Consider the following 60,948-nt stretch of genomic DNA (forward strand, 5'->3'; position numbering starts at 1 on the left):
TATAATGTTACAAAAGATTTCTATTTTAAATAAATGCTGTTCTTTTTAACTTTCTATTCATCAAAGAATCCTAAACAAAAAGTATCATGGTTTCCACAAAAATATTAAGCAGAAAAACATTGATAATAATAAGAAATTTTTCTTGAGCATCAAATCAGAATGGTTTCTGAAGTAACATGTGCCACTGAAGACTGGAGTAATGATGCTGAAAATTCAGCTTTGCAACACAGGGATAAATTATATTTTAAAATATATTCAAATAAAAAACGTTATTGAAACAAGCTTGTTGAGTAAAAGAAACAAGAGGGGAATGTGAGCCTTAAATCTCCTGCTAACAATAAAAATTTTAGGAAATCTAAGATGGGAAGAAGTTATAGAAGAAGAAAAAAACATTTCAAGTGGAAATTCCAGCGAGAGATCTCCACTTAAAGGTGTTTAAGAAGATACGGTGAGTCTTCATTTATCAGCTCACCCCCAGCCACGTATTATCATAAAAATGATTTAAAGGCTCACTAATCCCCTCAAGTTAATGAACATCTTCATTTTTCCAAGCCAGGGAAAGAGGAAGTCGCGGGTGTTAATGCGCGTGTCTATCCACCAGGTCTGGCAAGCCATCCCGGTGGGATTGTGTTGTGTGTGTGTGATACCCAGAGAGTATGATGGGTAATTTTCCAAATACGCCCCTATCGTTCATCCCCATTCACGTTCTCACATTCAGCGAATCACCCTTTCCTTTTGTCCCCACAGCCACACATGGATAATTTACCAGTGTTTATGGGCATTAACCTGCACACAAAAAGCTGACTATTCACGCTTGCCACCATCCATACTGCTTAACCGCACCATAAATAGTTTTCTGGAAATCATTGTCGCTCCCAACTTCTTGTAAAGTGTCTGAATGCGTTCAATGCTAATGCCTTTGTGTTGAATCAAGCTAGAAGGTGAAGTAAACCACCCTGGGTTCCCTCCTCCCATTTTGGCCACCCAGTCAGCTGTGTAGGAACCAATGCCCCCTTATTCTCTGGGGAAGTGACCCGTGGGGACTCCATATGCAAACCAGTTGATTAAAAAACAGTTAGAGAGACACTCAGCCAGAACGGTATGCAGAAGGATGGAGAGGGGTTGACGTGGAAACGGGAGTCAAATGACTCAATGCTGCAAATGTTTCATATCTCCTTACAGCTTGAAAGAATTTCAACTGATTGATTAATGGGCCTGATGAAAATATAATGATTTTGCATGATGACACTTTCGTTGCAGGTTCACTCAAGAGCTCCATAAAGTTTAAGTAGGTCTAAATCTGAGTTAAAGGGATATCACTCAAAAAAGAAAATTCTGTCATTACTTACTCACTCTCATGTCATTTAAAACCTTTATGACTTTCTTCTTTTTCACAGAACAACTGTTTTTGTTCATAATGGAAGTCAATGAGGTACAAAACAACATTGGACCCCATTGATTTTCATTGTACTCTTTAAAAAAAAGGTGCCGCCTTAAACATTCAAGTTGATTGTACTTAAAAATGTAAGTCATTTCAACTTAAATTACATTAAACTCTGACTTAAAAAGGAGTTGAATCTTGTATAACATATAAAAATGAGTTGAAAATTGCTAAACTTATTTTGAGGAGTTAAAGCAATGTAAAAACATATGTTGTCAACTTATTGATCATATAAAATATTTTTTTTTAGATGTTAAACTCTAAAACACTAAATCTTAACTTGCACTTATGGATTTCTGTAGTGAATGATAAATCATAAACATTTATAATATTCAGCCATTGGCAAGCAGGTGTCCTTCAGTTTTCTTGCTTACTCTAACCAAATGACCCATCAAAATAATTGATTTATTTTCTTTGTTTTATCAAAATAGGTGCATAATACCTTTATCAGAAATATATAGCATAATAATTCCCCACTTGAAATTTCCGAGCCACAGTGTTTGGATGACCATAGTGGTGTAGGGATTTGTAATTGGGTTGACTGGAACATTCAGTAGATTTTCTGGGTTTTAGCCTTGGAATGCTGAATGGCATTCCAGAATTCGTTGGCAAGGGGCCTTGTGCCGTGTAAAAATAAACTTGGCTTGGCTGATGCATGCAGGCTGGATTAAGGATTAGGTTTAATTGTTCATTTATGCCATGTAAAGTTGGAGAACCTTGAGCTTCGTTCAAACAAACGATTCAGAGATGCTGATGTGAACGATTCATATACAGACCGAGATTATCTTGTCACTTAAATTTGGTAAACCAAGTGAGGTTTCAAGATAGTCCAGCCAACACGGATTACGATTTGATTTAATTACAAGTACAGCGAAAACTGTGATTAAAACATTGAGAAAACGATTCAAAGTGTTCGCCGCCGAGAACAATGTCACCTTAGCGAAATCTGTCCTTCAAATCCAGCAAAGTCTGCTCTGCATGGTACGTTATCTTTTGCTAACGTGTAACTAGCATGCCTGTCCAGCTCAGACAAAGAGACAGACTGGCAGTACAGCCCTCCTTTGACATGATTCTTATGGAATCCATACTTCAAGGCCCGTCCTTCATCATTGTAAACATACACAAAAGAATCGCATCATACACTGGAGCTGCAAAATATAGCAGGCTTTCAACCTCAATTACCTCCTCAGGGTTTTTGACAGGGCCAGAGAACGAGAATCAATCACTAATAAATTAACCGTGTTGTCTCACAAAGACGGTCCATTTTTGAAGTGACGGAGGCCTCATTGGCCTGGCAACAGCTGTGGATGACAAGGGTGACTTTGCATTGGTCCCCTTGCCTATCAAGAGCAGATGGCGAGCCACTTCTTAACTCAGTTTCATCTAAACTCTAATGCTGTGCATATAAATCAGGTTTATCCCATCATAATTTACTTGTGAACATTTGGTTTAACAGGTAAGGACCTTAAAGTCCCCCTGTGGTGAAAATCCAGCTTTTTGTTGTTTATGTCTATGTGGTGTTTTTAATCTGCTTTAAGACAAGCCATGTGCAAATTCATTTCAACACCATTGCTGAGTATTTTCACCTTAAAACTGCAGTGAACCAAAGACAGTCTCAAAAACGTGTTTTGAAATCGCTGGTGTTTCTGACGTCCCAAACACCCTTGTAACCAATCACGTCAACATGTGATCGTCAACGAGTGGATCTCTGTGCTGGTGTGGGTGACTGGAGGCGGGGCTAATTTGCATATTAGAACTGTATACTAAATGAGGAAAGAGTGTAGAGTTATATTCACGCTATTTTAAGGCATGAAGAATTTTTTTTCAAGGAAAAAACGTATAAATCTGTCATTTGGTGATCAAAGATGAGTTTTAAGGGTTAAAATTATTGACTACAGGGGGACTTTAAGCTCATGTCATTCCTAGTCATTTGACTTTTAGTTGGTTCCTCAGGCTCACACAAATGACTTCAGAAGACAAAGTGTATATGAGTCCTATGGACCAGTTTTATAATATATTTATAGTTCTTTTTGTCTTTTATGAAGCTTGAATGCCCCATTCATTGCAATTGCATGGAAGACAGAAACTAATATGGGTTTGAAAATACTTGAGCAAATAGATGTCAAATTTAAATTTTTGGGTGAACTAATCCTCTACTGTCATCTCAATATCACCTGTTGAGAGAGGCCTCTTGTAATATCGCACACAGATATGCAAACAGAGGACAAATCACTTAATACGCAATGTTTCCCAGAAGACTACGCATTAATTGAGGGACAAGTCAATATTGACAAAGGGAAGAGCGGTCACGCCATCTCTCTTCCCTCGTTCCTCACGCTCTCTGCTTTCTGTTTCTCTCTGCATTGGATAATTGGATGCTGACTCCAATCACATATTCACTACCAGGTGTGTGTGTTAAAGACAAATAGTGGTCTCTCGAAATGAGGTTCCAGCAAATACTACACAAACAGATCTCAGCTCCCAGAGTGCAGTACAGACACAATCTGAGAACTCACCATTCCTGGTCAAATACAAGAAGAGAATCAGGATGCAAAGCTCTTCATCCAAATGTACCCCGTATAATATCTTTCAATTCATACAGATCTTTTCCAAATGTATCCTCTAATATGAGAGAAACTCTGAATTCTTGTTGAAAAGTCTAGTTAAAGTTAACATTTTCATGTGGGTGGTTTGCAGACCAGCAAGACATTATTAAAACAAAATTAGGTACTCAAAAAAACTTGAAGGCAACCGTTTGCATGGCTTATTTTTAGTAGGATTCATTCATTTATTTTTAGTGATTTTTATCTGCCATCATTATTACATTTACATATTTAAAATTTATCAAGCTCTAAACTCAATTTGCCGAATGTAAAAAAAAAAAATCATTTTAGGCCTAATTTTAAAAAAAAAATCTAAATTCCCTTATACAATTGTAGGTTTTTGTATAATAAAAAGAATAAAAAGAATAAAATTTAAAAAAAAAATAAAAAAAAGATGCATTACTTGTGTTGCTGAAAGTTGTTTTTAATTTAAAATATACAATAATCAAGTAAATGACTGTTGTTGTTTTTCCCCTCAGCATTTTTCACCTGATCTAAGAATCTTTTATTACAGTGAGTTGGTGATATTCGTTGACCAACATGATACAGTCTCTTTTTGGTTAAACCAGTTGACCAAGAAAGTCTTGATGGTTAAGTGAGTGGAAAAGCACCAGAACATGAGCATCACAGCATAATGATGAGGATCTAGTTTAGTTGTTCTTGCTGGAAAAGGTACAAGTAAGGAAGATACATTTTAAAAAGACATATCCCACACCTGAAGATAAAGCCACGCTGGAAAATGAGTGCAGGAGAAAGACAGCAATAAGGCTTGCTGCCAAAAGGAGAGATGCAGAGAAAGATAGAGGACCTTCCTCTTCATCACCTTTGATCAGTAAGTTCTCAAAGATCAGAGGGTAAAAGGTGTCAGATCAATCCCTCCTGTTGTAGTAGAGCGCAGCAGAAACATGTTATTTTAGAGAGGGCTGACCACAAACCCAGAAAAAAAAGTAAAAAAAGTAATTTACTGTGGAGAAGAAAGATCAAAAAATTGGTGTGAACTGGTCCATGTCACAGAGCAGGATTTTTTGCACAAGTATGTCTCGACAACCAACATGCATGAAGCAACATATGCATGAAGAGTGTACGGTGAGTAAAAATACAGAGAAAGCAAAAGCATGCAGAGAGTCTGTGATTGAGCCACTCTGTAATAATAGGTTCCCCTCTGACTAAATGCCAATGCCGATTTGTGTCTGTCATCGCAGTATGTTTGTATCTGTGGTGTTGTTGATGCCTGGCATTTTCCAGTATTCTGTTTGTTATAATCAGTGCAATGGCACCGGCCAAAAAGAACAAAAAACACACACAGACATAAACAGAGAGCCAAACAGAGAAATTGCATATCAGTCTGGAAAAGTTCAGCCAAAGCATGACTGCCAGAAAATATAGGGTATTAGTGAGAACATGTGCACTTAGTTGTGGATGTGTGAGCAAACATAGACAAGGAATAGTTAAAAATGAAACATGCTTTCACATTACGTCTCTTTATGAATACATGGTTAATCTGTGGGTCAAGACAAAAAGAATTGTACAAATGCTCTGTAGAAAGACATTTAGTTGTGCACTGCAGTTTTTATTACACTACTGTCCAAAAGTTTGGATTCATAAGATTTTTTTTTAAAGAAATTAAGTTTAATAAGCAATGCATCCAAATGATCAAAAGTGACAGTAACAAAATTCTATTTAAAATAAATGAATTTTTTTCATCAAAGACTCCAGAATATAAGACATCAAAAGACTCCAAAAAAAAAAATCACACTTTCTACACAAATATTAAGCAGCACAACTGATTTCAACATTGATAATACTAAGAAATATTACTTGAGCACTATATCAGAGTTTAAGAATGATTTCTTAAGGATCATGTGACACTGAAGACTGGAGTAACGATGCTGAAAATTCAGCTTACCATCACAGGAATAAATTATTTTTTTAAAATATATTAATAAAGAAAAATTTAGTTGTATTATTTTACAATATTACTGTTTTTCTGAAATTTTTTACCAATAAAATGCAGTCTTGATGAGAGACTTCATAAGAGACTTCTTTCAAAAACATTTAAAAATTTGTACAAACCCCAAACCCTTAACAGTTGTGTACATTAGTGCCTATACATATATATATATATATATATATATATATATATATATATACAGGTCCTTCTCAAAAAAATTTGCATATTGTGATAAAGTTCATTATTTTCTATAATGTAATGATAAAAATTAAACTTTCATATATTTTAGATTCATTGCAAACCAACTGAAATATTTCAGGTCTTTTATTGTTTTAATACTGATGATTTTGGCATACAGGTCATGAAAACCCAAAATTCCTATCTCAAAAAATTAGCATATTTCATCTGACGAATAAAAGAAGTGTTTTTAATACAAAAAAAATGTCAACCTTCAAATAATTATGTTCAGTTATGCACTCAATACTCGGTCGGGAATCCTTTTGCAGAAATGACTGCTTCAATCCGGCGTGGCATGGAGGCAATCAGCCTGTGGCACTGCTGAGGTGTTATTGGGGCCCAGGATGCTTCGATAGCGGCCTTAAGCTCATCCAGAGTGTTGGGTCTTGCGTCTCTCAACTTTCTCTTCACAATATCCCACAGATTCTCTATGGGGTTCAGGTCAGGAGTGTTGGCAGGCCAATTGAGCACAGTAATACCATGGTCAGTAAACCATTTACCAGTGGTTTTGGCACTGTGAGCAGGTGCCAGGTCGTGCTGAAAAATGAAATCTTCGTCTCCATAAAGCTTTTCAGCAGATGGAAGCATGAAGTGCTCCAAAATCTCCTGATAGCTAGCTGCATTGACCCTGCCCTTGATAAAACACAGTGGACCAACACCAGCAGCTGACATGGCACCCCAGACCATCACTGACTGTGGGAACTTGACACTGGACTTCAGGCATTTTGGCATTTCCTTCTCCCCAGTCTTCCTCCAGACTCTGGCACCTTGATTTCCGAATGACATGCAAAACTGAGCAACAGTCCAGTGCTGCTTCTCTGTAGCCCAGGTCAGGCGCTTCTGCCGCTGTTTCTGTTTCAAAAGTGGCTTGACCTGGGGAATGCGGCACCTGTAGCCCATTTCCTGCACACGCCTCGGCACGGTGGCTCTGGATGTTTCTACTCCAGACTCAGTCCACTGCTTCCGCAGGTCCCCCAAGGTCTGGAATCGGTCCTTCTCCACAATCTTCCTCAGGGTCCGGTCACCTCTTCTCGTTGTGCAGCGTTTTTTGCCACACTTTTTCCTTCCCACAGACTTCCCACTGAGGTGCCTTGATACAGCACTCTGGGAACAGCCTATTTGTTCAGAAATGTCTTTCTGTGTCTTACCCTCTTGCCTGAGGGTGTCAATGATGGCCTTCTGGACAGCAGTCAGGTCGGCAGTCTTACCCATGATTGCGGTTTTGAGTAATGAAACAGGTTGGGAGTTTTTAAAAGCCTCAGGAATCTTTTGCAGGTGTTTAGAGTTAATTAGTTGATTCAGATGATTAGGTTAATAGCTAGTTTAGAGACCCTTTTCAAGATATGCTAATTTTTTGAGATAGGAATTTTGGATTTTCATGAGCTGTATGCCAAAATCATCAGTATTAAAACAATAAAAGACCTGAAATATTTCAGTTGGTGTGCAATGAATCTAAAATATATGATAGTTTAATTTTTATCATTACATTATGGAAAATAATGAACTTTATCACAATATGCTAATTTTTTGAGAATGATATATATATATGTATATGTATATATATATATATATATATATATATATATATATATATATATATATATATATATATATATATATATATATATATATATATAATATTTTGCTTATGAAAGCTGATTGGCCAGTAAAAATATAGCTTAAACCTGCCTAAACTCTAAACTGGTCATCTTGTTTTAGAGGGGTTTTGAGCATTTTTCAGCTGGTCAGACAAACTGGCCGAAATGTCACCTGAAACCCACCTGAAACTAAACCCCTGAAATCCAACCTGGGCAGTCTGGGAGATGAGATTAAACTAAGACCATCTTAAACCATCTTAGGCTGCATGGTTTAAATTGGGTATGTTCACAACAACGCCTTTTTACAGTATTGTATTGATTTATGAATTGCAATTCATGACAATGCGGTTTTCAAAAATGTTACCCTTAGTGTGTGAAGATACATAGACTATTAGGCCGTGTTTCCACCAAAGCGTTTTTTCACGCAGCTGGCGTAAAATTCCAATTGTTTTCAATGGGAGCGCCGCGTTTTTTAAACGCCATGAGCGTAACAAGGCGCTGAGCGTGTATTTAACGCTCAAGCGCTGAGCGCCCGGCGTTTTTTACTGGTCGCCGAGAGTTGAAAAATTTTCAACTTTGGGTAAAACGCTGCGCTCATCACTGTCACTTTTTACACAGCCGTCCAATCACAGTGGAGGAGGGGCGGGACAAATACCACACGACCAACTGTCACAACATTCTTTCTGTACAACGACGTCAACCAACAGAGCTAACCGAACAAAATGGATGAAAAATAAATTTTTAGTATGAAACAAAATTATCTGCGAAATCAGTTACAAGTAAACTGTGCTGCGGATATTCTGTATCATAGCAACGAATCGTCTCAACTGAAAAAACGCAGCGCTGCCAAAACGCTCTCAAGCGCCCACAGCTAGGCGTTTTCAACAGAGCGTCCAGCGTTTTCAGCCGGCTAAAAACGCTTTGGTGGACACACGGCCTTATGTAAAACACAAGATTAGCCTTTAGCTCTTAACTTCAGTTAAAACATTGTGTTTTTGTTTTCATTTGTACATGAACTGCTCTGCCTCCAGCGGTTCCTTAAAAGGTGCTTGTACATTAATCAGCCTAAAAAAACACACTTTTAAATGGGTTCTGACACACAAAAACACCATTGACCCTTCTGAATGGTGCCTTAGGCCTCAACAGTCATCTTTCTGAGAGACACGCACACACAAAATACCGCACCTCCGCTCTGGCATCATGCCACTGATATGCCCCAGGGGCTGCTGGGAGCTCGGCAGATACTAAACACAGACAGAGCAAACAAAACACTGGCACCAGGTGGCGAGACCCATGCTGATCCAGGATCAGCTCACTTTACCAAAACATTCTCTATCTAGCCTTTAAACATAAAAACACAAACTGACTTCAGAACAGCACTTAGGCTTCTCTCTCTCACCCAGCTGCAACAGCTATTAAACTCCATATTGAGTCATCAGTGTATTGCCGCCATGCTCTGGAAAGACAGAGAGGGCTCTGGGGAGGCACTGAAAGAGAGAGAGGCCTTCAAATGCTGATTATTTACCTCCTAATTGAAACGCTGATGGAGGGATGCCGATCTTCTCCTTCCCTGGAGCGTCTGCCCTAGTGATAGCTGGATAATTGATTTCAGCGAACGCAGGTTAAATGTGACACACGAGGGTTTTAATGAAAATCTGCAGACCGCAAGTCATTTATCATCTGCTTGTGAGGGGGAAACGAGTGGGGAAAAGGAGGTGTCGGCTGTTGACAGTTTGGAGAGGATGAATGAAACAGTTTTAAGTTCTAGGGAAGGAAAAGAGGGGAAACATTTTTTTTTTTAAGAAAACATGCAGTGATTTTTTCAAATATTATTACTATTTTGTCCGCCAAATCAAAGTTGGTGTAACCAACATGCATGCAGCCATATTGTTGTTGAAAAAAAAATTAGACAAAAAATATATTACAGAAAATAAATGTTTTTATTAATAATAATGATGATGATGATAATGGTTTAATAAAAATATAAAAATTCAAGGTCAAATGAAGTATCCCCCAAAAAACATGATATTCTCTTTTTATGTGTTATTTTTAACAAAAACACTTTTTACTTTGAAAAATAATTTATGTTTGACAACTTTTTTTATTACTTGATGGTTACACCACCTGACATTTTTACAAGCATTAAATCAAAATATAAAAAAAAATTATGAAACTACCAAAGATAAACATTTCTAGGAACTTTAGTGTATTTTTAACTAATCATTAACATCTCAACATCTTGTGTTTATTAGAGGTTTAGAGCCAGTCACGGATTACTATGCATCCATTTACACTCCTTTAAATTAATTGACAGAGACAACAATGGTGATAACCAATAAATGCATCTCTGTCCAGTCAATGTGTGATGGCATCACATTTACACCAAACATGCGCTGGCTCAGCTATCATGCTTTGCATGTGAAAAGCACACAAATAATTATTACCTTTATCATGTGAATGTAGGCCTATGCATTTTCTTCTGTTCATTGTATCTAATGTGAAGAAAAGACGCACAGAAAAAGATAAGGTATTAAACAGTGTCCTTGTTAAATGTAGTTACAGTAGTAATAACTACAAATTATGCATAATAACATGCAACTAATCCAAAACTACACCAAAAGTAGCTATCTGTTTATTACAGGGCACATAAATGTATAATCACACTGTAACAAGGACACCTTTGACATGTCTTTCACATTAAATTGTTTTTCATTCTTCTCCCCTCAATGTGTTAGGAAGAGAAATGACGGTCCTTAAAAATGCATTCTTGGGCAGTTACATATTTTCAGATTTTCATCAAGAAAATATGTAACCAGTGCTTTTTCTCTCAACTGCTATACTGAATATCTAATGGATCTGCTTTTTGAACTGTAAATTAATAAAACTCTTAAGCAGTCTGGATATTAATCCAAATAATTCTAAATTAGTCAATTGAATGTCAGTGCATTTAATGCAATGCAACAGGGTCCATGAAGAGACTGAAATTCGTGAACCATGCATTTTACAATAGTGAAGAAGAGATAAAAAGAGTGAGTGTGAGAGAGAGTCGAGTCACACAGATGGACACTGGATTGCCTGTGAATCCATCAGGACACCTTAATTGGCGTGCAGCTTGCAGGTTGCACTTGAAGTCTTTAAATTGTCCATTTTTTTCTATTGGGGTCATGTTAAAGTGCACCCCCAGGCAAATGGGCAGGATGTCAATAGCACAAGCCTGATGTCTCGTTGCCTCTTGATAGACTAGCAATTACACACTGCATCGCTCACTGTCATTTTCTGCCCTTTTACTCATTACTACTCCATCTTTCACCATATCATCATTAGTTAGCAAGACTACTGAGTGTATTTCACCTCACATCTCCAGTGACTGCTTCAGCAACCTGTGTGAGAGGCTGCTGTAACACTGCTGTGAGAAACAGAAATCTTAAAGGTGGAAAGAATTATATAAACACAACATTCTGTGTGTTCTAGTCATTACGTGGCCTTGTATGCGTGTTCTGAACAATGACCCCACGGCAAAATGAATGACCACAGCATTACCCATGATTCAGTTGCCTGCTGCCCCCTGTGAAATCTGCATAATGTCTGGTCGTATGTCAAAGGAAGTGTTGACCCCTCTCCATGGTTCCCACCCCTTTGACCAATGAATTTCCATGACTTTTCCAGTCGCTACAGAAATTTCTATGTGAATGTGACTTTTTCAGTTGTTTATTTAATAAGGGTGTAAAAAATATTTATTTTAGAGCTGAACATAACTAAAAGAATGTGTGAATTCCTCTATGAAAATTTCATTTCATTTCATTATTTTTAAGATTTTCATTTCCATGATTTATCAAAATACTTATTAAATAAAGATGAAATATTAAGGATTTCTAGTTGAGGGGGGGGGGGGGGGGGATTTTTAGAGCTGATACACTACAAAAAATGGGTCTACTATAGTTTTCAAAAGAAAATTAAAAAGCTTTAGTATTAATATGACTTTTTTAGTCCTGAAAAATCACAATTTAAAATAATAATAATAATATTAAATAAAAATTCACTGACATTGAAATGGCTTTCCACCTCTTGCTCTCTCAATCTATAGGACATATGCCATTATTTATATTCATATTTTATCACCAGCCTATTTCCCCATTTCCTACTTATTTTTAAGCATTTTATAAAATGTTTTAACTTCATCAGCATTGATTAACAAATCATTCGATTATTTATAATTCTACATGTTTGACTTTTTGTGTGTGGCAGACAGTAACCAAACCTGTCTTTATGTGAAATGAGTATAAATATTCTCCTATCAAACATCAGCAGGTGAACAACGCTGCCTTGCCGTATCCCTCTCAGTGATGCTGTCCGCAACAGTAAAAAACACGGAATATTTAGCCAGTACTCAGTGTTTGTACAACTGCCCCAGGTTGCCAGATCCCCATTAGCATATTTGGGCTTTGGTCTTTGTTTTACTTTGACCTGTATAATAAATGTCACATCCACAACACAACAAATCAAACGTTTGTTAATTTCCCTGGCTTTCCTCTGCAGCTGCGGGCTCCCATTGTGCCACCAGTTTTTAATTAATGTGATAAGTAATACTTGCAAGGCAGCAATGTGCTTTTTTTCTCCTCTTTTGCTTTTTAATTGGGTGGGCTGAGAGGAAGGAGGGGACACAAGGAGGGCTGGCGAGGGGGGCTACAAGCAGTTTTTAGAAAGTAAACGAGAGTAAATCTAAGCCATCGAATGTTGTCCTTTTACCTGAGGAGGTAGAGATATGCACACAATGAGGCTGACATGATTTCCTGTGGTATTGTGTAAACTGATACGCTCAAAATTATGTCTCATAATCTAGAGGCGTTTAAACAAGGGCTCAAAATGCTTACAAAGAGCACGGAAGCTCAGTCTCACACACACACACACACACACACACACACACACACACACACACACACACACACACACACACACACACACACACACAAACACACAGTCTTGAAGAGACAGCTGACATTTTCCCTCCTCTAAGAGCTTCTCTCCACAACACTCGTCCTTCATTTGATTTTACACACACACACACACACACACACACACACACACACACACACACACACACACACACACAAACACACACATTTATTTATTTATTTATTTATTTATTTATATCACTCTGCACTCAGCTTTATGAAAATTTCAAGGTTCTACATTGATTCTCATAGGTCGAAAATGCATGTATATAACAATTCACCATTTGTCAGAGTAAAATAGAAATAATCTCAATAAAATCCATCAAAAAACGTAAAGAGTTTAATGAATGTTTAAGTTCTAAGTGGTTCTCAACGTATAAGACTCGAACATATAATATAATATCTAATATATATACATAAGGTGATGCATTTTTGTCAGAACTATGACAAATCTGCTTGTTTTCCAACTTTTTAACAGAAACTGGGAGTATTGATACATTAAATAAAAACATTTCAAGAACTGCATGTTGAAAAAACAAACACTATTAACCTTAGTTATTGAGGGAGAAAAAATAAACATCTTGATTGTATGTTTTAGAAATTTAAATAATTCTAAGTCATCCAGCGGCCCTCTTAAAAGTTTGCTGAGGCCCCCTAGTGGGCCCCAGGTCCTTGTAGAGAACCAATGGTTAAATAATGATGAAAATGGTGCCGCCCTCTGGATGCAAGTAAGAGAAGTTCACTCAGAAAAAACATATTGTTCTCTCAGACTAATGAAACAGTAAACAATAATAAAAATTAAAGAAAAATAAGCTGTGCCATATTACAGGAACTTAATAATATATTATAGCCCACATATATTTGGTGGTAAGTTAAATAAACTGGTCTATTGGTTCAATCCTGTCGAGAGCTCCTCTGTAATAACAGAAAAATGCCTCCCCAAGAGTCACTCTATGGTTGGAATCACCACTTCTGACTAACAACGGCCATTATCAAACTCTACACAAACTACCACCGATCTCTCTTCAGGTAGGGTTAGAAACAAGTGTATCCCACTTAACAGGAGGGTTGTTGATCACAACCACAAATCATTGAAGAGGAAGAGGAGGACTCACCCAAACAACAGACCAGAGCTGCAGAACTACTGATGCATTGGCAAGCCCTGACAATACTGAGGGGAAATCAGTGCAATAGATTTAAATGTGGTGTGCATGTGTTAAAGAGCCTGCACTCATATTGGAAGATAAAAGAACAATCCAATTTGCCTAAATATTTAACAGAAAAACATTCAAAAAAAGGACAGGGAATGTGTAGACTTCTTGAATGACAGGCCTTTCGATGTTGCACGAACTAAGTTCTGCAGACATTTTAACCAGCTAAAGGATATAGGCTACTATAGGAAAGATGATGAGACTATTTTGTCAAAACACTAAACTGATTCAGTGGCCCCTGTTGAAGGTCTTCCAGCACTTCATTAAAAAGCGTCATTAAAAAATGTCCCGTAACCCTTATAATATGAACAAATAAATTATAATGATAATAGCCTAATAATAATATGTGAACCCACTTTTCTAATTTCGACAACGAGTGAATAGCAGTAGCCTAACTGAAATAAATATCAATGATGGCGACGATCATAACTTAAACAAAGTAGGCCTAGGCCTTAATTTAAGACGGGGACACACTTAACGACTAGCTGAAACATTCTAAGACTGAACTGAACACATTTACAGACTGTTTCAGTTTCAGTTTAGTTTATTTCAGACAGACAGACAGTATCTGGACTGTTTCCAACACGACTGAACGCAGCTGTCTCTGACTCTTTGCGTTTGCCATGATCAGTCGTAAGTATCATATTACATTGGTAATCGAACTCACAGTCGTTAAAGTCCGTTTACGCAAATTCATCCGTTGAAACTTAATTAAGGGACAGCAGCTTCAAAAATATGTTATTGTTACCTGAGTGTAGAGTGCCGTGTTTGGTGGAGCACCTGTGGCTGAAGACAGCGACTGTGCAGGGACAAAATGATCTCCGTCTCGGGGTAATTTGATTGAAGAAATGTGTTGAAGTGTTGAAGAAATGCAATGTTAGGGCTAGGCTATAACGTGTATGCGCTCAATACGTAGCTATCAAACCTCAATTTGTCCAGAATAGCAGAAAAAGGTGAAATGCACCTGTTACTGAGGGAAGACATGCTTAATTTGCGGCAAAATAAGTTCAATATCTCAATAAACTCAATATCTATCTATCTATCTATCTATCTATCTATCTATCTATCTATCTATCTATCTATCTATCTTTATATCGTTCTGCGTTCTGCCTATCTGTAGCCTAGCCTACAAGGTCATTGATGTTTTATTTTGATAGTCATTTTTTAATTGCTATTTTTGTTATTGTTTTTATTATTATTAGGCATATTTTTTGTTAGTTTGTTTTCACTGCTTCTGTTTTGTGTATTAATTCTTTGGCATTAAGAACTTTTTGAGGCTGAAAATTGCATGACATTACAACTATAGTTGTTCAATAGGCAGTCGAGTCCTGAAAATGTAATGATGTCAGTTCTGTTATAAAAAGCGATTGTCACTCTCACTTCTAAGCGAACTGTGTGCGAACAACCCCGTTTTAAACTCTAACACAGGATTGATAACCCGTGTTCTGCTGCTGTGTGAATGTGGCCTCAGAGCGATCTTATTGACGGCTCTCATGCGAAAAATTACAATTACACCCGGCCCTGAAACACTATCACACAGCATCTTTCAGCAGTCAGCAGATTGTCCCGTCGACCCACCAATAATCAGCTCAGTCTATTCCATCTCTCCTCTTCAGACCCCATTGCCCAGGTTGGGCCACATCAATGGCAGGATCAGACTGCCGCGCTAATCACCACTGTCAGGATGAAAGAGGCAGGGTTAATGTCCTCTGACTGAGGCATGTACACCAGCCATCTTGATAAGAAAGAGGCTAGTATTATTGCCCCAAGGCTGCCTATTTCCTAGTCACGGACTGGGTATTGTGGAAGGCAATCGATGTCACAGAGCCCTGGTCATGTGTCTTGTCCGTAACATGTATATATCGCCCTTCAGATCAGCCATTGAGGATACAGCAAGATATATGTGTAGGGTTTGGGTCAAAGAAAGACAGAAATAAAAGCGCTTTGTATTGCTGCCAAGGCCTCTTCAGATTTATGATGCCCAATTACAAAGGAGTGTGCGACCACCTTTTTTCCATTAGCCTATCAAAATCTTTAGTGCTTGTTTGTGAATAGGTTATCAAGCCTTTCAGAGGAGACAATGAATTTATAACCCCCTCACATTCCTCAAAGAGGGACGTTTAGTACTGGGTCTTTGAACTACGCATCTCTCTCTCTCTCTCTCTCTCTCTCCGCTATGTTGCACACAAATACACATTCACAGGTAATGTGCATTAGATGCCAAGCTTAAACCTGCAATGCAACCTTTAACTTTATCATTTGAGTCATATTCTGCGACAAGCAAGGGAATAATTTTTGTTTTGTTTTTTGATCTTTGCTTTTCAATTCTCACTATTGGCTTTAGAGCCACAACCAACAGTTATTGTGTATTGAATCTAAACCTTTTAAACAAAGACTATCGGCCACTTAATCTGTTTTTCATTTCCTCTTACTTCGTCTCAAGAGTAAGAATTGTTCTTGGTGATTTCAGTAGCAGATCTATTCCGTCCTGTTAAAAGAAGTCGAGCTGATCTTATTCAGTCATGTTTGCTGGCAAGTTGCCCTCGGTCTATGACAGCTAAATAACACGGCAGAGGAAAATAACCCAGAGAAGCGGCACCTGCTCCAGAGGGAGGAGAGCTTTACCAGACAGACATGAAGCTGCATGAACACTATTTTTCAGGTTTCTTTGCATCGTATGCCTTACTTTAAGATGTGCATTTTGCTTTAATGCAAAGAACAATATCAGCTTTCAAACGAGAAGTGTTCGCAAGAAATTAGATGCATTAACTTTAAAAGACGAATTTTGTAGTATAATGTTTTTTTTCATACAACTGTTTCAAATAGATATACACATGCAATAAAATACGGTTTCCACAAAAATATTAATCTGTTTTCAACCTTGAGCCTAATGAGAAATTTTTCTTGAGCAGCAAATCAGCATATTAGAATGATTTCTGAAGGATCGTGTGACACTGAGGACTGCTGGAAATTCAGTTTTGCCATCACATTACATTGCAAAAATATCTATTTAAATACAAAACAGCTATTTTAATTTTTAATCATATTTCACGTATAACTTTTTACTTTACACTGTATTAATGCATATGATCAACAAGTTATGACAACATGTTTTTACATTGCTTTAACTCAGATTTTTTAATTCAGTTTAATGTAATTTGACTGTAATTTGAAATGACTTAATCACCCAAGCTGATTGCACTTAATTTAAGGCAGCAACTTTTTATTCTTTAACAAATAAATGCAGCCTTGCTGAGCAAAAGAGACTTCTTTCAAAAACATTCAAAAAACATAATTATTCCAAACTTTTGACTGGTAGTGTAGACCTAAATTAAACTAAATAGAATAGAATATATTTTAATGATAATATATTATTCTATATTATATTCAGTGATGTGATGAAATTTTAGAGACCTTATGAAGTCAGAGACAACAAAAAGGACATGTTGTGTTTGAATAACAGTGACTAGGCGTATCTCATTTAGATACCTGTTACTCTCGCATTCACAAAAATTTGGAGTGTGTTTTATTTTTTGGGGGGGCTGGGGTGAAAAGGCAGAGCTGGTGCCTGCGGCTGTCATGGCAACCGATGGTAGAGTTTTGGGCATGCTTTGTCACGGCCATTTCTCAGACATGGTTTAAGAGGCTCAGTGGTTGGTCACATCTCAGTTTTAGAAGTTTCTTTCATTCCCCTCCCCACCATCCCTTTCTAACTGCCACGTGTTGTCAGGCAATCAAAACCCGAACAGTGAAAAGTGCCGAGACGGTGCACGAATTCACAGGCAGCTCAGAGACGGCACTTAAACTTCAGTAGGCCTGTCCAATCCTGCCCGTTTTTTAACCCTTCCGGTGGAAAACCCACACAGATCAGCTAATTGTGCTAGATCTACAGATCAGGCAGGCGGCTGTCCGCAGGGATAATTGAGCTAAAAGTACTGTGCTGTTTGCTCCCGCTGCGGTCCACTATGAAAGCACCTTTTTTGCACATGCAATTCAAGCCAGAGAGTCTGTCGAAAACAAATGCGCTAGGGTCACATTGTGTCAGGCATGGTGTTTCACCCGCAGTAATAAAAACGTCTGATTCTGCTAGACGGCACCGGTTGGCAGCGGTGGCATCAGACCAGTTGGAGACTTGTTTACTGTAATCTGTTTTCAGCTCCTGCATTTGCGCACAATGCATAAAATAGTAGGTCGTCTGATGGCGGCCAATTCTGTGGCATTCAATGGAGCGCTGCACGCGCTTCCTGCGCCTGTACTTTTCCTGTTCCAAGTCACAATACACGTCATGTAGCGCGTGCTGCAGTAAGTCGTGGTATTATTAGCATTGCATTTCAAATCTGCACAGTGAGGTTATATTTTATTTATTTCAGTTTACTGTCTGCATGGGCCCATAGTTAGAGGTGTGCTGTCCAAGAGATCATCGTATTATTGATGGTGTAGGCCTACATTTTCTCCTTTAAACAGACAATTTCACCAAAAAGGAATTATAGGCTACAAGTGACAATGAGGAGACCATGATCTCTATATAAAGCTGCAAAATTAATGCAAAACCACAACAGATGTCATCAGACAGCCCTGCAAAGTGCAATTTACTTGGTAATTGACACTCTAATAAAGCTAATTTCTTAGGGCTGTACAGTAGCTATGTCCGATTGTAGGCCAACCCGGAATTCTAATCGATGAGTTCCCTCTGTAATTTTTAAAATAGCATTTTTTTTATTTAAGTCTTAAGTCATTAATTTGAAGAATTTTCCACGTTTTGTAATTGATATTGATAACAATTAGTCAAGAATTTAGACTTACATCCATGTTTAGTCCTTATTTATCGTAGGCTACCATCTTGTTAGTGGTTTTTTTTTAAACTTTCAAACCGTTCAAAATCCATGTTTGATGTTGATTATGTTGAACAGCAGTGTTCGACATAAAGACGTTGTTTTACTCAGAATAAACCGCCATTTTAAAAATCCACAGGAAATTTGTGAGGTAACACATGCCTGAAAATGTTACTCCTTCACATGTATGGGAGTAAGTGCAAAATGTGACTGCACAGTTATCTTGCTTGGTACCTAAATTTACAATGTAATGAAAAAGTTCCCCGCTAACATCACCAAAGTAATGTATTATCTGTTTTAAAGGGATTGTTTTAAATATTAGACATTGATTAGCGTTCAGAGACAGTTCTGCTGTCGGATTTCAGCTGTAATATGACACAGAGCTATGGCGCCCTCTTCTGGTTCGGTGACATTATTGATTCACAGCAGCATACCAAAACCTTAATATGACCGTAGTACATCTTAATATGACATGCAGTTCTGATATTTTAAGGTCATTCTTATTAGATTTGATCTGTTGATCTTTAGATTAGTAGTTAGTAGTCTTCATTTTTGCTTGCTCATGAATGTGAAATTCCTTCCCTCAGTTGGAAAACAGCATCACAACACCACACACACACACCCACACACACACACACACACACACACACACACACACACACACACACACACACACACACACACACACACACACATATATATATGTTGATGCCAGAGGTCAGATGAGAATGAGACAAAGAGCATCTCTGAATGCACAACATGTCGAAACCTTGAAGCAGACGGACTACAGCAGCAGAAGAACACCTGTGACACTCCTGTCAGATAAGAACAGAAAACTGAGGCGACAATTCACACTGGCTCACTAAAATTGGACAATTGAAGATTGGAAAAACGTTGCCTGGTCTGATGAGTCTCAATATCTGCTGTGACATTCAGATGGTTGGGTCAAAATTTGGCATAAACTCCATCATGTCTTGTGTCAATGGTTCAGGCTGCTGGTGGTGTAATGGTGTGGCAGATATTTTCTTGGCATACTTTGGGATCCTTAGTAGTACCAAATGAGCATTGCCACAGCTTACCTGAGTATTGTTGCTGACCATGTCCATCCCTTTATGACCACAGTGTTACCATCTTCTGATGGCTACTTCCAGCAGGATCAAGCAGCAAGTCACAAAGTTCAAATCATCTCAAACATGACAATGAGTTCACTAAAAAGGCCTCCACAGTCACCAGATCTCAATCCAATAGAGCAGGTTTGGGATGTGGTGGAATAGGAGATTCGCATCATGGATGTGCATTTGACAAATTTGCAGCAACTGAATGATGGTAGCATGCCAATATGGACCCAAATCTCGGAGGAATGTGTCCAGCTCCTTCTTAAATCTATGCCCCTCACAATTAAGGCAGTTCTGTAGGCAAAAGGGGGTCCAACACGGTACTTGCAAGGTGCACCTAATATAGTGGCATGTGAGTGTATATATATATATATATATATATAGATATATATATATATATATATATATATATATATATATAGATATAGATATATAGATAGATAGATAGATAGATAGATAGATAGATAGATAGATAGATAGATAGATAGATAGATAGATAGATAGATAGGTAGATAGATAGATTTATTTATTTATTTTTATTTTTTTGTTTTTGTTTGTTTGATTTTATTAACTAAATAATTACATATTTATCATCATTACCCCTTAAAATATAAAAAGAAGGCCTCAAGTGGATCCAGTCTCTTTTAATTTTTTTAATTCCATCCTGACACTAGAGCAAGGCATGGAGGATACTGCCATCTTCTGGTCTTTCACTTGACTTAAATGCTCACAGTCCAAGAGTGTTTGAAACATTTCAACCTTATCTTTACATTTAATACATTAACAACAAATCTCACATCATTTTTTTTTTTAACTTGGCAAGCTCAATTTAGAACCTAAATAATTACTTTAAATTATATATATAATTCTTGTGTGGTTTCATCATTTGGTGCATCAAATCCCCTTGACTATCTCAAATAATAAATATTTTAAATATTTTAATTATCTCAAATAAAAATGGATTTATTTTTAAGTAAGCATCAGTCAAATGTTTGAATGCCTCTTTCAGAGTTCACTTTTGTAAACTTGGCAAGTTCCATTTAGAAGTTAAGTTAATGACATGAAATTAATTCTGGTGATTCTTCTCTATTAGTTCAGACTTGATGTTTTGACGTGACTAGAAACTACATTTCCTTGCATACGTAACATACTGTACAGAACTCCTAAAATAGTGCCATATTCCTTAACAATTTTTTCCCCTACAAAGAGCAAGTGTCTGCATGACGAGTGCGAATGCTCTACATGCTCTACGTTAAAGAACACAACAGTGTATCAATTGATTGATTATATAAACAACCCAACAACCATCTGATCACTTCCCTGGAATCCAGGTGACCTCAGATGAATGATGCAGAATCTTTAGTGTAGAAGATTCACTGAAGAATGTGATACTCTGTTTATTGCTAACATTACTCTAAAATACAAATACAAAAATACAGCCTGCACCCTCTCTCACACAGTTTCACAAATGCATTTTCTCAGTTCTCTCTGGGACAAGTGAAAAGATTACTTCTCAAATCACAGTCTAATTTCACCCTTTTTACTCTTTCATTCCCCACTCTCACTGTTTCTCTTTCTCTCTCTCTAATTCTGTTTTCCTCAGGCAGTCATCCCTTCAACTTCCTGAGTCCTGACACTGATCCTATAATAAAAAGAAAACATATGATCAGACAGACCAGTCTAGAAACCAACACTTTTTTTCTCCTGAAAGGCTTAGAGAGTCTATTGCCAAAGCTATGATGGAAACTCAGCTGCATATATTTCCATTAACAGAAGCAATATTCATCATAAAGCGGATTGATGCATTCCCATTGGAGCGAGGAGAATGTCACACTTGTTTATAGGGGTTGTTTTCTCTCACTCTGACTCCCAAAACACTCACTTTGAGTCATTTACCCCCCAAAAAAGAAAGTTGATTATTGCCATTATGTAAACAGGCCCCTTACCTCTATATACAGACATGTGTCTTTGCTCATTGTGGAATGTTGTATGATGCAGAGGACTTCTTTTAGAGAGATCAAGTGCAGGATTCCGTCCAACATTCAGGTGCGATGTTTTATGATGGAGACAACATTACACACAAGATGTGCTAAAGCATCTATCCTTTTGTGTCAGTGATGTGCAATCAGTCTAACCCAACTCAAAAGAATTTGTATTTATTTTATTTTTATAATAAAATATTTAGATCTTAGAGTTAAAATAAAATCTGGGGAAAATTAAATAAGAAAAAACAGAAATAGAAAAATGGAATGCTACTTGTAACAGTCATTAATACAGCAATGACATCCAATAAGCATCCAATCTGACCATATTAAGCCATCAATATCACCAGAGCATGTAATTAGAATCAGGCATATCATTTCATACAAATAAAATATGGATGCAAAACTGATACTGCTAGGTGTCATACCTAAAATGCAAATGAATGTGTAAGGACTAAAATGTAAATAACAGTACTGTCCATGCAAGAATGTCAATGAGCCATCAAGAGGAACAGTGCAGGGAAGTGAATCAGACAGACTGAACTGCTAAACTAGCCCCTGAACTTCCTGAGCATGACTTTTACAAGCACCCAACAGGGTTAAGCCAAGACAAAGACAAAGCAGTTTTAGACATTATATCACAGCAGCATAAAGAAAGATCAATTCGTTTTTGCAATACTGAAGTGAATTGCTTCTGCCGTGAATTTTGATTGTGTTGTCAGACCGAATTTCTCATAAAGTTCATAGACACGTGAACAGATGTCAAGATCAGTTCCTACTCACCATTGGTCTCAACAGAGATAAACCAGTAGAAACTTTCACATGTTTTCACATCTGAGAAGTAGTGTCCAGTTTGGAAACATTATCCCACAAAAATTCCCCTTCATTCCAGCCAAAAAATCCGACGTCCATGTTCACTCAAAAGTCATCCTGTTTGTTTGTATGAAAACCACTTTCATTTCAAGCTTCTTCTGCTCCACGCTGAGAGTTGTGTGTCCAGTCCATCACTGAGCTCCTCTGCAGGTAAGTCATCTGAAGCACCTGCTGCCTGCTCAACTCACTACTTCTGAAGACCCACCACAAGCCAGTGACGAGGGACTTATGGAGAGAAAGATTGTGACTGAGAGAAAATGACAGTGAGAAGCAGAACGAGAGAGAGAGAGAGGAAAAGAGAGGTGACACAGAGTAACATCAGTTATTGCTCTGGCAATTGAGACCCACAAGCCAAACCCCTGTAGCCCTTTATTCACTACCACACTGCCTCTCTCTCTCTCTCTCTCTCTCTCTCTCTCTCTCTCTCTCTCTCTCTCTCTCTCTCTCTCTCTCTCTCTCTCTCTCTCTCTCTCTCTCTCTCTCTCTCCTGCTCCTTTCCTTTCTCTGAGAGCATGAATATGTTATTATGTTCACAAAAGCCTTATGTATTGTTTATGAATTACCAGCTTTCCAGTCAACAAAGGCTATTTTCATAAGAAACCTCCATTTCATTTCAGCTTCAATTTGATTACCAGCTAAAGAATAGAAGCCCTTCGGCCAAACCCCCAGCGGCTCCCCTCTGTTCTCCCTGGTTTTATTCATGCCCATTGAAAGACCTTTATTGCTTTCCTTTCATACTGACAGAGGGAAAAGCTTTTAGAGTAAACCATTGACAAAAAAAAAATATTGCACAGCTATTTTGCACAATAACCATATGAAAGAGAGCAGCCTGTGTATGCGATGTGCCCTAGCTGCTCTTCTTTCTTTCTCTGTTTTATTTATATATTTCAATATTGTAAAGCACAAGTACAGAGAATGAATGGCAGTTTGTTGAGAGTGACGAGATAAGGTGTCTTGCAGTCCCAAAGAACATGTCATTTTGAAATGATTGCTGTCCAGGTCCAGGGCAGAGAGCAAGAGTTTGACGTAGGGCAATAGGTTTATAATGGAGCTGGTGAGTTAAGCTGTCTGGCTATGGAGAGCGTAGAAGGTCCCCTGACAAATAAACCTTGGTGGTTTTGGAAAGACTGAACCAGTGGCATAGAAGAATTATGCGGGATTCCCCAAATAACCATTTAGTGAACAGTTTTTTCAGTAAATAACATTTTGTGCAATGGAAAGGTTCCATGTTAAAGGTTCGATAACACTTTATAATAAGATCCTATTACTTATAATTAGTTAATGCATTAAAGGTGGGGTAGGTAATTTCGGAGAGGCTAGCAATAGCAAGCTAGCTTCAAATGCATAAGATCCCACCCTCCCTTCAGCGTTTCCAAAGCCACGCCTCCTTCAAAACACATGAACGCAGGTCGACTGCAAAGCTTCCCGATAAATGGCGTTTAACTACTGGTGTCTCAAAGCAAAACATAAACAACTTTACAGAGCTCTGACTTGTACCACCTGACTGCATAAATCCAAGTCTGAGGACGTGAACCGTTTCGGGTAGAACGTCACAGGTTTCCATCTCGTAATTACTGTTAAGACGTAGAGTGAACGCAGAATCAACTCACTCTGCGTCCGAAATCGCGTACTGTCTGAGTAGGTTCTACATTTGAATTTGATTTTACTTCGCAACCATTAAAAAAGTTTTCCCTATAGTATGAATATGGGTAGTATGAATGAAATTTGGACGTACTACTTCCGCCATGTTGTTACTGTCAAATGATCCACTAATGTCAGTTGCGTCGCTTCACTGCCATTCATAAATCCTCTCCTGTGGCCTCATGGGAGTGTAAAGTGTCCATCGAAGGCACACTCAAGAATCTCAGCGGAGGTCATCCGGGGACTTTTCGCCCACTGTTTTTTAAATATAATGTATTCTGACATACTACTCTTTTGATGTAGGGTAACATGGGGTAAGATTCCCCCCTTAAGATCAATTTGCATTCACCTCTAAATGGTAACACATTTAGATATTCGTTTGGCATGTGCAGGATGATGATGCATCAGCCAATGTGTTATTATAGGAAATATTGTTATAGGACAAAATATAAAATTGTTCAAAGAGACCATCTTACCCCAGTACTGTGCCAAGTTGCCCGCCTACTTGTTTTTTTTTGGTCATATTCTGTAGACTGACTACATTTGTCTCCATTCACTTTTATTGCATAGAGTAGCGTGAATATTCCATAGCATTTTGTATTCCATGAACTTTGATTTTTGCCACTCATTTGACTTTCCATCCAGAAAGTCAAATGAGTTTGGAACAACATGAGGCTGACCAAATTTAAAATCTCCTTAAAATCACAGAGGTCTTTACCCAAAACCCCATGTGTGCGCATATATCGGACTCTCTTTAGCCTTTCGCTTCTGTGGCGAAACACGAAAGACAGCAGTCAGGGGTAAATCAGACGTTTTTTCCAGACACAAGAGATAGGAGCAAGCACAAAGGTGTTCTTCATTCACCTGTCTGTCGTTAAGAAAAGCGGACTCTGTGCTGAGTTATCACAGCGTTTGATCTGTGCGTTAAAAGATGAATTAGATGCTCTTTTATGAATTTTATGAGTCTTTGTATTTATGTAAGAATATTCAGCAGTAGACAAAGGTGACTGATCCATTATTCATCCCTGGGCTAAGGCAGGTCTGGCAGTTTGAAAAGAGGCTGACATTTGAGCTTTTTCACCAACATCTGCAAAATTATATCCTTTCCATTGTGAGTCAATGAGGGGCAGTCATCGTCCATAAAAGAATGAAATTTGGCCTGTCACTTTCATAAAGCTGAAAGTACAACCGCAACACTTTTGTGGGATAAATGGAAAGGAGAGACAAAGCTTTTGTCTTTCATCTAGCTAGCGTTGTTAAGTCTAATAGGGTTTAAGATCTGATCTTAAAAATTGCTTAAACGCAGCGTTCTTAGTCAAGCAGAAATACAAAGTAGGCCACCATGGGATATAATCAACTTTTTAACCTGTGTGTGATGTATTTAAACATGACTGAGGTCAAATGATGGACTTAAATTGTTATAATATAAGAACTAAGCTACTTTAACTCACGGTGAACATAGCTTCTTGGATCAACATCTTTGGAGCAACATTCCATTCAACCAATCAGATTTGAGGGACAAGTTTACAGTTTATGTCAAGTTTCAGCTTACAACCAGGGTGCTTCTACATCAGTGTTTAGGGAGACATTTTGGGAAGGGTTAGGTTTAGGGGTAAGGATACGTTTTTTAGACAGGAATGTTGTTCCAGAATCAACAAAATATGTTGATACAGCAACATGTCTCACTTGGCAAAATCATATGACCTATAACTCACAATGCCAGGAGTGGGTGGGTGGTTACCAAGGCAATGCTATGCTGTTGCTAAGGTGTTCTGAGTGGCTTATGGAGTGTTGCTAAGTGGTTGCTATGGTGCTCTGGGTGGTTGCTTACTATCCCATGTCTATACTGATACCTATGGCTTAGAGCTGCACGATTAATCGCTAAAAGATCGCAATCTCTATTCATGAAATCACGCAATCTCATCTCACTCCTAAATGACCACGATTTCTTCAAATAATTAATTCAAATTAATTAAACATTTTAAATAGACTGCAGCAGTTAACATTTTGTCAGAACCTCTAGTAAATTATTATTTTGTTTAGTCGTCTCTTGTCTGTTCAGAATAGTGGGAGTATTGTGATCTTTATTTGAAACAAGAAAATCGTGATTCTCAATTTATTCAGAATCGTGCAGCTCTAATATGGGTTAGGTCTTTCCATTAGTTTAAGTCTATTAAATTATTATTTTTTAACTAATTTTTTAATCTACCAGGTGAAAAATGTCAGTTTAAAGTATAAGCATTGAATCTTAGTCAAGTTAGATGTCAAATTATCCCAGACAGCAACATATAGTGCCGGCCCAGATCCGGCCCACATCTGGTATGCATGGAATCCACATGTACCAGATATGGCACGGATCTGGGCCGACACTATGTTACTGTCTGGGACAGTCTTAACATTTTAGGTCAGGCCTAAGTTTTACAGACAAAGGGCCAGATTTACTAAACAGGGGAAACTAGCATGAGAGCTAAATTCCAAAACAGCGCTGATAGGATTGGAAAGTTCTGCACGAGATCCACTGATGACGCATAAATTAAAAAACACAGACGTAGCCGGATCATTTCCATAATGACCAATACAAGCTACCAAGAGCAGTGCAAATTAGTTTCTGGTTTAAGAGATGCTTTTTTTGGGCGGTAAATAATGGTCCAAATACCAGTAATTTTGACTAGGACAAAGCTTAGTAAATCACCCTGCGTGATTAATTTAAATACCCTCCTCCCATACATTTTTGGTGTCTGGAAAGGGAAACTCTTACAAATACATATTCAATAAGGTCAGCTGCAAAAATAACTGTTCAATCCTTTTCAGCACTAATTTTTCACTGCGTGTCTTTAGTAAATCCTGACAGTAGTTTTTTAACACCAAAAGAGGGTTTGCGCTGGCGCAAGCTACTAGTAAATCTGGCCCAAAATCATTTAGACAGACACATTTTCAATGTTCTGAAACACTGCAATCAAATCTTTTTGTAATGTCCATTTAAAATATTTTATTAACCAGGCAGAAAAGCTAAACATACTTTGAAGTTTAACAAGTAAAAATACCACGGTAAGACAAAATACACTTGTTTTAGATACATTTAAAACAAGTCTTAAAGGGATAGTTCACCCAAAAAGGAAAATTCTGTCAGTATATACTCACCCTCATGTTGTTCCAAGTAAGACCTTCGTTCATCTTCTGAACACGAATTAACATATTTTTGATGAAATCTGAGAGCTGGTTCACTCCTCCATACTAGTCCATAGGCTTCTTCAGGGATTGAACTTGCCGGCCTCGAAAACTTATTAAAGACATCGTTAAAATAGTCCAAGTGACTACAGTGGCTCAATCTTAAGTTTCTCAAGCGACGAGAATACTTTTTGTGCGCAAAAACAAACAAAAATAACGACTTTATTTCAACTATTCACTTCCTTCTCTGTTGGCCTCGAGTCAGTCAACTTTGTGTGATTCCGTAGAGCTACGTCACACGTAGACTCACTATTGGCCGACGCTGGTCATGTGGGTGATGCGTGTGACGTACAACAGAAGCTTACGCTGTTAAACTAGTGAACTGACTCGAGGCCCACAGAGAAGGAAATGCATAGTTGAAATAAAGTCGTTTTTTTTTTTTTTTTTTTGCGCGCAAAAAGTATTCTCGTCGTTTGATAAACTTAGGATTGAGCCACTGTAGTCACTTGGACTATTTTAACGATGTCTTTAATAACCTTTCAGGGCCGGCAAGTTCAATCCCTGAAGAAGCCTATGGACTAGTATGGAGGAGTGATCCAGCCCTCAGATTTCATCAAAAATATCTTAATTCGTGTTCCGAAGATGAACGAAGGTCTTACGAGGTTGGAACAACACGAGGGTGAGTAAATACTGACAGAATTTTCATTTTTGGGTGAACTGTCCCTTTAATATCTTATGCAGTGTTTAAAAGTTTTTTTGTATTTTAGATAATTATTTATTATTAAACTGTTTCCAACATTGATTATAATAATAATAACAGTTTTTGAGCAGGAAATCTGCATATTACAATGGATTTCTGAAGGATCATGTGACACTGAAGAGTGTAGCTAATGATACTGAACGTCGGCTTTGCCATTACAGGAATAAATTACATTTTAAAGTGTAATAAAAGAGTTTAATATTTTATTTAAAATATTACTATTAAATACAGCCCCAATAACCTAGTAACTTCATTTAAAAACATAAAAACTTACATCCCACAAAGCTTTGCTTTCATTCACACAAAATTAAATGTTGTCTTTCCTGACTAAGGCCGTGATAATTTTGAATAGCATAATGTGAATAGAAATGGAAGTGACACTTGCCCTTGTGTAAAGACACTATATATATTTCTACCATTCATCACAGTCCGACAGTCCATTTACAGTCAGTGTAGCTGGGAATTTGATTTGGTTAACACAATTAAAACTTTTGAGACACACAGAGCTGCTCAATTAAGTGACATTTAACATTTTCTGTCTATCTCTGTACCATTCTCTTCAGTTCTCTGGGCTTTGTCCTTATGTAAATGTGTCCTAAACGTCAGTCTTTCTCAAAATGTCAAAGTTGCCTCAGTTCTGACACAAAAGAACAACCTGCCTCCTTCTGCATGAGCCTCAGCCAGTGATTAAATCTCCCACAATGCCTTGCTGTCCCTGAGGATTGTGAGTCTTTGGAAGCGTTTGGTGCGAGTCATTGTTTGCCATAATAGGGTGGAGGTGGAGGTAGCGATGTTGGAAAAACAGATATGAGACACACACACACACACACACACACATGAGGTTTTTCCACACCTGCACCGCAGCCCTGTGGGTTGAAATATTGCTGTGCCAACATCTCAAACAATGCTAAAGGCACGAACAAACCAGTGACATTTTCGTCATAATCCAGATATTCTTTCTTACAATACACAGAAATAAAAGAAACAGCCGAGGAGACGTCAAGCCAGGAATTTAGATTGCAAATGAATATTGAGTTTGGTCGGAGAGACGGCACAGAAATAACTTGATGTGGAGAGAAAGAAAGAGAAACATGAACACCCATCACATAACCGCGTGTACACAAAAACAGAATCCAAAATCCTTCTCTTCGAGTTTTAGCCTTTTTTGTTCGGCAGCTTCCATGTGCATCTGTTGCCATCTCAGCCCTGGATTATCACAGACAATGGGAAAGAAACAATAGAGGAAATAACAGAAAGGAGGTTTGTGCCATGTCTGTTCTGTGGGCAGTGCATTGAGTGCTAGGGCTATATTTAATAAATGAACAACTGAAGTTTGTCATGCCATTTTGTCATGGCAATTGACTGGCTAGCTAACAGGGATCGTTCTCAGAACTTTGGCTGACATTATGAAGTAATGAACAAACATTTGTTCAACATCTTGTTAACATGTTCAAATGCAGATTAAAATCCTCATTGTAAAATAACATTGACTGATAATACACACTACCATAAGATAAGATTCAGTAAGATAAGATTCATACCACTAGCGTAGCCAGAAAAGAGTCTCTGGGTATGCATAAGAAAAATTGGGTGTACCACATTTAATGTCAGATTAATATGCAATAAACCCCGATCACTATCTTAACAGAATAGATTGGGCTGATGTCGCCACATAACCATAATAATGTATAAAATATAACTCAGGGCTCGACATTAAGCCTTTTCATGTGCTTGTTCTTCGAACAAGTAAATCGGTCAATACACTTATCCAAGTAAAAAAAATTGCTTGTCCAGAAACAAATTCAATAATAAAGCAATATTCTCATCTGTGTTCAGTCAACTTTGATTTTTTTAAATCTGCATATTTATATTTTAACCTTTACAAAGAGCATTTTTCCTTAATCGTTTCAAATATATGCTTCATCTTTCATTTTAAATTCTTAAATTTGATCAATAAATTAAATTAGAATAATAAGACTGTATATGACTGCTAACAATCGAATTAAATAATTGAAAGTTAAACAATTACAACGGAATTAAATAATGTTATGAGATTGTTTTAAATATTTTTAGAAATAAACAGATGAAATATGGGAAAGAATGATACTTTTAAACACGAAACTAAACCACCAATAGGTGGCGGCAGATCACCGTCTTAATGAGTGAGTCATTGAGCCATTAATTCAAACGATTCGTTCAAACGGCTGAATTGTTCAGGAATGAGGCATTTGTTTAATAGGTCATTGAATCTTTGACTCAACCGATTTGTTCAAAGCGCTGAATCATTCACTAATGCGGTTATGTGTTCCGGTGAGATGCGCTGTGGTTCTGTTGTGATCTCTGTTTGGAAGTATTTTCGCTGCAAATACAACAACAACAAAAAGTCAATATTGTGTCTAAAATGTAAGTGACTTAATATTAATTACTTGTTTATTAAACTGTCATATGAAATCAGTGACACATTTACAATGGTATTCAGCACTCGTTGTCGTGTGATGTTGCTTAACATTCATATGTTATAAATATAAGAACTCCACATACATTTTTATCGCTGTATGCTCATTAAGTTTCTTTGTGTGAACTGAGCTCATTTGTTTCCCATTTCTCCTCATGAGGCGCGAGCCTCAACAGCACAACCTTGTTACCGTCAGACAGTCAGCCGCTGTTTGCGGATTGGTTGGCAGTCCGAATGTTGGCAGATATTTTTTAAACGATAATAACTAAAACATTAAATTACATTTTAAAATAACAAATTGTAAGTAAACAACAATAGGCCAAGTTTAGAAAAACATTTTTCTCAAGACTTAAAAAAAATAATCCTGCATCTATTTTTAGGTGTGCCAGCTGCCACTGTGGCACACCCCTACGTGGCTACTGGCTACACCTGATTCATACAATTAAAGGAGTCATGACATTGATTTATTATTATTATTTGAATGTTCCTTGAGGTTCACTAAGTATGTTAATAAAGTTTTTTGCGCGCGCGCACACACACACAAAACTATTATTTCCAACTTTCATTCTGACCTTCTAAATATTAAGACGTATCAGTCAACTGTTATGATTTATGAAAGTATGCGTTTTGTAAACATTATCTAAAACGGTCATCAATATTCAAAGCATTTGCTAAATCATTGGTTTGTGATGCAGCTGCTGTCAGATCCAATAATTGGCTGCTTCATCTCCAAACAAAAGTTTCTTTGCGAACTCTCCATTACACTGTGCCTCGTTGACAAAACAAAATGTTCTGAACAAACATGTAATCCTCCAACGCGATCCGGGATGCCATTAAAATAAACCATCCACTTGTTCCCAAGCTGGGATCCTTCTGTAGTCTGTACAGACGCAAATGAGCTGTTTAAACTGGACTCGTCAAAGACGCGAATGTTCTTTTGTAGTGTTTGGAGTTTTACTGCAACTGTTCCAGCAAACTTTTATTTGTTCAAAAATTAAATTGGTTAAATAGAATTCAAAATAATTACTTACATCATCAATATAATCTTTATTTTGTCCTGCAAGACAGGGAAAATATGTATTTTTGGTTATAATTAATATTTTGAGTTTGTTCTGTGAATGACGTCATCGGTAATGGACCGTTCGCGCGCGCGCCTGCTCTCTCTCAGAACACTGAGACTGGAGAGAGTCAGGTATGTCCCTACTGTGCTCTGAATTTAAGAGCGGAAATATGCTATATTAAGTGAAGTTTTAAGTTGACATTTATTATAGAAGTGTCATAAAGTGTCATAAAACGGGAATGAGTTTATGTATGCATTTTTCTGCCTACAGTTCAATGTATTTTCAGAGTTTTATAAACGCACGTGTTTGTTTTTTAGAGTGAAATTAGAGTGCAGGTTTTTCCCTGTTAATAATTTTCTCCACATATCATTTTGGTGGATTGAGTCTGTGGAAATGTTGTTTAGTATATAAAATGTATGTTTATAGCCATGTGTGATCTGTGTATTAAATGAATTGCAGTTGTTGTTAGGGAGGACGGTACTTAACGTTTCTTTTCTCATACATCCTTCAGCTGGAAAAGAGTGAACCTTGAAGGCGTGTGTGTTGATTGTCTGTCCTCTGTCAATAAACTCCAGGTATGTTTAACAACAACAAGGAAAAAAAACACTATACGATCTGACAAATTGAGACATAGGCTATTGCTATAATATTAATGTAAAAACATGTACTTTTGATGGAATTTAATTGCTTTAATTTGATTTGTGTGAATGTGAATTGTCATAAATGAGACGCAGAAAGAAATTAATTGTTGTAATACAAGACTTTATTTGTAAAAACTGCTCTCAGAACAGCCTGTGACTGGAGAGAGTCAGCTGGGAAAGAGTGAACCTTGAAGGCGTGTGTGTTGATTGTCTGTCCTCTGTCAATAAACTGCAGACGTGGTCCACCGTTTCTTTGTGGCGTGAGACGAGATCCGCTACACTTTCACTCTTCCATTTGTCCTGTCGACAGAATCAAGTGCGTGGAGTATGTTAGAAACTGAACTCGCATTTGTATACTGTATCAAGTATAAGTGATTATAATTTGTTCTATTTGCTTTTGACACAATGCTCACATGCAGCCTGCATACGAAATCTTATACTCTCATATAGGTACTTATTTTAAACAATTAAGTTACTCCACAACCTCTAGAAAAAGTACGTTCTATATAGTAGGCTAAATGTAATCTGGATGTACTGCATTCGCCATGTTGTCATTATCATGTGACTTACCAGAGTCAGTTACATTGCTTCACTGCTTAAAAAATCCTCTCTCCCGTGGCCTCATGGGATAGTAAACTGTCCATCATATGCACACTTCAGAATCTCAGTGGAAGTAGGCCTTCAGGTACTTTTTTGTCTACTCTTTTGAGTACTGTGAATTTGGACATACTTATTTTGTCACACCTGTTTAGTTACTATATAGTAGGAAAGTACACGATTTCAGATGCAGCTCCAGTGTAGGCAAATGTCAGCTGCTAAGCGACTGAATGCGAGTGGGCGGGGCCTATAGTGCGATGAAGTGTAACTATTTGTCAAAGACTTGCTCTGGAGGCAGTCATATGCAAATGTTTTTGCTAATGTGACATCACTGGTCACCCAATATCAAAACTAGCTGTTTTTGGAGCTTGATTAAATAAATACTTTGTTTATAAATGAGGACATTTTAAGCTATGAAACTTCTAGGATTTTTTTTTAATGGTACAAAGACTTCTTACAAAAGATCAAGGCATATCTGATTTCTCATGTAATGACTAATAGCGCAAGAAAGGAATGAGAGAAGCACAAATACATTTTAAAGAGTCACAGTAAGAATTTGTATTTATTTAATTAAATCAGCAAGAAATATAGAGTAAGACAGCGAGAGTGCTTTGGGAAGAGAAAGTAGTCGAGGTTATCTGGAAATTTCACAATACACAATCATTTTGCAGTAGACAATATTTCATTTAAATACATAAATTAGACAGACAACATAGAAGACTCTTAATCTGTCAGTTCCTAACCACAGATTCAGTGTTCATTTAAAATAAGTCTTGCATACGGTTTTCTTACAAAGGTTCTTTGAAATGCTGACAGAGCTAGAAATGCTGACAAAATTCTGGAAATCTCTTTTTCCAAAAAAGGCACATTTCTGAGCATTAAATACAATAAAGGATTATTTCTGTACAAAACAAAAATCTGTGAATGCACAATTAGGGTTAAAGGACCATAATAAAAGTTTTTTTTTTTTAAAAAAGATACAAGCTGCAAGAGATCAACCGGACGAAATTAAAACTGAGGTTATTGTAAAAGCAACTTTGAAATGTAACCATTTAAGACTAGTTCCCTCCGATTTGTCTCCAGTATTGCATTGCAAGGTTTTCCATTGGAAAAAAAATCTACTGAATGTCATCACTTATTGAACATACTGGCTAATGATTCTAAAAGTCAGATGACGCAGGCAGTAATGCAGGCCTGGCAACATTTGTAGGTACAGTGTGTCTATCATCCCTGAGACTCCCAGTTTTAGACTAGGAACCAATGACATCTGTGACGGTGAACTAAGTGATCGAACTGCAAGAAGTTTTTTTGGCAGCTTTGCCAGACCACACCTGATCCGGTAGAGACAAGAAGTTTGTTTCTGCTAGATGATGTCTAGCCTCAATACATTTCCTTATATTATTAGCATATTTGTAAATGGGTACAACTAGATACTTGGCACTGGCAAACAAAAAAAGGCTTAAAAAGGATCAGGTTTAAAAAAAGGCAAACTACTGTGACTGAGGGGATCAATTTTGTCACAATATTTACAAGCATTTTTGGTCAGGACTTAGGAATACACAGAACACATAATTATCAGATGTGGTTTTCATTTCTAAATGCACAGATGGATCACAAATTAGTCTCGTCCCAGGACGGGTCGTTCATACTCTTTAACACTTTCCTGACAATCTTCTCCAGCTCTTTCCGTGCCTTTTGTTCTTCTTCAAGAGTTCGCTTCATTCTCTTGTTATCCTGGTGATGTAAAATCAGAGCATCCGGGTCACGGCACCATATTTGGACTTTCAACGAAATGGCATCACATTCAGAATAAAGAACCGTTTGTGTGTGGCATGTGGACTGACCTGCTTAAGTTCTTGAACCTCATCCCTTAAGGCATAAACTGTATCCACCAGACTCCTGCAATGAATATCCAGATCATGAACAACTACAAGATAATTAACTTTTTTATGTGCAAAATTATTGTAAGATTAATCATGATAAATTATTGCATTAAACTGAGAGTCCTAATGACAATATAGCAATATTTTAATGCAAATTAAATGAATGCAAATTAACTGCATAAAGCTGTGATCGAACCTTTCTTCGAGTACGGTTTGACCATTGCTCTTTGTCTCTTCCACAATTATTTTCTCCTCCTCAGGAAAAAGCATATGTGGCCCTGGCTCCTTCCTTGATCCTGAAAGAAGTTTAACAATGTAAGGCTAACAACTGAACTGTAACTGGTTAACAGACTCATTGACAGTCTGTGTCAATTGTACATATATCTTTATAGATTTTATTTACAGATTTTATATAGATTTTAACTATAGTAACTAAAGAATTTTAGGATGGGGCACTATTAAATGTGAATGCTTCTGAACTATGGAGCCATGGAGCAAAAGCAGTGAAAACCCATTTCTTGCTCTTTCATATTAACCATCTCTTCAATATGTTCCCAACTACAACTAACTTATATTTAAGCCCCCAAAAAGAGCTCGTCACTTTCAATGCAACAAAATAAAAGAAAAAAAGTGTTTTAATTTTGATGTGTATATACGAGCAGCAGCTCTTACGGGACATAGAACCAATTCTGTTAGTTTGAGTTATCCATATAGTGTCATAGTCCGAGTCTTCGGATTGGTCAGAGGGAAATCCGCTGCTACGACAACCCACAGCATCCACATACGATTGGCCAACATCAGCCAGCACATGATTATGCATCAAATCAGTGCCCTGCCATGCTAATCAGGGATGGGGAATCAAACCAATCATATTGGAGAGGACGGGTGGGTTGAGAGGATGGACCAAACCAATATAAGTAAAGTGAGGGACGCCCAATTAATTATATATAAGTGACAAAATGAAATAAAAAAAGATAACAAAAAGCAATAATAATGGTAGGAAAACATAAGAGAGAAATGGGTGAAAAAGAAAGGAATGAAGGAAGGGAGAGGAAAAGAGACAAAGATACATGTTAAAAGAGCAGAAAATATTAGATTGAGCAACATGGTAAAGAGTTACGTCAACACACATTTAAATAGAGAATGCCACAAGAATTAAAAAAATAATCAAAAGATGTTGCAGTATTTTACAGACATATAGAGGAATATTTATCAGAGACTTCAAATATGGGCCTTCTAGCCCAAATACACTACCGTTCAAAAGTTTGGGATTGGTACGATTTTTATTTTGTTCTTGAAAGAAGTCTCTTATGCTCACCAAGGCTCTATTTGATAAAAAAAAAATACAGTAAAACAGTACTTTTGTGAAATATTATTAAACATTATTTAAAACAACCGGTTACTGTTTTAATATATTTTAAAATGTAATTTATTTCGGTGATGGCAAAACGTTATTTTTGACAAAATGACTACAAATTATTTTTCAGCCTCATTACTCCAGTCTTCAGTGTCACATGATCCTTCAGAAATCATTCTAATATGCTGATTTGTTGCTCAATCAATGTTGAGAACAGTTGTATTGCTTAATATTTTTGTCAAAACTGAATTATCTCTGGATTCTTTGATCAATAGAAAGTCTTTACTGTCAATTTAATGCATTCTTACTGAATAAGGAATTCAGTTCTTAAAAAAAGAAAAAGAAAACTGACCCCAAACTTTTGAACGGTAATGTATATTTGAACCATTAAATTGGGACAAAAAAAAAAGTACGGTATTATGTGGGATGCACAGTTATATTTCCTACACTCATGTCACACAGTCTGGGACTGAAGTGAGATTTCAATAAATATGAAAATCACAAGAGAATACATGACACACGTAAAGAGTACATACTTGAGTTGAGTGTTTGCCGTGTTTTAGCGCTTGTGCAGTATGCTTCGATCACTTTCAGGATCTGAGCATCCTCCTCCAGAGCCGCAGTGCCTTATGGGAAACAAGAAGAGCACAAGAGATGTAATTGATCAGGTAACACTGAGATGATTGTAAAGGGACTGTTTTCTTGCAAACAGTGAACACAGAAAGCAATGCATGTGACGTGTTAGTATAATAAATACATCACATGCATATGTGAAAACTAAGGGCCTGTTTACATCTGGTAATTTCATGCGTTTTCTCTATCCGATTAAGAAAAGACTAGGTGCAAAAGCCCTCCGAAACGCTTTCGAGACCGATTTAAATACTTCAGAAGGTGGTTTGAGATGCATTTCAAACTAAACTGGACAAGTGTAAATGCATCTAGTTGTTGAAACCACATGTAAATTTGACTTCTCCCAAAATGTTATAAAATGAACGTGTTATAGGATATATGACATGTTATAGCCAGAAAACGCACTCCACGGATGAGCAGCTGAGTATCTCTTCCTCAAGCCGACGTGTAAACTGCTTCAATATGAAATCTCGGAAGCTAAACACAAAATCATCTTCATTAAAAGTAGTGAGACTAAATGATCTTACCAGTGCTGATGCCACACTCTCTCCTATTGCGGCCTGTAATCTTGAAATTGCGGATGACAAATAAAATGCAGTTGCTTTCGTTGGCCTGAACTCCATTAAATTTGCATATAGTGCGGGGTCAGATTTATATCCGTTTTGCAGAGACACATTTATGTGGCCAAGTGTAAATGGAACCGTTTTAACAAATGAGATCGCCATCCGATCAGTAAAAACACGAAGTGACCAGGTGTAAACAGGCCCTAAAAGAACTTTAATTAAACACTTAATTTTTTCGAGAGTCACGAGTGTCATACTTTTTCTCACAGCAAATTCCTCATCAGATGGCTTCCTCTCAGATTTTCTTTTGGGCAGAAGCTTCTTCATGCTTTTGGGACTTTTACTGAGCTCCTGAAGACATACGGAAATTAGATGCAAACATGTAAATTGAAAAAATACCTCCATTCAAAATAAGGTTATTTAATAAATAATGGTTAGCTAGTACATAATGTGTTTCATTCACAAATCCAGAGTGTATCATATGTAAATCCCTGTACACATATTGGTTTATAGCTAGTCTTCTGTTAGAGATGCTGTTAGTGTGTTAACATATGAATAACATGTACCTCTTTGTAACACAATGCGGCTGAGGGTTTTAGGGGTGGTGCAGGTCGGAGGCAGCTGAGACTCCAGGGCTTCTGGGTTTTGGGGGGTTCAAGGGGCCCCCACATCATCCCACTATGAGGAGTTCCAAGTGAAGAGAGAGGGGGAAGAGTGTGGTAGACTGGAGATCCGCTTGTACTGCGAATCTCTGAGTGTCTGGACGGGGTGAGAGGGTGAGACGGCAGCTGAAAGGGAATGAGAAGATCGGATGAGTGACTGAATATCACTCAAATTTCTGTCGTTTTCAATATAGGTAAGACTTTTTTGAAAGAAATTAATACTTTTATTCAACAAAGACGCATTAAATTGATCAAAAGTGACAGTAGACATTTTTAATTTCCCAAATGTTGCTTTTTCCCCCCCTCATCATCAAAGAAATGTATCACGGTTTCCACAAAAGTATTAAGCAGCACGACTGTTTTTAACACTGATAATAATAAGAAATGTATCTTGAAGAGCAAATCAGCATATTAGAATGATTTTTGAAGTAATGATGCTGAAAATTCAGCTTTGCAATCATATATTACATTTCAGAATATATATTAAAATAGAAAAAAGTTATTCTACATTGTAATAATACTGTACTGTATTTTTGATCAAATAAATGGAGTCTTGGTGAGCATACATATTTTCTTTCAAAAACTTTAAAAGATTTTACTTGCCCCAAACTTTTGAACGGTAGTGTATGTGCTTGTGGAAAGTGCATGTTTCTCACCGTATGACAGGGAACATTCTGTGGTTTCAAGTTGCTGGTTGAAGTGCGTTTGGTCTGCCGGTGTAGATGATCCACCCAGTCCTGAAGATCTTGCTGGTTATTACAGATTACCTGGATCCGCTCGATCATACTTCCTGCATGCAAAAACATCATCAACTAGCAGTATTAACATGTAAAAACAATGAGGACAACTGTCTGGGAAACTTACCAGATATTTCAAAAGCATTTTTTGTGGTGTCACTGTCCTCTATTTTATTAACAGCCATTCCAGTCAGAGGAAGCTTCCCCTGTGTAAGTCAATCAACCAATAAACTGTCAACATTTTAGAGCATTCATGACCAACTAAACAGCCGATATTCATTCTGATGGAGTAATATGAGACAACAGCGTAATAAAAGAATAATATGGAGTCTGAGATCCGGTCCCTCCGGGATTTTGCAATCTTGTGATGAAATGTGAATTTATTAAATTCATTACATTATTTAACTGGATACGCAAGTTTAAAACTTTTTATGAACGCCATCATGTAAGCTGTGAAAATTGCAAAAACAATATTACAGCAATAGACAATATTATAACTATTAAATTGTCAAAATAGGAAATAATCATTTAAAATATACAGTGTGTACAATTTGGTATTTTCTGAAAAGCAGTATCAGGAATATGTCTAGTGTCACCATTTGACTCATGCATGGGAGTGCCAGGACCACAATTTGATTACAGTAATTATGCACAAAAAAAAAAAAATTATATATATATTATGACAGCAAAATCATTAACCTGGTAAATGAAACCACTCATTCGGGGACTGGCAGACAACATGAGAAGAATATGAGGAAACAGCAGGAGGTATCGCTCGTTTTTCTCCTGAGGAATCAGAACATTATAATAAAGATTTCATTTTGACTTCAGCATTTTCCTTTTACAGAATTCAAAATCAGTAAATTAAAATATTGTATAATGCTCTTATTAATATGGATGATATCTGGATCCTCTTAAACCAAGTTTTTAATTCAGGGGTCCATAAAGCCAAAAACATTTTGACGATTTGTTAATTACTTTAAATGTTAATATAGCTTGTTACAGTGGGTGTCCCAGATGGTTGTTTGAATGCTTAAAGATAGATTATTTGATGGCATTCACCTCAGCGCCGTGGTTCTGGATGAGGACTTGAGACATGTAGAGAACCGAGCCCAGGGTCTTAATGCCCTCCCCTTCCCAGGCCCGAATAGACTCCATCAGAATCTGCAGCTCAAGCTCCTTCCTCTTCCTCACTTCCTGACACTGGGCCTGAAGACACAACAATAAACACACACAAATAAGCACAGCATCCCATTCTGAAAGATAACGTCACTCAGACAAACAGCTCATCATCTTTCACACATCTTTCATGTTTTAATACAGGTGAAAATCAAAGAAAATCCATGATGTTGACCTTATAATACTCACCGAGAGATTTTTAAACACCGTCATGCTCTTCTGAATGTCTGGATAATCTGGATGAAGCGCCTGGGCAGAACAAAGGAAGAATATGAGTGAGTTAAACTGGTTTACTCTATAATTATTCACACTACCAATAAAAAATTTGGGGTCAGTGAGATTTCTGTAAAGTGAGACAGTAAAGGCATTTAAAATGTTACAAAATATATATTTTGTTGTTCTTTTTAATTTTCTATTCCTCTAATTTAATTTTTTTATTTACAGAGATATGTCAGAGTTTGAGTTTTTTTTTAAATAAAATTAATACTTTTATTCAGCAAGGACACAATAAATTGACCAAAAGTGACAGTAAAGCCATTTATAGGCCTGGTTTCACAGACAAGGCTTAGATTAAGCCAGGATTAGGCCTCTTGAGACAAAACAGTCACATGGAAGTGTTATATTTTAAGATACGTCAGGGCAAGTTGCTTTCAGTTAAAACAGTTTAAACATACATTTTAGTCTGGGACTAGGCTTAAGGCTTGTCTGTGAAACCGGGGGATAATGTTATGTAAGAACTTTTGAACTTTCTATTCATCAAAGAATCCTGAAGAAATGTATCAATGGCTGCTGGAAATGCAGCTGTCATCACAGGAATGAACTACATTTTAAAAGATATTCAAATAGAACAGTGTTTCTCAAACTTTTTCAGCCCAAGGACCACTTTATCTTCCAATTTTTTTCTGAGGACCACCTAACAAAATCCCACTCTAACACGCCCCCAAGAAACAACTAAATTGTAAGGATAAGCTAAATTTAAGTTTAATTTAAGTGCAACTGTTTCAAGTCAAAAACTAATTATTCAAACACAAATGCAATAATATGATCAGAAATTATTATATAAATTTTATTTCATTTGAAAAAGTAAATGTGAAATGAGCTGCAGCTTAATATGAACAACAAACTGCACATGTGGAAAAAAAAAACTGCAATTAAACATACTGTAACAGCCTAGGTCCCACTTAATGTCATTCCAAAGAGACATTAGTTTAAAACTGAGGTGGTGGGTATAGGAAGTCTATGGTTGTAACTATGGTAACAATAAAATGCTGAAAAAAATGTTCCCCTTAATGTCCAATATCACTGAAATTACTGGAATTTTACACATTAAACAAAAACTAGTACATTACAAAACTAATAGATCTGTAGATTTTATATTTTGAGATTTCCATCTAAAACTTAACGTGAATATTAATGAGACGAGTGGTGCTGCTTCTCACACATCAGTTTCTGAATGTCTGGCTCCAAAGAGGAGAGTTTCAGTTTCATACTAGGCTCCATGTTTAGTCTGTTGCGCTGTTTTGTTTTCAAACCAACCAATGTGGAAAACCCAACTTCACAGTTGTATGTAGTTGGGAAGGGCATGAGCACTTTGATAGAATATTTCACAATATTACTGTTTTTACTGTATTTTTTATCAAATAAATGCAGCCTCTGTGAGCATAAGAGACTTCTTTCAAAAACTTCTTTGAAAAAATCTGACCTACCCCAGACTTTTGAACGGTAATGTACATACAGACAGTGAGAGCGGTCCAGTACCTCCATGTGCCGCTCCATCTCTTTCAGTAGTGTGGGGTATTTCTCCAGTCTCAGGAAGGGTTTGCTCAGGCCTGTGGTGAGTGTGAGGATTCCAGGGGTGTTCGCACCTTTACTTTCCATAAACTCTCCTAGTTCCTCACTGAAACATACATAGATGCAAAAAGCCACTGAAGTCATTAGAAATGTTGCATAGATATGTTAATCATCAATGCACCAGGTTTCTGTGAGTGTGCATACATCTGGCTGTGTTGTTTGTGGACATCACTTAGCATTATGATGCTATTGTTTTGTGTTAAGCACCTGTGTTGTGTGAGAACGTTAACCGCAGATGGATGGTTGGAGCAGTAAGTCACGTACAGACTCCTCATCTGAGGAATGAGGGACAGGAAGAAGCCTCCTATTCTCTGCTGACTATCTGGAACTCTGCACACAACACACACCTCATTCAGAAAGAAATAAATGATAAAGCTGAACAGAGCTGAGTTCATAACTACCACTAGATGTCGCTGTTGACTGATTGAATGAAGGAGAACTCTTACTTGACGCTTTCCTCCAGTGAATGCACCAGTGTCTGTTGGAAAGAGCTGATCTCCTCTAGATTTCCCATGATGTGACTGATATCTGACACGCTGAGCCTAGAAAGAAAGAGAGAGATTCAGTATTCACCTACTGTCATCTCCGTTTATGTTGGACTCTTGGTTTGTGTTCTTACCTGTCGGTGGGCTGCAATGCTCTCAGATATGTGGAGAGGAGAGTCTGCAGCTCTTTACAGTATTCGGTCTCAGTTTGTAGAATATTCTGAACCACCTGTGCATTTGACAAAAACCAACAACAGTTACACATGTACGACAGCTAAAATGAATATTTTAGAATTTTTTAACTATTATATCACAACAGTGTAATGAGATAAGACAAGTACAAATGTCATACAAACGTTGTGCATCTATAAGAAGTATACACTGATAGATATTAACAGTTGTGCAAACAATGTAGGACACAATATTAAATACCTAAAGTACGTAATGAAAATGAAGTATACCTACATGCATTATATAAATCTATAATAAATATTTATATGTAAATTGATATGGCTGCTGCTGATCCTGAGGGTTAAAGGGAAAAAAGCCTCCAGGGAAAAAAAGGACATATGATTTGTCTCTTATTCTCATTCTAATGCTCAACATTCAGACAACGATATGTGGGAGAATGAATATTATGCTGGTAAACCCTTAAAAAGGAGAAGCACTTCACACTGCACTTGTAGAACTGACCGGTCAAAAGCAAAGACAGAGACTTGAGTCCATTTCAACTTGTTCGTTATCCTCGCAGACAAAATACTACAGAGAACAAGATGACAGAACTGGGCCAGTCCTTGCATGTCATGAGAAAGTCTGATTTAAAGATATCTCTGGTTGTGCGGAGCTATTTGACCTCACTGAATACATCATGGCAGTTAAAACCTCACAATAGAGCTTAAATCTGCCCTCAAACTGACAGAGGATGAACCTTGAAATACAGCCAATAACTGGCACAGCAAAAATGCATAATCCAAACAAGCTGAAACAAATCAAACATTGAAACTTTTTTTAGTTGTTCAAGTTTTGGGTGATATATTCTGCAGGTTATCTAAGAATGGTAAATATATATATATATATATATATATATTAAAAGGATTTGAGAGGCTCAAAATAAGTTTTTTTTTTTTTAATCCTGGACCAGTCTATTAAATACATAAAATACATCAGACATTTTATTTATAGAACATATATATTTATTTTTTTGACAAATACATATTTTTTCAATTCAATTCAAATTACAAAAAATAATCCATAATTAATCCATTCGTCTATCAACATATTTTAGAAACTATATCCATGCTGATTTTTTCATCCACTTAATATATACCCTCTTGATCAAAATTATTCATATATTTTCAATAAGCATAATTTGTTTAAAATATTCCTCATCTGTCAATATTTCTGTCAAAGTTGGCAGAAAAACATTTACAAGACCAACCAATGTAAGATTTAGTTACAATGCAGCCTAAAACAATCTAAAATATTTAATAAATAAAGATGTAAGGGATGAAAAAGGCGTAGAACTTTTAACATCTAAACATCTTTCATAGGAGAACTGCTTCCACAGTGTATGTGGGCTTGATCAGTAACTAAAGATACAAGAAATAAGCTTTTATGTTGCAGGATCGGATACATTTTAACAGCCTCATCTTGAAAAATTAAATTTTTACCATTTGTCCCTCAAGAATAAACCAAGACCAAGTCAAAGTTTGTGTGTTAACACACACACGGAACAACCACTGGCATAAACACTGGACACCTGGAGATGACAGCCTGACAGTTACAACCATTACAAACTGTGTCTTTAACATGAATCTCCTCCCCTAACGCTGGTGTAAAACACTGAACTCTGCCTGACCTCAATCTCTCATAGACATACACACTTCACTTTCATCCAGTCTGCCTTACGAAGTCTTTAGAAGAGTAAGGTCCGTTAAACATGACACGTAACCAACACAGACACACAGAGACAGACAGCGCAGGGCCTCAGGCACAGCTGTTCCCCTGGTCAATGAGATGGAAAAGATGACCTATATTACAGCACAACAGACAGACAAACACACACACCAGTGAGAACTGATAACCAAATACAGACATTCAGAACAACATATTTACATATGAATATGCAAACACAGGGCCAAACACAAAGGTTTTTCTATATCAACACCTCCAAAACACACCCACAGCACTAATGTTCACATATTTGTTTTTCTATCATAGTGGGGACTTTCCATTGACTTCCATTGTTTTAATACTGAGCTAATGATATGATTTCTATCCCCCAGTACGCCCTAAAGCTATCCCTCATACAAACCTTTCCACATTATCAATCAGATTGTTTGTTTGCTAAAGGCTGGAATACACTTCTCAACTTTTTAAAAAAATACTTGGCATCACACACTTGCCGATTTTGTAAATGGTTTTAGAGAAAAACTGGTCATCTTAGACTAAACGACTGAGTATCACACACTTCCAGACTTTCAAGTAGTCCCAAACACAGCAAACTCACACAGAAACACATGCTCATTGCTATGAAAAGCATGACAGATGAGAAAAAAAAACGAGCCAAGCGCATTTTGGTGTGGGAAGACTTGGTCAGTATGGACTCAAGCTGCCCAAGACCCGTCAACTGTTGTTGACTCATCTAGACTGCAAAAATCAGAGCAAAAGTTGTGTAGTGTATTCCAGCCTTGAGTCGTTTTCTTCATGCAGATTGTGGGCTGATCTTCACAATCAAATGTTGGATGTATAGTTTATCCTACTTTATCTGCATACATAGAATACACTCACATAAAGCAATATATTCTTGGTTTTTGGTTTTTAAATGGCCCTACAAGTTTGATTAAACCATCAAAATATGAGAAATATTTTTAATATTTTTTAAATATTACGCAAAAACGAAACAATAAACCAAGTTAATATTTGGTATAAAAAAAACCCCGCAATCTATATTTGTTAACAATTAACATTCGTTAACTACATCAGTTTACATGAATTACATTTTCTGAAGCATTTATTAATCTTAGTTAATGTACTCAACATTTACTAATACATAATTAAAATCAAAAGTATCTGTTAACATTAGTTAATGAACATGAACTAAGAAAGAACAGTTTTGTTTTTAACAACTAATGTTAACAAAGATGAATAAGTACTGTAAATAATATCTTGCTCAGTGTTAGGTAATATTAGCTAGTGAATTAACTAACCTTAACTAATTGTAAAGCGTTACCAAAAAATGCATAGAAAACAGAAAAAAAATTGACTATATAATAATTTGTTAATATTTTGTTGGTTCTCACTCTCTTTTTTTGCACGTGCTCATCATTTCTTTTGTATGGCAGCCCGGCCAAAAATTATGTCTGCACAATTTGGCATGCATCACTTTTGGCCATTACTGCAAGTATGCCTAACTTTATCCGGATACATGTAGTATCCTTGAGTAGCGTGATATATACTACTGTATATAACATTTCTCAACTCCTTGATTGCTTGTATCTTCGCAAAATGTAAACTATATCATCGCCCATGTCTAATCTTATAAATGCGACTTGCATGAAGATTATAAATATTATAAACATTACCATCACGATTTTCGGTAAAGCTATACAATCCTTGTGGTAACATTTGGTCCGCACAATTTAGGCAAAGCCTGACCAACACACACACATTAACGGCTCATTGGGTTTGCAGAGGCTCAGAGGGAGGCTGCTTGGACACGTCGCAGGAGGAAATGGAGCACAAGAAAGGAAACCACGCACACGCATACACATATAAATGACCTGAAATTACATTCATTAGCAGAATTGTCATTGTCAGGATAATGAACTTGTGTCTCTCTTAGTTAATGACATAAATCAAGACCAAACCCGGAGTAGCATCTGCTGGTGGGTGTTTAAACTTGGATTATTAACTCTAAGTAACTCTGGTTTGGCAAGGCTTTTAAACCCAGATTAAAGCCTTATGACTATAAATTCAAGGATTAGTTTAAAGGCCAAGTCTGGGAAAACCAAAAACGCTGCTTCAAAATAACCCTTACACAAATCGAATATCCTCGCAACGCACCACTGTTTTATGCCCAACGTTACTCAAAAAATTCAACAGCATTCAAAACTTTGTGGTCGGTAAGATTTTTTAAAAACAGTAATATTGTGAAATATTATTACACTTTAAAATAACTGTTTTCTATATATATTCAAATATAATTTATTCCTGTGATGGGAAGGCTGTATTTTCAGCATCATTACTCTTCAGTGTCACATGATCCTTCAGAAATCAGACTAATTTCCTGATTTGAGGCTCAAGAAACATTTCTTCTTATTATCCATGTTGAAAACAGTTATGCTGCATAATATTTTCTGGAAACGGGGATTGAAACTATAGAATTGATTTGAAATAGAAATCTTTTGTAACATTATAAATGTCTTTACTGCCACTTTTGATCAATTTACTACATCCTTGCTGAATCTAAGAATTAATTTCTTTAAAAATATATATCTTACTGACCCCAAATGTTGGAATGGTAGTATATATATATATTGACTATATTATAGGCATATTGATGTTAATGTCAATAAGAATGTAAAGAGAAGGATTAGCCAATAGTTTTTACTTAAGTCGATTGCTCTCCAGTTTATGTCTAAAATAATTCATATCATATTGGTTGTGCAGTGCAATGTCCTAACAGCTCTGGGGAAGTCCTGTTAAACAGACATAGGGATGTTTTATAAAAGTATTAGATGCTAAAATTGTCTTCCATAATGTGCCACAAGTCTGTGACTCATAATGCAGCTATAACAATCGCATTGTGATAGCCTCCATAATTTCTAATATCTTTAAACCTTAGTCAGGTATAGTCAGGGTTGGTGGTGTACTTGCCTTTTTGGTTAGGAAATACTCATGCAATACGATATTCTGCTCACAAATAATCAACTGGTTCCACATTGGAGGCGTTACATGCAACACTACAGCACATCTCTCTTACCACATTATAGTAAGTCTTGCAAAAGTTAGTGGTCTCAAGGCCCTTGGGCGGACTCTTCAGTGTTCCAGACTTGGGAGACACAGGTTTGTCTGTTTAAGAGAGCAAAAACAGAACAAAAGGTAAGAAGGTCACCTTAGACCAACATCTGGAAGCATTTTGTTTCTGTTATTGAATATTAAAGTACATCTCTCCAGCAGTGAGCAGTCAGGGCAGCAATATTAGATTTAGATATCTAGAGGGGGAGATCTGGGTTTACAGGAAAACATTATACCTCTTACGTCATTCTGAACATGTGGTTCATTTACACTGATATCAGTAACATAATGTGTGAACTTCCAGGAATCATCAAAAATATCAACATGAACATTCCTAATCGTGCTTTTGCTCATGCGAACAATCAGATCATTAGCTACGTTTTCATCCAAACTTGTGCGCAAACTTGGATTATCGCATAAAACATTTGCGAATAAAGCAGCGTTTCTATTCCATGTGCTCAAGAGAATAAAATCGCCACTTCCTGGGAAACGTATGGAAAATATCTGTAATAAAAATGGAATTTGCTTCAATAAGGTAAGCATCCCATTTTCTACTGCTCGTACTTAGAGTTAGAGATTTAAACAAATTAGTTTTAAAGGAATAATTCACACAAAATTCCAACTTTGTCAGCAATCCATTCATTTACTCTTACGTCATTCCTAGCCTGAAGCCATTTATGAGATTACATATGAAATCAATACACTATTAATGTCTACTACAAGTGATGCATTTACCACAAGTAAATCATATAAAAGAGTCTGGATCACTAAGTGCTCAGAGAGTGGAGTAAACTGGAAGCCATACAGAGGAAAAGGGAAATGGTGTCTTCTGGCCGCTGCACTTCCTGTCTTTGTAGTTAGATTGTGTTTCCTTCCTGTTCAGCTCTGGATGTTCAAACTCTGATGTCATCCAAAACTATTTCCATTCAGGCTGAGTTGAATACACATTAAGGCCATTTCCCCATATATGCGAGGGAAGCATCTGTTTGGCATCATGAGGTGTATATGCTATTTATGTTTGGACTGGGGTGCGAGGGTCAGAGGTTCTGTTTATACTACAACATGCATACACTGAGATAAGACTTCATAAGATTTATATTAAAATATACAGTATCTACAGACATTAATACTTTTATTCTGCATTTTATTCTGCAATGTTTTTTCTTTCAGGATTCATTGATGAATAGAAAGAACAAGTATTAGTTTCCACAAAAAAGTCCCCACGAAATCAAAATTGAAGTTTTTTGGCTTTTAGTATTAATAATATGTTAGGGTTACTGTAAATCTATCATCTAGTGTGCTCTAAAACGGACAAAAAAAAAACTGACAAAATTTGCATTCAGAAGATGCATTCAAAACTTAAGTCTCTCACATTCGCCATTATGGATCAAATATTTTGATGACGTCAGATTTTCTGTCCAATCAAATGCTCTCTAGAATCTAATGTAGAAAAAAAGCCCCCTACATTATAAGTAGACGCTGAAGCTGCAGTTAAAATCGGTCACTTGTTCACATTTAACATTTTCTACATGGTGAATGGCACAATACAGGGGATAGGGAAGGATTCAGACCATGTAAATATGCTTTCCATCGGGGTGAATGAAGTCTGGTTTCACGTTAGTGTCACGCAAACCACCGCAGCGCGCGCACAGTCTGCTCCGGTCCAGAGACACGACAGCACAGCGGATCACATTCGCGAGTCTCGTAGACCAGAAAAAGTATATCTGACCTATTCAAATTCTGCACAGAATGATGTATTTTAAAGTGATATGGAGGAGAAACGTTTAGAGATTTGGAGGAAACTGCGGATTTACCGAGCTCAACGGCTCTGGTGGCCGAGCTGTTCAATATCTCCCGCCCTGTCTTCCTGTTTCAGTGGAAATTACGTCAACACATTGAATAAGGCATTTCAATGGGCCTTTAAAGGGGTTTCGGATTTTGTCACATTATTACATCATAGTGTGACGAAAGAACTCCACATTATTTGCCTCTTTAGCCCCGCCCAACTATATTTGATCTGACAGTAATGTTGTAAAAATGTTTTTACCATGGGTCACTATTACTTTGTCTGATATAGATCGTTTGATATGTACTGAATATTTATACCGTAGCGCCACAGTCAAACTGAAAAGTTGTGATTTGCTGTTCTTTCCTTTACGTTGGTTTATCGGATACGAAAGAAAGCACAGATAGAACGCTGCTTATTATGGTTTTGATTAAAGTCATTCGCTATAATCCTGAATAAAAGTTGTCATCAGTAAGACATTACAACACCACGTTTCATTTTATTTAAAACACAACACTGCAAATGACAACGTATACATTTTTAAGCCAAAAAAGCCATTCTATTTTATTTTTGATCAAATAAATGCCTTGGTGAGCATAAGAGATGTCTTTCAAATCTTCAAATCTAAAGTACTGGCACAACTACATCAGCAGAATTTTGTAGAATTTGAACAATCGGGTCTTCAGATGAAGCGCCCTACCATTTACTCTTTTTATTCTTAGGTTGCTGCTGCATTGTATCCAGCACCTGTACATGGGTTGGATGGGCACACGTTTTTCCTCAAGTAAGCCTGTAATGGTCACATAATCTCACAGTTTTGGCTTTTGCAGAGAGAAGCCATTTAGTTCTCTTTTGGCACATTTTCATTAAGCCAGTAAGTCCTCCTTTAATCGCCCTTTTAATGGCATGGACCTGGACAGATTTTACATTCTCAACTCGTAGTGCCTCGTAGAGTCTCCAAAAAAAAAAAATATATATATATATGTATTTATACATATATACTATATCACTCAAATATTTTAAGCTGGCTAAAATGTTGACAGCCTAACAAGCAGCTGCCCATAGCAGTTTTCTGATCTATACACATACTCAGCAGGTCTTTTATGAAAATATTATGGTAACACTAGGACACAGAGGAAAGTCAGCAGGTAAATGGGGTCTACAAAATGCTTTTCTTGGCAGTCTGTGAGAGGAGTATGAGTAAAACAAATCCCTCTAGTTCACTTTGCTTGTCTGGTCTTGCAGGAGCCTATCAAGAATTTGTCAAGGTTCAACAAGGTTTAAAAATGGCAAATACTAACCAGAGCCTTTGATCTCTTTGACATAGTTGCTAGGAAACCAGCCGCTCTTGCCATTGAAAGACCCCTCCCACCAGCCGCCATCTTCCTGCCGCATCACCTGGATGATGTCACCCTTACTGAAGGACAACTCATCCTCATTGGTCTGCTGGAAGTTAAACTTAGCTTTCACCAACGCCTGAGGGACACTGTTTTCAGACATGTCCTAGAGAGAAAGAGTGGGGAAAAATACAGAGAGCATTTTTAACAGTTTCTCATTCAGCGTATTTGTGTGAGGTTTCAATATGCTGGCGTACAGTGTAGTTTTTCCACTCAAAAACATGTTGCACACAGAGAATTGAACAATACCTTTGACAATCATTCTTAAAATAATTTCAGTCTGTTTTCCAGGAGCTTAGAAAAGGCATTTTATTCTTCATAAGGGTGTGGAGTGGTTGCGATTCTCACCAGACTGCGGTACTGGTTGTACTTGTGTCTGGATGATCTCCTGTTATTGGACGAACAGTTGAACGAGTCAAAGGACTTGATCCGCAGAGAGGACGAGTGACGAGAACACACAGAATTACTCCCACCACCGGACTCTACAACCAGAGAATAATGATCAACAAAACACAAACACACAGATTTAGCTCACTTCTGGGTACAAATGTGTCCCCAAATATGGTTAAGTAGGTACACGCACACGCACACACACACACAGACAGCTCTGATAATGCAGACGTTTCACACAAATCTCACCTGAAGTTGCTTTGTTGAGTGCAACCAAACAATTCAAGACCTTGGAGAAGTTCTGCCCCTGAAACAAGTCATTGGCCTCAAACACCTGCAGAGGGAAAAATGCCACGATTACATATGCTAATAACAAAAACACATCAGCTCAAATATGAAGTGAATGAAAGTACAGAATCTGCTACTCTTAGGTCATGCTGATAATCTTATCCTAAAGGAAATTAAATTATGTAAGCAGATGATGGACTGTAATGCATGTCATTTAATGCTACACATGGAAATCCGGAGGCCATATGCAAAACAGCAGAACAGTAACAATCATTCATAAAAGTGTGTGCATATTCTGCAGAATTTAATTTCCTTTCCCAAATAAAACACAAGTCAAGCACATTACAGAAACTTACAAACATTTATGATGAAAAAAGATTCTCTATCAAATTTGTCTGCTTCACTGAGGGAATATGGGAAGGGAAGGTGATTTTGCTAAGCTCAATGTTTGTGTGTGGGTTTCTGGCTCTTAGACTACCTGCTGCTCTCTGCGCCATCTGGACACATAAGCTCATCCCAAGCAAAATGATCTGCCCCAAAACTGGCCTGATCCGACACCAGCTTGACTTTAACTCTTCAAAAGATACAAGGTAATAAGATTGAGATGGAATGGGGTCCTTGATCTATGTCCACAGGCACACACAAAATGTTTCCTGTTTGATCAGCTTGTTTGCATTTCATTATGATTATTAAAATTTAGGAAATCATACATTTTGGTAAAATCAACCTATGAATGGTTTACTTCACTGCACAGCTAGGATATTTTGATTTTAAAAATGTTTTTTTTAATTTTTAAATGCTGTTTGCAAACCATTCTACTTCCATATTTCCATGTAAAACAACAATGAAACACTTGATTGATCTTTTTTTTTTAAGCATGTACTAAGAATGTAATCCGGGTTAATTTGTCTTAAAAGTAATCTGTAACTTTATCAAAACAATTTTTCTGCTATGTTGATTGGAGAGATTTTGTATAATTTCATAAAACGAATACACTTTAAAAGTTCAAGTTGGGATCTGTAAGGTTGTTTAAAATAATAATAATAATAATAATAATTTTATTCAGCAAGGACACATTAAATTACCAAAAGTGACAAAGACAATAAAATAATTAATATTTTAAATGTTAAAGATTTCTATTTCTATTTCTTTCTATTTATAAAAGAATCCTGATTTTTATATTTACCATGGTTTCCACAAAAATATTAAGTAGCACAACTATTTTCAACGTTGATAATAAAATGTTTCTCGAGCATCAAATCATCATTAGAATGATTTCTGAAGGATCATGTGACACTAAAGACTGGAGTAATGATGCTGAAAATGCAGCTTTGCAACACAGGAGGTCTGAATTACATTTTAAAATATAGGCTATTCAAATAAAAATAAAAAAACAGTTATATATATATATGAATTGTAATAATTTTTCACATTAATATCTTTTAAAAAAGAAATCTCACCAACCTCAAACTTTTAAATGGTACTGTACATTAACTGCTTGCAGAACTAAATTTGACACTTTTGCTCTATGGAAATGTAGCAATCTAAAAACAGTTTACAGTTATTTAACATAAGGATGAAGTTTCTTTCATCAGTTCGTACCACTGAATTAAGAAATGTGTTTATTTGCTCAAATGAATTGGGTGAACCTCTCAAAAAAAAAAAAGGACACAAAGACATTTCATTAATATTCAGTACCTGATACAAGCTTAAAGCCCAATCCCCAACACTCAAGCTCCATCAACAATCACACACATCTGAGTCTACATTACATCATCTGCCATCACTGTAGTGGAATTAAACTCCCTCCTGCTCTTTCTTCTTAAACCAGCCGCACCATTTGAAAAAGTAGTTTTAGTGGAGTGCCTCTCTTCATTCCGGCCTGTGCCAAACCCCACAACCTCATTAATGAGCTGGCAGCTCTGCCCATTCAAACACACAACTCCATTCACCACAATAGAGGGCTTGTCTGAACCTCTCACAGCTGGCTAGAAGAACCGAAGACACTGGCACTCATGAAACACAGAGAGCCATAAACGTCCCACACAACAACACTCATATAGAGAAACAAACGGCGCACATAGCAACATACGCAGACTCTATGCTGAAAGATCTTAGTTACACGATCACGCTGCCAAACATGAAAGGCCGATAATAGCTATAAAGATATAGTTCTAAAACTCTTTCTAAATATAAGACAATAGTAGAGTCCACACACAACTCAGGCCCGTCGCCAAGGGGGGGCATTAGGGGGCAGTGTTTTAATATAGAATTTGGTCTATTTCAGTTATAGTAGGTTAAATACGGGATGTTATTGTTTTGGTGACTGTCTGTTTTGAAGATTATAAAAAAGTGTGCCCCCCCATGAAAATGAAATGCCCCCCATTCTATATGTTCTGGCGACGGTCCTGACACAACTATAACGATAAAAGTACAGAGAAACGATATCACTTTCAGAACAAATTTTTCCAGGGTGACCAGCGTCGGCCAATAGTGAGCCTACTTGTGACGTAGCTCTACGCAATCATACTAAGTTAACTGACTGGGCCCACAGAGAAGGAAATGAATAGTTGAAGTAAAGTCGTTATTTTTGTTTGTTTTTGCGCACAAAAAGTATTCTCGTCACTTGATAAACTTAAGATTGAGTAACTATAGTCACTTCGACTATTTTAACGAGCCACTGTAGTCACTTGGAATATTTTAACGATGTCTTTAATAACTTTTCGGGGCTGGCAAGTTTCAATCCCTGAAGAAGCCTATGGAGGAGTGATCCAGCTCTCAGATTTAATCAAAAATATCTTAATTCGTGTTCCGAAGATGAACGAAGGTCTTACGAGGTTAGAACAACATGAGGGTGAGTAAATAAAGACAGAATTTTCATTTTTGGGTGAACTAACCCTTTAAAGTACCCCTATTATGGATTTTTGAAAATGACCTTTCATGTAGTGTGTAACATAGCTCTAAGTGAATTAAAACATCCTGCAAAATTTAAATCTGAAAGTGCACAGAATATAAAGTTATTGTCTTTCAAAAGTAAGAGTCGAGTCTGAGTCATAAGCCGTTTGTTGTGACGTCAAGACGAAACATTAGTATTTTGCCCACACACTTATTGCGCGCGCAGAACCTCGCAATTATTGAACCTCAAACACTGCAGCTGATTCCTGTGGATACTGGATAGCATCATGTCGAGAAGACGCTGTGCTCAACAATGTGACGGTAAAGCCAGTTTTTTTTTCACTGCCCATCGGAGAGCATGTGAAGTATCAGTGGATAAAATTAATCTTTACCACGATACCACAGCAGTATAATCCTAAACTTTTGCTGGGTTTCCTTTATGTTACTGACGACTGCTTGTTATAACAGTTATCAGATGACTTCTAATAACTAGGTCTTCTTAAATCTCGGGGTTCAATGCAGGATTCACAAACCGCTTGCTCTTGATGGATGGTGTTCAAAATACTTAGTTTTGATTTTATATTGTGTAGGTCTCCTGCTTCTGGCTAACTCACATTATTACTGTCTTACTGAAATACTTCTGCTAATCAATTGTGGGCCACTATTGCCGAAAATTGTGTCCATTAATGCAGATTGTCTGTCGTTCTCACTACTTTGAGTAAAGATTAAGCATGGAGCAAGATTTGTTTTATCAACGTTTGTTACATCAGTCATCCACGCTAAAGCTCGGCTAATGTATGCACTGTTGTTGATAGTTCCCACATGTTTACCGCAATAAATTAGAAAAATACTTGGTTAATAAATAAGTAAAATAATCGGTTTGTTGATGGTCATGCACTTGTTAATGCTGATGGTGAGGAATTACAGTTGCAAAATCTGGCAATACCTCAAACTGAGTAGTGTATCACTGAGAAACATACTGCTAGATTCGTACTTGCGACGGAGGTTCGGGTTGAATAACTAGTTCTCCCAGTGTTTCATCATTGGACTCGCGCTCGGATTGATATGGTAAAATCGACGTCATCGTTCGTTACTGTGTTTAGTTTACGGTGTAGGAAGCCTCAGGACAAGCAGAGCTGACGTTGTTACGGCAAAGTGCGTTTTTGTTTTCGACATGCACGCAGTACGCGGTAAACCAATCACAACAGACTGAGCTATCTGGCCAATCAGAGCAGAGTAGCTCGCGGAAAGGAGTTTTAGAGAAATCGATTCATCTAACGAGTCGTTTGAGAATCATTGAAAAATGTGGTGATGTGCAAATGCATATTATGAGAAAATTAAACTCTTTTTTTACATTTGATGCATGTAAACCTGTTGTAGGAGACTCCAAAACAACATTAGGAAACTTTAAAATAGCATAACAGGGGCACTTTAAGTTGGGGCACGTTTTGGTCGATTGTATCACAAGTGGACGACTCTAAATAGATGTGTAAACTGGGTCTAAAACGTTTTGAGCTTGTCCACTTTCAACCGGATTACTTTCTTGGTGTAAACACTCATGTAGTCGAATGCATTTGAACTGCAACAAAATACCGCCTTCTCTCCGCCTACTGAGTCTGACCTAACTTGTAAACAAAAGGTGTGTTTGACTTGAAGCGGCGCTGCGCAGACTGATCAGTGTATGACATCACAGTACCGCGAGAGCCAGCAAACAGAGACAGCAAACAGACCCGTATGCTGAAGACACAAGTTTGATTTGAAGACGAAAATCGTACCAAGCACAATGTTCTCTCACCATTCCTGATTTCTAACACACACTCACAGCGTTCGGCTGGTCTTGCAGATATCAGAGCAGAAACAAAAGCTGATGCTCTAAGTATAATTTTCCGCCGCCTCCAGTCGCTTTCGTAGCCAATGTAAAGCTTTTTCAGATCTTTTCGATCTAATGGACGAAATAATCTAATTATTTAATTATCTCCGCTGGTGTGTGGACACTACTATAGTTATCATTCTTGGCGTGAATGGGAGAAAAATAACTGTCGACTTTCCTAAAAACACTCTAGAGTGACAAAAAAATATATAACATTCAAAGATTCAAAACAGCTTTTACTGACCGATCAGCAGTCGTTGAGAAAAGCGTCATGAAACTAACATGCTACCATATTATATGTGAAAGAAATGCATTACATAGCCAGTGCGAGACTTCAGGCATTGCAGTAAATCAAAGGTCATGTGATTGCACTGTAATGTGAATAATTTATGGCTGCACACTGTGCTCTGTATGGCACGCTTTTTCAAGAAAAGACGTGCAGACGCCTGTTCAGACATAGAGAGCTGCAGGAAAAATGAGCAGAGTTGGATCTGAATCCAACATTCAGCCATAAAAATAGGTTCAACAACAGCACTGCTTCCAAATCCAATAAAATAACAGTGTGTGGGTGAGGGATCTGATCCAATCTCACACCAACACCTAGTGGATTAGTACGAAGAAAGAGATGCCAGAGCGCCATGTTTACAAACATATGAACTGTTATAGTATATCAACACAGATTTTATTGTAACAATACACTGCGATTTTCAGCAAAGCCCTTATCTTGATAAACAAGTCTGGACGATTCTGGTTAAATTTTACCTGGCATTTAGAATCGTCAGAAGCAACACCCATTAACAATTGGCTACACCCTGTAAATTACTGAAGGCAAAGTGTTCGTTATGAAATTTTAAACAGATAAAAATTGGACATTTACGAATGTAATTCAGCAGTCCCTGTTTACGACAGATTCACTAAGATCACGTTTCCATTGCAAAATGCAAAGTATATTATTGCACAGCACTACAAATAAATTGGATATATATCCAACTTGATCAGCATAAATACAGTACAATCAAGTAAAGGCACTATATAGCAAATAAAGCTACAGCTTGATTGTTTATTTGGTTGCAACATTTAAACTATCGGACAGCAATATGTTTTAAGTTGGACATATAGTACATCCAACTGTATCCTCAAACATACAGCATACTAACAGAAAGCGATATTTACTCTAAAGAAAATCTCAACTCCTTTATTGTTTGTATTGTTACAAAATGTAAACTATATTATCGCCCAGCTCTTGACTATACGGTATGAAGATATTATAAACATTAACATCATGATATTCTGTAAAGCTGCTCTGAAACAATGTTTATGAAGAAAAGCGCTACACAAATCACAGTGACTTGATTTACAAGCACATCATTTTCAGATTAAGGTCCACATTCTGCTTTATTCTGAAAAAAAGACTGAAAATGCTATTGGAATTTGTAATATTTGTTATGTACAGGTAAATCAACATATTGTGAATAAACTAAGGCATGTACATTATTTTCTTGAAATACTTGCTGTTGGGATTTATTGTCACATTTGTGTGTAATTTGAACTCAATTAATTCTCAATCACGTCCTTAACAATAAAACATGAGTACTTGCAAACTGCTATTCACTCTGCATTTTTAAATGATTTATTGCTGATGATTTTTATTTCAGTGTTTATTTATTTATTCTTAATTAAATGTGCCTTCAACAGCTTGACTGTTCACAGCTGTCTGTAAACACAAAAGTACAGCAAGCTACTTGGACATCTACAAATGAGACACTGCTCTGCAGAAAGAACATTAATGCAATGTTGCATAAATCATTTAAGGAATTGTCATGGTAACAAATAAGTCAAGATACCACAAATAACATTAAATACCACTGTAACCGATGTAGTAATAACTCTAAAACCAAAACACACAGGATTAGTCTGTTCTCCACTACAGCTGAGACTCAGTCTGGCTGGCGACCTGATTCACTTCAAACCACACAAAGTCACTGAATCAATAACAGAAATATACATGAGAGCATGCATGACTAAAACAGCAGCGCAAACAGATCATGCAACACTCACCTCTACTTGGTATAATGCACAGCCTTTCACAAACTCTCTGATATTACTCAAACACTCGTCCTTCCTCGGGTCCTGATAAATCTGAAAATGAAGCGAACAGATCAATCCTCTCACGAGCCGTACTTTTAAAACGATTTGTCAAGAAGTAAACAAAAACGTATGCGGTCACGCCATTTGTTTATTTCACAGATCATCGCCCCGTTCCAGCAAAAAGCCACTTATTCTCCACAGGGAAGTTGGCGGTGGAATAGCGGAAATGACGTGCTCTAATAGCTTGTGGTTGAGTTCAGAAAGAGGGGCATGTTGGCACAGGCAAACATTACCTGACCTGTCAGAGCAAAGTCTATCTTATTCTTCATGATGGGCTGCCTGTAACTATGCGACATATTATTTATAGAACAGAACGTTTTCAACAATATTACTGAACATTTTAGTGCAATATTACATATTCCCAGAGTTTATCACAGTCAAACGATTACTGCTATGTCAGCATCGAAGATCGTATTGCTTATAAATTAGAATACATTTACATACACTGTCTGTCAAGACTGTGGTTGATATATAATTCACAAAACGTTTGTGAATTATTAATTTAATTACAACCACTTAATCTTTTATATCATAGCATATGTGAAAAAACTAACCTGCAAAGGATGCTCAACGCGAATTTATTATTGTTGAAATGTGCTCAAATGAAATCCAATTATCTGCTTCCTTAGCAGATTTCTATTTATAATTACAAATGTCTAATTATAAATAGTGTTCCACCACCAACACGTATTAATATAAATATTTAGGAAAAAATAGAAATAATTAGAAATAATATTTTAGACATGTTTGCATGTATTTGTTCACTCATCAGTTCTTGGACATGTCCGAATTATACAGTTCGATTCAAAGAATCAGATTCCTGAACAATTCGCTGAAAAGATCCAACCTAAAAGAATTATTTCACAAACCGGACATCGTCGTTTCCTCGTTTCCTCTCTCTCTCTCTCTCTCTCTCTCTCTCTCTCTCTCTCTCTCTCTCTCTCAATTCAGCTTCAATGGCTTGACAAAAAAATAAATTTTGTATTGCCAAGCATTAAAACAACATAGAAATGGGTTAGAACATCTGAACATTTAGTAAGTAGCCGATATAGAGATAATAATAATAATAATATCTCTCTTACAGAGTCAATGGCGGACGACTCGTATAAACGAATCCCAAGGTTAATTTCCGTTGATATATTTTCTGCCACACATCACGTGCGTTCATTATTCCTGTAATCCTGTCACCGCAGATAACACGAGGGCTTCTTAACATATTTTCTATTTGATCCCCTTTCTCTCATAGTTGTTATAAATAATAATAAAAGCAGCAGTATTTTATTGTTCAAATTTACACTGGTTAATTCATAGCGCGTACAGTGAACACAAAACGCGCGCGCTAAGACAAATACAAAGGTCTGTGCGTCACATCTGTGTTTTTGTGTAACTGTGTAATATTTACTCGAATATGAAACTGTACGGACTTCATGAGCACATTAACAGCTTACCGTATAAACTGTACCGGGTCGCAGTCGTTCCAGTAGTTTACACAAAACCACTCCATCTCTGAGAGATGCCTGTAAAAAGCCTTCAGGATCCGATAGTGTCTTTTTGGGTGATTCCAGGACACCCAGCGTTATTAACCATGTGATGGTCTGTTCAGCCGAATTCATGACCTCATCCGTCCAAAGCTCAAACGCGATAATCCACAATCGATCGAATATGAAAGCTGTATGAAATGACAGCAGAAATCCTGTGTAGTCCACAGCAGCAGCAGGACATTAGGAGCCAGGGCTCTGGTCCCTCCTTTTCCCTGGATGTAAGGGATGACGATTTGTTTGGGGTTATCTGGCAGGTCCGGTTTCCCTCGCCTCTTCTTTTCATCTGGCAGGATGTCAGCTAGTGTTAAACCAAAATCAACAACCCACAATTGTTTTCCGCCACATGACACCCAGTTCAGGCAGCCTGGTTCACTGAATACATGAAAGACTTCAGAAACAAACACACTGACATATTAGGCTTTCAGGAGCACTATACTGAATATATAAAAGACAAATATGTTTTACATCACACGCCCACAGGTAGAGAAAAACACAAACTATAAACACAATCTTGAGCAAAAGCCATATTGTATTGTCTTCAGACCACTTGCTTCCATAAAAGTCAGCGCTTTGTTATAAAAGACGGATCAATGCGTCTACATTTATTCAAAAAAGGCGCTGATGCCAAGAATTATTCCATTAAAATCCAAATGTACCTCTAGCGCCCCCTGCCGGATTCCCAAACCCGTTTTACCTTTTTCTTTAAAATTTACTTTATCGGGATGGTCCAAGTGTACGAAACTTGGTAAAGGTTTTGGCACTTGCTGTGTGAACACACACACATCATGGACATGACTTGAACAGGTTAAATGGTCCTGAAAAATATAGTCACAGACACTTAGTTCGTGGTAAAAAATTAACGCATTGGAAATTAATGACACGAATTTCATCTATTGGAGACGTTTGGTATTGCGTATAAACAAATTCTTACTGAAAGCAATATTTTTTTTAAATTATGTTTTTTGACATATCAACCTCAAATTTGGAACACTGCTTGTTTAGATTTATGACTTTGATTTTCTCGTTCTAGAGCAAATGTGTTTTGTAAAATATCTAAATATAAACATTTCATATAAAAATTTAAAGTGGTATTTTTTGTGCATTTTTCATAAAACATTTTAGGCCTATACATTTTTTCAAGTTCACTTT

The 60,948-nt window shown here is 37.1% G+C and overlaps 1 protein-coding gene across 3 annotated transcripts; it reads right to left on the bottom strand.

Annotated features, from left to right (window-relative positions):
• Positions 1-33,651: 33,651 nt before the first annotated feature.
• arhgef7b (Rho guanine nucleotide exchange factor (GEF) 7b) lies at positions 33,652-60,376 on the bottom strand. Of its 3 annotated transcripts, XM_077246314.1 has the most exons (22): positions 59,707-60,376; positions 58,169-58,249; positions 51,307-51,391; positions 51,016-51,149; positions 50,572-50,773; positions 47,450-47,538; positions 42,600-42,694; positions 42,427-42,522; positions 42,188-42,310; positions 41,888-42,026; positions 40,319-40,378; positions 40,013-40,159; positions 39,650-39,736; positions 39,078-39,156; positions 38,870-39,003; positions 38,118-38,339; positions 37,809-37,902; positions 36,895-36,984; positions 35,674-35,841; positions 35,198-35,297; positions 34,963-35,017; positions 33,652-34,852 (listed from the first exon to the last, which is right to left on the bottom strand). In XM_077246314.1, the coding sequence occupies exons 1-22, from the start codon at positions 59,869-59,871 to the stop codon at positions 34,730-34,732; spliced, it is 2,568 nt and encodes an 855-aa protein (XP_077102429.1). In that variant the 5' UTR covers positions 59,872-60,376; the 3' UTR covers positions 33,652-34,729. The 3 variants fall into 3 exon arrangements, with proteins under 3 accessions (XP_077102429.1, XP_077102430.1, XP_077102431.1); XM_077246315.1 differs by lacking the exon at positions 35,674-35,841 and having other exon boundaries at positions 59,707-60,363; XM_077246316.1 differs by lacking the exons at positions 35,674-35,841; positions 59,707-60,376 and having other exon boundaries at positions 58,169-58,440.
• Positions 60,377-60,948: the final 572 nt, after the last annotated feature.

The sequence above is a fragment of the Siphateles boraxobius genome, unplaced genomic scaffold (genome assembly GCF_051911475.1).
Source record: "Siphateles boraxobius isolate OS27281-9 unplaced genomic scaffold, OSU_SipBor_1 29, whole genome shotgun sequence".
Classification (NCBI taxonomy): Eukaryota; Metazoa; Chordata; class Actinopteri; order Cypriniformes; family Leuciscidae; genus Siphateles; species Siphateles boraxobius.

Excerpts from the sequence above, each read along its gene's own strand:
- arhgef7b (XM_077246314.1), bottom strand. The coding sequence starts at position 59,871 with ATGAATTCGGCTGAACAGACCATCACATGGTTAATAACGCTGGGTGTC. Across the intron at positions 42,311-42,426 it reads TCACTGGAGGAAAGCGTCAA|AGTTCCAGATAGTCAGCAGA; the intron begins GTAAGAGTTCTC and ends TGTTGTGTGCAG. Across the intron at positions 35,842-36,894 it reads ACGGCAAACACTCAACTCAA|CATGGCAGGGCACTGATTTG; the intron begins GTATGTACTCTT and ends ATCCCTGATTAG.